Raw genomic sequence first — 72,089 nt, 5'->3', positions numbered from 1 at the left:
TGTGTCAAACTCAATGTGTTGAATCGTTCTCAGATCTACTCAGGGCTATGCAAAGCTGGTAATAGACCCAGGCCAGATGGGAAAGGTAGGCTCCATTTCAATAATCTTTACCAACTGGTTCCCCCTTTGCCTTTCCCTGGGGGACTTGGAATAGGTCCCCCCCAAATCATAGGCCCATGCCAATTCCCCACTGGCTCCCACTCCATCCTGAATCTCCTGTATTCTATCCAAAGACTGTCAGAAAACATTTCTGGGAAAAGATGCTTAGCCAGAAACCTTTTCCTCAGTTGGACAAAAACTATCACTTGGACGCATATGGGTAAAATCAATCTTGAATTGCCTACAGGACAAATATTTGCAGAACTCTACACAAATATACTTCTGTTCAGTTTATTGAAGGTGTTAGTAATTATTTTCATGGGTGACCATGTAATAACAACAAGTTTTAAGGCAGGGGCATTGGAATTGGTCACTTAAAATAGTCATACAAAGTGCATGATTTACATACAAAGAATGCAACAAGGTTTTGGCAAGAACTATTTATTAATTGAAGTTGCTGTATTTATTCCAACCAGCCTACCTCACTACATTTGGTCTGTCACCAAATTAAATTCACAGACAGAAACACAAATGTATATTTAAATATAATTATAATCCCGTTTAGCAAGAGCATGCTTAACGTGGATTTCCACCCTCTGAAAACATTGCTGCGAGTTTTATTCAGTTGGAAAGTAAATTGCATTTCAGTGCCGATCCTATGCTAAATTCTGGTGACATGTTTAGAGCAGAGACCCTATGACTAATAAAGCTTTCATCCACTCACTGAAAGGAGTTAGTCACCTAATGGATTTCTGGTGATATGAAAGAGAGTGTCGGATCCTACTTATTAAGTTCTAGCATGAAATTAGTTAAATTCCCAAGGCATTCTAAAGCAATATATTCTGGTCGGCTTAACAAGGGTGTTAGAGCATGCCAATTAGCTAGCAATCTGAAATAAACAGTGGTTACAGAGAGAGGGAGCTTATATCGGCAAAGTTAATAACATTCTTAATGGGACTTCTTGGTATGGTGGCTCAAGATGCTGTGAGAAAGCAAGATGTGGAACACACTATATTCAAAAGATCATAAGTCAATTCCCAGAGCTGCTAGTCAAGGATTTTGTGAAAATTGCAAATAGGGAAGCAGCAATTTTTCTGGTTGTTGATAGGCAGGGCAAAGGAGATTGAGGCAGGAGAGAATTAAGCCTTCTGTGGGGGAAGGAAAAAAAACAAGGACAGGGTTAGGATGTCAAGTGGTGGTGGTTAAATTCCATACAGTACAAGGAATGCCTCTTGCTGCAATCCACAGACCAATTATAAGCCAACTACACAGCAGGCATTAAAAGACACAGGTACTGTGTGACATACACTGTGGAGCATGATAATTGCAGGCTGGCTAATGACTATTAAGAGTACATTTCTTTCAATTTCACAGTGAAGCCGCAAAAACTGAGCTCCTGAAAATACTGGCCCCATTCAGCTAAAGTTAATTGCGACTAACCTGGCTCAACGGGGCCAAATTTTAAGTTGTCCGGGAAGCCACTTTAGACCAGCTCTGATTTTGTGACATTCCAGCTCAGTGTTGTCTACTTTAACTGATAGTCACTCTCCAGCCGTGGCTTTCCATGCCATAGCCTACAGGAGATGTGTAACCACTCCAAACGAAAGAGAGATGCTGGGAACCATCAACATGCAAAGCTCTTTCACAGAGCTATTACCCATCCCCAACCATGATCCATTGTTTTGTTGGTTTTAAGGACATACACTTTTAAGTTTGCTTGCCTTTTTAAAAGTATCACATTTCCAGAGGAAAAACTTCTGCATGGTCTGCTGAAGCTCAGAAGCCAGACGTGGATCAGGGTACAGCTTCTCTTGCAAACTTCAGCAGTTACCATTCATAGTCTTCTCTCCCTACATTATTAACTGCCCTCAGTTTCCATGACCTCCCCTCCATTTCATTTACTTGAAATACACTGAAGTATTAATTATTAATTTTTGCCAAATGCTGTAAAAATGCAATACTTCAAAATTGAAAAAGTTCTTTAAAAATAAATATAATTAGTATATTATGACTACAAAATTTGAATTCCCCTTGAAGAGTATTTGAATTTGCTTGAGCAGCACATTCCTCGAGACGAAAAGCCCTTTTCTACCATAGGCAACATATATGGCAGAAAGGGAGGCAGGAGAACACAAATGAGGTTCATTTCCCATTAATCATCCCAACATTAATATTGTTTGTTATGTTTCCAGCAGCACCATTCATCTTAAGCTATCATAACACACTTCAGAATTCAACATTTTCTACATGTGAAACATCAGCTCATTAAGCTGTAGTTTTACTTACTTGTAGTGCAACCGTGCCAAGAAGAACTCAAGTGCTTAAAATGATTAGCTGATTAAACATTAACAAAACATAACAAAAATGGCCAATATTATTATAAGCACCACCAGTTAATGACACATTTAAATCAACAGACAAAAAATGCCTAACTTTCTGTCTGTTGTTTTAAGCGGTGACGAACAGAGCAGTAATTCTGCTTTTTCTGCATAAGTTTGCATAATTAATAGTTTTTTCCCCGTGCAATGTATTGTTTGAAATAATTTTTTGTTTCAACAGCTGTTTTCATTAAATTGTAAAGCTCTTTGTGTCTAATCCTTTGAGCAGCACTATTGATAGCAAGAATGCTCTGAAGCTAGCTTTAGAGGAAGCGAGTTCCTGCCAAGCTGGAAAGCAGTCATGAAGTTACTTGAGAAATAAGGCCTTCAGTGGTAGTGGTTGTGTAGCTAATCCATTAGTCTTTTATAAGGACACTGCTCTGCACCCTTATGGCTAAATTGACCCAACAACCAATCAATGCTTTTATTTGCTGAGTGGCTGTCCCTGAAAGGTCTTATTGCGGGTTCCAAGCAGTAATCAAAGCTTCCATCAGTACCAGGGCACTGATGACAAAAATGGCCAAACTTTCAATGAGGTTGGCTCGATTCCAGTCACACCATTTTGAAGATACAAAGAGGCTGTGTTGTGCTGTGGAATTCATTTTCTTGTTTACTTCCTACAGAAACAAGAGCATAATCAGCACTCAGTGCATCGGATCAGACCGCTGAGTTGTTGACAGAAGCTCAGAGAGGCTTGCCAGCTTTCCACATGAAACACAGGCTTTCTTCTAATACCCCCCCTACCGTCTGTCTCTCTGCCAATTGTAGCACATCAGAGCGACCATTGAGATAATGACCGTGAAGTCTCATGATACACTTTGATGAAGTGTAACATTTTTAAGGGATTTTTGTCTGTGCCAAAGCGATAGAGACAGCTGACTAAAAATCACCCCATCAAAATCAAGGCTGATGAACAGCAGGCAAAGACATGTGTTTCCACAGAGAAGAGGGAGATCAAGTTAGAGCCAAAGACTTTCCCAGTGACTCTCTGCACCACGTATTCTTCCCTCTTTAAAAAAGAAAAACACTTTGCTGCTTCATAAACACATGCCAATTCATCAGTAATACAGACACACAAAAATGATTATGTCATTCCTCATCAGAAAACTTTTTTCAGCAAGAATAGATTCTTGGATAGGTGTTGTAAATTAATTGCACTGTTATAAATACCACTTTTATGTCAAACAAATAGGTTTGCCTAAACTTGCCATTTCTTTATGGCAAGAAATAGGTTTGCCTAAGCTCCATTTTATTTTGACATAAGACCTTTCCATGAGACAATACTATGTCGTATGTATGGATGAGGAAACTGGGATAATGAGCACTTTTTCTGCCCTTGACCTCCATGTGTTCAGTCAAAGGTCTGAAGGCAGCCCAACTAAATGCTTGACTGGGGAACATGTCTTTTGCACAGTTTCCAAATGCACAGAAGGCCCTACAAACATACAATTCATACACACATAGGCTTTCTATTCACATCACAGTCACAAGGCTTCTCAGGCTTATCTGTGGCTGCTGAGATAACATAACACTGGTCTTGAAAGACCTACATTGGCTCCCAGGATGTTTCCGAGCACAATTCAAAGTGTTGGTGCTGACCTTTAAAGCCCTAAATGGCCTTGGTCCAGTATACCTGAAGGAGCGTCTCCACCCCCATCGTTCTGCCCGGACACTGAGGTCCAGCGCCGAGGGCCTTCTGGCGGTTCCCTCGCTGTGAGAAGCCAAGTTACAGGGAACCAGGCAGAGGGCCTTCTCGGTAGTGGCACCCGCCCTGTGGAACGCCCTTCCAGCAGATGTCAAAGAGAAAAACAACTACCAGACTTTTAGAAGACATCTGAAGGCAGCCCTGTTTAGGGAAGCTTTTAATGTTTGACTATTGTATTTTAATATTTTCTTGGAAGTCGCCCAGAGTGGCTGGGGAAACCCAGTCAGATGGGTGGGGTATAAATATTATTATTATTATTATTATTATTATTATTATTATTATTAAACCAAATCCCATGCACATTAACTGCATGCATGTAATTAACCTCATGCCTAGTTTGGTTGCCTGGAAATGCTTTTCCCTAAACAAGCCATATACAAGGCACATCTGTTGAAGGTGCAGGAGTTCTGTCATCTTTTTCACCCGACCAACTTAATATGGAAGGACTTGTGCAGTTAATATTTCAAATTGCTTTTCCATAAAAGCAATGCCTTGCAGCATGCTTAAAATATTGTGAACAGGTGGCAGGACAGTGCCAAACTCTCAGTGACTGAGAGCCAATTCTGGCCTTCCATCTTAGCTGAAGTTAAGAGGTCCAGTGGCATGAACCATAGTTGCAGTCAATGCTGCTCATTTTTTATGTATTTGAGTTAGTTAGAGCATTCATACTAATAACAATAAATACAACCATAGTTATATAAATGCAGCATTTAAAGCAGCTGTGGAGATTATAAGAAGCTTAAAGCTCAGGCAGATTAAAAGGCCTGGAGAAAAAAACTATTTACCTGGCACCAAAATGACACCATCGTACAGTAGGTGCCTGCTCAGCCTCCATAGCTGAACCAGCACAAATAAAAAGATTCTGTCTCCATATTTCACCTCACTCAGGGGGCCCCTTAGATAAGGACTCACAAAGAATGTAAGAAAATACCAGAAGCTTATGTGGTGCAGCAACTTGTTTCCCATAGTGATCAACCAGATGCAGATGGGAAGCCCAGAAGCAGAAGCTGTTGCTGCCAGAAGCCCTGCATCCTGAGGCAGACTTCATCAGCCTGTAGCCCCATGTCTTGTAGCCATTGATAGTCATACCATCCATGGATTTTTCTAACCCCACTTTAAAGCCCTCTAAGTTGGTGGCCGTTGCCACACCATCTGGTGACAAATTTCATAGTGCAGTAAGCACATTTAACTCATGAACATTCAGCTTTACATACTTGGCAAAGTAATATTTTAAAATTAAAAGGGGGCAGGCGTTTGGGGAAAAAGACTTTGGCAATCCTACCCGCCATTGCACCCAATGTGTTTTGACTATACGCGATTTTGGCTTTAGGCCTAAATCCCCGGAAAGTAATCCCTGCCTAAACTGCGGGTTTAGTGTATTTCAAAAAGTAACTGTGCATCCATGAAGATTTCATGGCCTGGTTAGTATTTCTGGAGAGAGGCTGTGCTTCAAGTACCTGTTCCCAATATATCAAGGTCCTTAGAGGTCAAAAGATTAAATGGACTGGGAACAGTGATGATGGTGCAACTCTGGTGAGTTACGTTCTTATCACCCATTCAGTCCCATTCAGCAGCTTTGCAGCATATTCTGGACTAACAAAATTTCTGGCCTGTTTTCAAAGGCCGCCTCACATACAGTGCATCGCAGGATGAGAAAACCTGTTTAGCATTGACCACCATTAAGGCCAGTGCTGATATAACTTCTCAAAGTTAAGGCAGGAGGAGGGAATTGACTCACAGCACACTCCAGATCTCTTAACTATGGTTAAGAGGGAGCCAGCATTATGTCGGCACCAGCTCTGCCTCACAAGACGTTTTTGAAACAACCCCAAGTGTTTCTCAAAAACACTTGTCAAACAGCAAGAAACAGCCAAGCCTGCTGAACATATGAAGTAGCTGTGGATCTACAGGCAGAAGGAGACGCTTCCTCATGTTTAGTTTAAACCTCTCTCTCTCTGTTGCTTTTTGGCCATCTTTACTGAATAAGATGATAAGAACAATGATCTGCATGGAATGCTGCAATTGCATTAATTTCCATCAGTCTTCTGCAGCTTGGTGCCCTCCTTATATTGTTGGACTACAACTCCCATCATCACTGACAATTGGCTATCCCAGCAGGGAGAAATGGATACTGTTCAATGTATCTGGAGGGGATCAGGTTGGGGGAGCCTGTTTTCCTTGTCAGCCTACCTCCCACTTGCCAACTAAAGCAATGAGGTCATTTCGAAGAAGAAAAATATGTAATTTCCCCAGAAGAACAGCAGTCACTGTTAATTTGTTTATATTAATTCTTTCCAGTGCAGTCAATTTTTAAATTGCACATTCCCTAGACACAAAACTAGCTGCTATTGAGACCAAAATATGTAAACTCCCCAGATAGCTAAACAAAATCAGAGCTGGCTAAAAATTGTCCTAGTGGTATGTCAAAAGAGAGACGGGGAGGGACACAATTAGCCACAAAGGTTTGCGCACCTGGATTTTCCTATAGCAAAGACTATGTTTCCTAATGCTTGAAACAACTGTCTAGTATTGTATAAGCATTTTGTAATTTCCTTCCTCTTCTATGCAGCATGTACTTGGATTGGTGTGTTGAAGAATGACAAATGAGCAGTGGTTAAGCACAGCCAAGACCAAATGATTCAATATTTTCCTGGCTTAATGGCTAATGAGATAATAATTCTTCAAGCTTTTTGTTAAGTTAGCCATTTAATTTTGTTTATGAACATGAATCTATAAATTAGCAGTAGCAGAAATTCAAATTTTAAAAATGGCTATGAGGTGAGAGACCTTGGAATTCTATGAGCATTGTGCATATTTTAAACTTCTGGATCCCAAGCAGAGTACAATATGAACAAGTACTGTACTATGCCAAACTTGCATGATCAATCATCCATGCTTTAATTAGATGACAGAGTGTGCCACTGATTGGTCCAACATACTTAAGAAGGTTCTGAAAGTTATCAAGTGACAAGAAACAAGCAATTGTCTAAATCTGAGTGCCCTTTAATCTCAAGGCCCTGGACCAAAATGCCCCTCCTGACTCCTGATTTTTCCCATGCAGCCTTGCTTTATATATGGGGTTGACTGGCACATGGATGAACTGGTTTGTACATAGACATATCAAGCATCAGCTAGCAGCCATTACTGAGACCGTGGCAGCATATTCTCTGCTAACTATCTCAAGATGTGTTGTGCAATCAGTTCCGTATTCCCAGAATGTTCCTGTATATTGGAGGAAGGATATTGTGAAAGGTACAAACAACCAATGCATATGTATGCCTCTAGGCCATCACATTGAAAGTACATAGGGTGTTACTCTCCTGGTCGCAATCGTCTCCAACATTGTCCTGAACCTCTATTTATACATAACAGAACCAGGACATAGTCTAACTACTGTGTAAAGGTTTGTGAAAACAAATCAGGATCAATGCAGAGTTAAGTGGAGGAACCCTTGAAGTATTTTCACAATTTGCTCCCATGTTCATTGAGAAAAGAAGAAAGAAGAGGCAGATTTCCCCCCCCCCCTTAACCTGTGGACTAGAGCTCAGCAGTGCATTTAGTTCTTTGCCAGAGATTCAGATTTCTCTGGGTCTGAAAATCATGACTTGGTTCTCGTTTGTTTTACCTCGTTGCTTTGAAATACGTCTTTCCCGCTCAGACCAAACATCCAGATTTAGTTTCTCCTCTAATATTGCCTCAAGAGCCACACACTTCTTTGAGAGGGGATACTGGGCCTTGAAAGAGTTTTGTAAGAGATTTATTGGGAAAGATTAGGTGGCAGCCGGCATCTGCAAATAATGATTTAGAGCACTGCAGCTCCTTAGACCACCAGTCAACTGTTCCTGCTGCCATTTAAAATTTAGTGCATTGGACCAAGACTGCAGCTAGAGTGGTAGTATTTTATAGAAAGAGACTTTGTATCTAAATAATTCTCGTGTGCTCTAAATGAAATTGTTATTCTGAGAATTCAATTAGACCTGACATAACTCTGTAAAACTCAATACCTCTCAGCAAGTTCTCTTAAATCCAACTCCTTGTGGAAAGTAGAAGTCTCATGTAAAACGTGCACATAGCTCTAGGAAAGGGAATAAAAGCCATTCAGAACCCAGAGCAAAATTACTTCTGTCAAGATTAAATTAGTCACAGGAGTATAGATATATATTTTTAATTATTTTGTTATTTTTTCCCTCTGCCATGTGAATTCATTCATCATTAAGTGTACATTATTTAACAAATTTAAATAACTGGTGGTTATTACTGTGTGAGCTTTTTACTGGTGGGTAAGTGACATTTTGGTGTCTAGACGGAGAAAACAGAACAAAAAGCAGAATGAAGTCGATTTTAAAAGAATGAATTAGAACAGTTCATTACCTCTGTCCCAGAAAAACTGATATGCATGAAGATATTAGACTTTCTTTTCCCCAAAATCTGATTGTGTGATATGCAGCTGTTTCTTCAGTAGCCTAGGGGCCAGTTCCTCCTAAAAGCAATAATCAGCCCCAGCTCCCATCAGCCCCAGTCACCATAGCCAATGGGAAGGGATGATGGAGTCCACAACTTTTGAAGGGCACCACACTTGTTACGCTTGATGCAGAACTAAGAATCAGATTGGTTATGATGACATCTCCTCTCACCCCTTGCAGAAAGGGGCAAAAGTTCCCCAATCTCTGCATCACTTTCCATTTTACATGATGCGTACATCTTCTCCCCATTGAAAAGCCAAAATTGGTGGATTTGTCCATCCCTACCAGGGAGTAAGGGACGCAGGTGGCGCTGTGGTCTAAACCACTGAACCACTTGGGCTTGCCAATCAGAAGTTTGGCGATTTGAATCCCCGCGACGGGGTGAGCTCCTGTTGTTTGGTCTCAGCTCCTGCCAACCTAGCAGTTCGAAAGCACACCAAAAAGTGCAAGTAGATAAATAGGCGGGAAGGTAAACGGCGTTTCTGTGCGCTGCTCTGGTTTCGGTGTTCCATTGCTCCAGAAGCGGCTCAGTCATGCTCTGGCATTCTGACATATCTTCGAAGGATAAATGACCCAGATGAATTGGAAGAAGACATTAGGGAAGTCACTATAAATGGTCACCATTTGCTCTTATAAATCTGAAATGTTGCATTTGATTAAAAGAAAAGAAATATGGACTAAAAACAATAACAACACTGGTCTCTATTTCTGTCTTTCCTTGTTTATTGTTTATGCAGTGGTAGGAAACAGTCCCCCCCCCCCAAAAAAAGTGTGCCTTCCATCTCTTTGTTAACAGAATCCTGTTTCCAATTTTCCACTTAATCTCAGAGTGACAATGCTCTGAGCAGGGGCTAAATGGAAATCTTAACATCCTAGCACATGGGTAGGCAAACTAAGGCCCGGGGGCTGGATTCAGCCCAATCGCCTTCTAAATCCAGCCCACGGATGGTCCAGGAATCAGCGTGTTTTTACATGAGTAGAATATGTGCTTTTATTTAAAATGCATCTCTGGGTTATTTGTGGGGCATAGGAATTCGTTCATTTTTATTTTTTTTCCAAAATATAGTCCAGCCCCCCACAAGGTCTGAGGGACAGTGGACCAGCCCCCTGCTGAAAAAGTTTGCTGACCCCTGCCCTAGCAGGTTGATATGGGGGGAAATGATCCGTAAGAACTGAGTGCCAAATCACGAATGGCTTTAAAAGTTAAAACCAGCACATTGACTTTATTTATAAATTTCATTATTTAAATTTATATACCGCCATTCATCCAAGGATCACAGGGTGGTTAACAACTTGAAAAGACAAAAATACATAACATAGTAACAGACCAAAACAACAAATCCCCTACACAGTTTAAAATGCCAAATGTCACTTATCTGTTGATCCAGTCACAAACACTGTTAAATGAGAATTATGACTTGACAATGCCATACTGCAAGCTGTTCCCTGAATACATCTATAACAAGACTATTTTTACAGACTACCTTTGGAAAGTTTGCATGTCTGTAGGTCTCTTCTATTCCTCTCTTTTTATCAGCTTTTTAATCTAACCCATACCTGAGTATTTCAACAGAATGATGTTGTATTTCTGCAAGCCATCTGTCTTACAGGCACTAACTCAGTGAAATCATGTCTTCTGAGCACAAGCATATTTAAATAAAGGGAACTGCTCCATCTAGAGTTACATCTTGCACACAAAAACTACGTAACGTGCTTAATTAATAACTATACTGTATTTAAAATTTTCTGCAAGCCTGCTTTCCTAAGCGTCTGACATACAGGACCTGTAATCAATGAAAAAATAAAGCAAAAGTAGGACATACAACAGCAGACTAGAATCAACACTGAGAAAATAAAGCAGTCTTGCTCTGCTGTAGGAAATTTTGTATTCAGTGAGAAATATTTATTTTCGTCTCAATCGGGTAAAGTTTTATTGTTTACTGCTACTGTTTTTCATGTGGCACCTTCTAGAAGTTGGCTAGTTCTGGGCTAGAGTATTGGGCTTGGCAGCAGACATGAGGAGGTCAGAGTCAGACCCTCCACGTGTCCCTATTTTCCAGGGATGTCCCTGATTTAGAGAAGCCGTCCCGGTTTCTGATTTGATCCCAGAATGTCCCGCTTTTCCTTAGGATGTCCCTATTTTCATTGGAGAAATGTTGGAGGGTATGGAGTCATCCAACCCCCAAGCCACCTGAAGGCAATCCTGTATGGGGAAGGTTTATTTTTTAACGTTCAGTGTTTCATTATTATTTTATATATGTTGGAAGCTGCCCAGAGTAAGATGTGTGCGGTATAAATAGTGAAATTATCATTATGGAATGGTTCCTATTTTCATCAGAGAAATGTTGGAGGGTATGTGAGGTAGCATGACACACAAAAATGAAAATTATTTGGAGGGATAAAGCAAACAAGAAAACATAGGCACTATTTTTTTGAGAGTTTTGCAAAGACCTGCTGGAATTGATAGATTTCAAGGGGAGAAGCCAAACAGTACTGGTTTTTCAAGGGGAGGGAAAGAGAGAGATGGCCTTGCAATCTCAACTTGCTCCATCCCCTATAGCCTGTAGACGATGCTGTGGCCTGGCTTCCATCAGCTTCAGTTATACACCTGCCACTTTCTGGATTCCTTAACTGTTCAGTTAAGGGTAAAGACTCCAATGTGGGTAAATGACTGCAGTTATCAGCTGTTCCAAACTACCATGAAAATAATTGGGAAGGGTGCATGTGATTTGCTCAGGGATGGTCCTCCAGATGTTGTTGGACCATCTCCCATCAGCCCCAGCCAGCATAGCCAATGATCAGGGGAGTTGTAGTCCAATCAACAACAGGAAATCTACGGCTTCCTCACCGCTGCACTAACACTTTCAGTCATACCAGTGAATGAGTACACTTACAAAAGAGTGGTAAAACATAGTGGGAGGAAACAGCATTCCCCAAACATGGGTTCAAGAGGGAGAAGTAGAAGACACATGCTATTCCTGTATCTAAGTTGAAGATCCTTACACTTATGTCGCTGGATATGCCTGGCTCCAACTTAAGTGAGATGCTATCCTATAAATATTTTGCCCAAACAATGGCCTTGTATTTAGGTCCCTTGTGAACTGTGCTTTGACTTCTAATACTGTCTGTACTACTCATTCAAACGCAGCATCTTTCAGTGAGACAATACTCAGAAATACATAATGCAAGCCCTACTAATCTCAAACAGATCTTGTACTGAAGAAGTGTGCTTGCACACGAAAGCTTGCACACGAAAGCTCATACCAAGAACTAACTTAGTTGGTCTTAAAGGTGCTACTGGAAGGATTTTTTTTTATTTAGATCTTGTACTGGTTTCAGCACATTCCCACAACATCTGGAGCTGAGAAATGTAGAAATTCCAGGTCACAAAAACAATACAGAGGTTCCATGTTCAAACTCCCACAATACCACTGATGTGCTCTAAAATCCCAATGGAAAATTCAAACGTTTGAAGTTACAGAAGATTCTCAAAATGCATGTTTGCATTTATTCCATTTATTTCCTGTACTTTATGGTGTAGTAAAGTGGAGTGCTGTACTTAAATAGCAGGTATTCCTTTTAAAAGATTTTGTTTACCAGCAGAATCTATTAAGTATCTTGCAAAAGCAACAAGGCTTATATTCTCATACTGCTCTGAAAAGAGTCTCGCATATAACTGATTGAATATCTTTTAATACTTGCATTTTTCCTACCAATTAACAAACCATTTACAAAACCTTCTTTGGCACCATGAGCTCAATTTTCTGCTAAAATGCTAGCTTTTTCATTTGGAATTTTGGGCACATCTTTCAATGAAGTGAATGCGAGATGAATCAAATGTGCCAGCCATAGGCAAATTGGGGTTCAACTATGGGCACAGAGAAACATCACCAACATCACTGGAGCCAGAGTTTCCTGCTGCCATCACCATTGCTGAACTTGCTGTTCCCTTGGGGCGCATATCACAAGAGCCACTGTTGTTAGAGCAGGCATAGGCAAACTTGGGCCTCCAGATGTTTTGGGACTACAACTCCCATCATCCCTGACCACTGGTCCTGTTAGCTAGGGATGATGGGAGTTGTAGTCCCAAAACATCCGGAGGGCAAAGTTTGCCTATGCCTGGGTTAGAGTGTTGGACTAGGCCCCGAGTGCAGTGACAATCTCTCTACTTGTGATTCCAGCCTTTCAAACAGAGGGAAGTCCACTGTAAAGAAGGCAACAAGGACAACCTAAAAAGGAAGCTTGAATTGCCAGTCCTATTTGCATCTCAGATAGGCCTGTGGCACATGAAAATCTAGCTCCCATCCCTAATAGTCAGTGACCCTTCTAACTCTCCATTAATATATTTGTTGCTCTTTGCAAGTACTGAGATTCAGTCTCATTTTCCTGGCTGACGCCCACTTTCCCTGAAAACCATTCAGTACTTGGGGGTTTGACAGACATATAAAGATAAGAATTCCTGCACAGGAAACGACTCGTTATCAGACCTTCTGCCTTTCAACTGTTTCTTAATTCAATACTCCCACTTTGTCACTGTTTCATTCAATCTCTTTACTCTCCATAAAAATGTCTACCTGTCTATTACATTCATTTATACAATTTGCAATGATAGGTTTAATTTACTCCAGATGTTGGCTGTGCTTTCAGGAAAATAGCTATGCCTTCAGATCCTTGTTTTCTCATAATTATGTGCCATTGTATCACAGTTCCATAACGATGTCTACTCGCAGTTTGTTTATCCAGTCAGCAGCTCTGAGGTTGCTGGGTTTTCTTCTTCTTAAATCACACAAAGGTTTTCGTATTTAAGCATTAACGACTTTGCCTCCAGTTCATTTTATATCAATGTTGTTTAGCAACAATATCTAAAAATGGAAGCAACTAGTTATCAGATGCTGGGAGAAAAGCAACAGAAAACAGCTATTCCTCAATGTCCATATAAGACATCCAATGAGGTTTAATATTTGATGGTGGTATTTTATTTAAAAAGCAAAGGCAGTTGTGAGGAGAAGAAGAAAGTTCACAGTTGGGCAGCCAGAATGTCACAGAAGACTGGGCAAGCTTCTGAGTTCTCCAGAGCACTTTTGACAGACCAGAGAACCAAGAAGTCTGATTTAGGCCAATATATGTGGTGTAGTATCTGCTAAATGCTTCAGGCACCAGGTTATGCAAGATTAGACTGGTTGTTGTAGCCATTAAGGTTGAAGGGCCATAGCTCAGTGGCAGAGCAACTGCTTTGTATGCAGGAGGCCCAAGGCTCAACCCTCAGCATCTCCAGGTAAGCCAGGAGGCCCTATCTGAAACCCTGGAGAACTGCTATCAGTTCGCGTGGGCAATACCAAGCTACATGGGCCAATGGTCTGGTTCAGTATAAAGCAACTTCCTATATTCCTATTTAAACTAAGTTGTAAGATGAACTAACTGCAGGCTGAGTTAGTCGCTGCTAGGGGCTGTAGGCATCAGGTTACAGCAAGGATTCAAGGACAGGGAAGCAATGGTTGATCCCCATTTCTTGAAAACATGACTGTTGCTGTTACCCAGATCTGTCTTATATTAATAGTCATTTGGGATGGAGCCATTATTAAAGAAGCAAGATGTAAGGAATCACAATTTTTCTTAGAAGAGAGTTCCTACAGGTGTTTGTAAGACATATTTGGAGTATTATTTTTTCTCATGGGTTTTAGTCCTTGGCTGTTGTGATTTTGAAGATGAAGCTCTGCAACAGGAATTACTCACTTGGTTGACAAGGGACTTTTCCCCCTAATCAACAACCAGCTTTTTCTTTTTGCTATTAACTTGTTGAACCTCAGTAGCTTATTCTTCAGCCTACTTAGCAGGCACCTGTTACAAACAAGAATGTAAGTGAAGCCTCAGCCCACCGAGTCTCAAATCTTGCCTTTAACAGTGTGAACTTACAGTTGCTCTCTAGAGAAAATGTATAGCTGCATCAGGCATTCTGAAATTACACCATAAATCACACCAGGTCCTGCCACTCACTCGTAGCTTCCAACAGGCTAGGGTTTCATGGAACTCTCAGCAAGAGGCTGTTTCCTTCCCTTCTTAGTCATGTGCCACTATTGATATTCTTGTCTTACTGTTATTAATCCTCTGTGAATTTGGAGAACATCTTGAACTCCAGATGAGGAGCCAATGGCCACTAGCCTTTTGGAGAAACCATTCCTCTCTTCATGAAAGTGAATGACAACTCCCTGAGTAATCAAGCGAGAAGTTGTATTCACACTGTCAGCAATGTGACACCGGCTAGGAGGAAAAGCGAGACTTATGGGTACAGTAACTGCTTCGCCTCACAACCATTGGACCTTAAGAGTACTGTTTCTATAACCTTGGCATAGGCATCAAAAGCCTCTGTGCAAGTCAACTGTGCGTAAAGTTCTAGATTTAAATAAATGTCATAATTTCCATGGGCAGTATATCACGCTCTGGTTATATTTTCTGGCAGGGCAAGAAGCTTTTGAAGTTTTCCCATACTCCTCTTGCATGACAGCAATCCCTGAAATAAATGGGTTATCTGCTGAACCAGTACGTTTAGTCTGATTATTCCAGGGATTCCCAAACTGTATGCTGGAGTTGAAGTGTGCCTTGAATAATTGAGATGCCCTCTTGGCTACACTCACCTTCTATGCCTTTTGGAATGGATAAGACCCTTTTGGCACTGATCTAACTCATACTGATAAATGGTTAGTAACATCCTCCCAAGGGCAGGAGGATGCTTACCCCAGAATTCTCAATCCAGCTAAGAAGTTCTGAAGAATCACCATTTCCCAGAACATATGAGCTCATCCATCCTTGATTCCTCACTGTCTGTGCATAAGGGACAGTGAGACACGGAAGCAAAGAAAACACATTTGCCCATTGTTTTGGAAGCTGACTTTTCGAGCTAAAATTTTGTATTAATTATTATAATTAATTACTATCTTTATTTATATCCCACCTTTGCCCCAGAACTGGGACTCCAGGCAGCTCACAAAAAATTAAAAGAAACATGGATAAAACACAAAAAGCTAAAAAGTATATAAAAGATAATAGTTTAAAAGTAATTAAACTCGAATTAAAATGATACATTAAAAAGTAAGTTTGTAAAATCTAGTAAACAAGTTCAGTATAAACAAAAGCACAACACTATTAAAATCCCTTTTCTTATAAAGTCAGTTCCCCAAAGGCCACTGGAATAAAATGGTCTTCACATGTCAACAGAAGGACAAGGAGATAGCTAGTCTAGGAAGAGAATTACAAGTCTGGGAACAGCCACTGAGAAGGTCCTCTCCTGCATCCTCACCAAACAGGCATGTGAGGTTGGCAGGACTGAGAGAAGGATGTCCCGTAAAGATCTCAAAGCCAGGTAGGTCTGTACTGACTGGACTTTGTCCATCACTTTTTCACTGCACCAGTCATGGACTATTGTGGGTGGGGTACACTTCACACTAGCAGACCTTTTATTGCCCCCTCCCCGCCATGAATACACTATTTTGCAGTTTTCCAGCACTCTGTGTATGCATGAAGGTTAGCTCTCAAGACACAGGATTGCGCCATCAGGCACCACTGGATTCCCTCTATTACTTGGTGCCTGCAAAGAACATTGCACAGTGGAGAAAGGTCTATCATTGATACAAGGAATCCTATCCAAAGCTAACTATGGAAAACCCAGTGTGCCTGCTAATCTGCCCAAAACTTTTAAAAACAATAACTGGCAATGGATGGAACTGAATGGCCAGGAAAGTGTAAGCATTGATTTGAAAAAGTCTCCCAGTGGTTTTGTCCTTGTAATCATTGGGAATGTATTTTAGGAGCCAAACAGCTACAAACTCCAGCAGGCAAAATACGATTGGAAACAAATTGTCAGCTATTGTTTCAGTCACCCGTTGACCATTATCACTTTTGATATTCATTAAAGTTATGTGTGAAGAAAATGATGGCTCAGTTCTGTTTGGTGGCTTCAGAGGAGCAAGCAGGCAGCAGCTGAGTTAACAGCAGGCTGCAGAACTGTGCTTAGCTGTCAAACAGACTTAGCTTCATTTCATATTTATTGGCTAGCCAGTGAGCTAGCCAAAGCAATGAGATGGATTTTTTAAAAATAATGAAATCAATTGTAAAGGAGGAGGAGGAAAGCTCCCCCCCCCCATCTGAGCACTGCACATCTCTGGGAACTGTAATATCCAGCCTAATGATGCCATGGTGGACTCAAAAGCTTGGTCACTATTTTGTGGCATTTTGTATGGTCATAATGAAGGGACTTGGGGGGTTTCAAAATAGAAGTTTAGCCATTTGAGTGCTAATGTAACTGCTCCTTCCCATAGGAGCCAATCCAGGCACTTCAGTCATCATCCGAGACCCTTCTCTGTGTCCCATTTCCCAAAGAAGTGTAGATGGTGGAGACTAAATGCACTTTCTCTGTAATGGCGCCCTGTCTTTGGAACACTTTCCCTAGGGAGGCATACTTGACACCAATGTTACTATCATTTCAGCACCAGATGAAAACATTTCTATTGCCTAATGCTTATGGAAAAGTTTGGTCATCTTTTTGCTACAGTTACTCAATCCAAACTTTTGTTGTTGCAGTTTTACTGCTATTAACCATTTTAAAATATGGTTTTATTATGTTTTACTGCATTACTTATACGTTTGGAGGGCTGAATTTGGCCTCTAGGCCTGAGATGCCCCATCCCTGATCACAAGCTCTCCGTTAATTTCAAAAGGAGAGTTTAGCTAACACCTCCTCTTTTATAGGTCAAACATAATGCCATTATACTTCATTTAAAATATTTATAGACCACCTTTCTGAGTAAAATTCTCACAAGGTGGCTTACATAATAGCAGCAGTTTAGGGTGACGGCTTCAAAAACAGAATAATCAGAATAGAATCAAAAATATAATACAGTGCTACCAAGCCACCCATGATACTAATACTGTGTGTGTGTGTTTGTGTGTACTGACCTCAGAGTCCTTTGCAGATTCCAGCAGATCCCTGATCGTCTTCAGCAATGCTTAAGGATGGGGAAGACATTTATTTGGTTCACATTTTTTTTGTTAGAGCGTTTATTAATTTTCCAATAAAAACATCCAATTAACATATCAAATCATAATCCAATAAAAATAAAAAACTAAAATAAAAAAACCCAATTGGCTTCCGAATTTAGTTCTAATTTTTGCGGCTTCCCACAGCCTGAACTTCAAAGCAACACCAAATCTCAGTTCTGCCTCTCACGATAGTTTCGTTCACATTTTAATGCAAATGCCCCAACTCTCCCTTCCCAGACCAATATTCAAACCAAAGCACAGCAACTCTTCAAAATAGGCACGTGCACTTCTATGAGATTCTACCGCTAAAAGTTATTAAAATACCTAGATTAAGAAGTACACATATATTAGTGAAATTAATGTATAAAGATGCTTTATAGTAGGAGAAATTGCTGATGGATCTGTGCCTAGAAAAATGTATATATTAGCCAAACGTTTTGCAAAAATCAGTATGAATTTTCCTGCAGGTTTTTTTTTTTTTAATTGTAAACTGATGAGCCACACTGAAAAATGAAAGAATGAAAAGAACCAAAACAGAAAGATTCATCCATACCTAGCCATGCACCCAGTGCACCACTGCATTGGCAGTGTTCTGCTGTTATAATGGTTCTGCTGCCATTTCACACCTCTGAATCAGTGGTAACAGAATGTCTGTGAACATCCTCAGTAGGTCAGTGCTGTGCAGGAGCACCAGATTGGCTCCACCAGTGCATCTTCCTTGCAGCAATCTCCCTGCCATTTTGATCTTCTAGGTACGCAGCAGTGACCCACCTTCCAGGACGCTAGCATAGTGACTCCACTCTACCAGTGAGTTGCTTCTGAGGCTACCATTATGTTAGAGTCATAGAATCATAGAGTTGGAAGAGACCACAAGGGCCATCGAGTCCAACCCCCTGCCAAGCAGGAAACACCATCAGAGCACTCCTGACATATGGTTGTCAAGCCTGTGCTTAAAGACCTCCAAAGAAGGAGACTCCACCACACTCCTTGGCAGCAAATTCCACTGTCGAACAGCTCTTACTGTCAGGAAGTTCTTCCTAATGTTTAGGTGGAATCTTCTTTCTTGTAGTTTGGATCCATTGCTCCGTGTCCGCTTCTCTGGAGCAGTTTCTCCACTGCAGTCAAGCTTAGTAGCAATCTTATACCCAACCAGCAAACAACGCTCCTGGATACAACTGCTCTATCAATAAAAAATGATATTACAGAATCATAGATGCAAAACCTGTGATCTTCTTCTATGAGACCCAAGGAAAGTCCTGTTGGCCATGAATTCTCAACTGTAGATAAGCTCCCACCATGTGCCATGTAGCAAAAAGGAAACAGAGCCGCTTTGGTTTGCAAACACCAGACATTTAAGGCCATCTACTGCCATTGCAGGCCAAACACTTGTCACATATGTTTCCTTTAAAGGACAAGAGTCAAGGGTTAGAGGAACTTTCAGGGGCTGGCATACACAGTGAGAAAGAGCAGAGGTGGCAAGACTCAGGTATACGGAAATGGAAAAGCAACCAAGTACTTAGTTACTCACTCAGTAATTGCCATCAACCAGGCGCTCTCCAGATGTTCTGGACTATGACTCCCATCAGTCGCAACTGGCACAGTTGTGATGGCCGGGGCTGATGGGAGTTGTGGTCCAACATCTTTAGGGTACCAGGTTGGTGAATGCTGGCTTAAATTGAAAGGGGGCAGGGTTAGAAGGGTCTTAACCTTCTAAAAAATAGTAGCTAAGGGAGCAGCGAAATGCAAGAAGGCCGGGCCCTCTCTCGTTGCCATTCAAGCCTGAAATGCATCGTATAACACGCACTAACTGCTGCAACCTTTTTGCTCAGTACAATCCCCACAATTCTCTTCTCTCTCTTGACATGCAAACAATATGAAGGCAAGGACTTATCTGACAGCTGTTCAGTGGTGCCTCCCAGACACAAAATATTTCAAGATGAGGACTAGATGCGCTGATTGTTCTATACATAGTTATTTGAAATCTTAAGGCTAAACACAAGCACTTGCTTTTTATTTTGCCTGCTCATTCCAGTTGTTCTCATCTTATTTGTTCTCATCTTAATCAGTTAGCCTCCTGATAGTAGGAGCAAATAGTGATTGAGCATTTGCAGGTGTTTGCATGCCTTCATCCAACACTTAGCTATTAGCCATCTGACCCACTTGGTAAGGTAAGTTATACCCTGGCAAAACAGAATACATTGGTACGTCTGGATGCGAACGGGATCCATTCCAGAGCCCCATTCGCATCCTGAAGCGAACGTAAGATGCGACTGCGCATCTGCGCATGCGCAGGTTGCATTTCACCACCTTCACGCATGCGCGTGATGTCATTTTGAGCGTCTGTGCATGCGCAAGCGGAGAAACCCAGAAGTAATGCACTCCGTTGCGGAGCGCAACCCGAAAACATTTAAGCTGAAGCATATTCATCCCAAGGTATGACTATAATCTATACTTTTTTAGTCTGTTTAACTGCAGACACAAGAACTCAGAACTTTGCACTCACAGAAAACTGGGCCTGGGAAGGAACAGCTTTGAGACACACTATGGAAGAGTTGTTTGGTTCAGTAGCAACAAACAGCAATAGTGCTTTACTGTAGTTGTTGCATGAAGACTTCGATCAGTAAAGCTGTACAATGTCATTATGTAAAGAAAGAAAGAGAAAGAAGGAAGGATCATGAACAGGTCATACAGTAGCTGATGCTCTTATATATCCAAATACACAAACCTAGAATACATTTTCCTATTTATTTAAGGAGCTGACCCTTATTCCAGAACAGGGAGCTCTGAAATCAATCTTGTGATTTCTCTCCTTTTTTCCTGGAGTCCTGTGGTCCATGAATTCATTTAGATGAACAAAACAAGAGTGCCTGCTCAGGATTTCTTAACAGATAAGACATTATCTGTGTTAAATGATTCCCAAGAATGGCTTGCTGGATCATATCAATGTCACCTGAGTCAAGAATTTGTAGAAAAATCCAAGCAACCGGCAGATGCTAAGTTACTAGTCACTGATTTACCATGAGTCTAACATTTCCACACCACTGTTCCTTAACATCATAATGTTGTGAAATATAATGAAAGCATTTTGTTTCCAAACACTACAGCTTCATGAGGTTGTAGACATGTAGACATGTTGGCTGTGACCCAGGCTTTGCAAGGACGCACTTTCTCGTGCTTTCTGGCTGCAGGTTCTTGACCATGGTGGCTGTGCCCACTGAGACTGGCCGGGCAGAAGGCAGAGAGACCAACAGTGGGTGGAGCCAGAGCCAATGATAGGCAGAGCCACCTCCCAATTGGTTGTAAGTAAGAAGGCAGACGGGAACGCGGGTGGCGCTGCGGGTTAAACCACAGAGCCTAGGGCTTGCCGACCAGAAGGTCAGCGGTTCGAATCCCCGCGATGGGATTCTGCTCGGTCCCTGCTCCTGCCCACCTAGCAGTTCGAAAGCATGTCAAAGTGCAAGTAGATAAATAGGTACCACTCCAGCGGGAAGGTAAATGGCGTTTCCATGTGCTGCTCTGGTTCGCCAGAAGTGGCTTAGTCATGCTGGCCACATGACCTGGAAGCTGTACGCCTGCTTCCTCAGCGAGATGCTCGCCGCAACCCCAGAGTCAGTCACGACTGGACCTAATGGTCAGGGGTCCCTTTACCTTTACCTAAGAAGGCAGACATGTGGGGACTGGCTGAGGGCAGGCTGAGGTTGGTGCGTAGTGTCCCATTTACCCTTATGAACCAGCCCCCACTGGTTCTTGTCCATTGGAGGCTGCTTTCTCAAGCTCCTGAGATACCCTGTCAGTTAGGCTTATTTGGGTCAGCAATGACTCAAAAACTCAATTGCATATGCTCAACAAATTGTGTGGCCCTCTTGATCAGAGGCTTTGCCCTCAGCATATCCTGTATATTTGAAACTGTGGTCTGGCAACTATACATTTGGCATTGGTGGCATCTTAGATGAATGAGGAGTGTAGCCTGTTAAAATGCACTTTCCTTGCATATGCATAAAAAAAGAAATTGGAATTAGGTCCACATTTCCAATGACTGCCAACACATTCTGTGGATTAATTCCCACTAAACCTAATTGTTGGGCTGTTTCAAACTCATCTAGCACCATTCACACAAAGTACAATACGAGAACCTTTGCCAAGACCCTTTGAAATTTGGGCCATTCCCCAAAAAATATCTATTGTGGTGCCTTGGACAGCAACGTATATCCAACATCCATCCCCCTGAGCTATTTTGGCTTATTTTGTTTGGCTTGGCAAGGCTAAAGTATAAATCATGCATCAGGAGAAAACTTGCCAATCTGTATTTGGAGGAAACCATAATGGTAGGCAGTAAAACTTGTTGTTTGTCACTGCTCGTTCACTGAAAATGAATTTGTTCCTATGGTAACTGGTATTCCCATGTCCAATAGGATTAAGGTGCTGATGCAACATGACAATTAAGGACGTGAACAATGTTAAGGACATAAAACCAAGTCTGTATGTTACTGGATGGGACATAAAAAAGAAGATGTTATTACAATAATGGAAGACAAAGTAGACACCTTAATATTTTCTCTGTAAAAGTAGCAGTGACTGGTATACTCAAAATTTGTTTCCTAGAAAGATCAAGAATACATTTTACCTGGCCTGTTCACATACAGAACATTGTTTCAAAATGATGACAACTGACTGCCCCTTTGCATAATAACAGCCAAGTTCTTTTAGGACAGCTTTCCCCAGTCTGGTGTCCTTTCCAACCGCCTGGTGTTTCTGGACTATGACTGACATCAATCCTGACCAGTGGCAATGCTGGGTGGGAATAATGGGGACCTGGGAGTCCAAAATATATGGAGCATTCCAGGTGTAGAAAGCCTGTTCAAAGCAGAGTTCCTGCAACTCATTTCACGTCACTTAAGAAACAATTGTTGACAAGATGCAGTTGTATTCAGTTGTTTTCAGGTGGTGTCGTGCACATTAGTAATGAGATCCCTATTAAAAGACTTTAAACATTTCTCACTTTCAGTTGCGCCAATGGTAAAAAGCAGGCCTAGGTAAGCACAGCCACCCCAGGCATGAATTGGCAACGTGTTTAGTCACACTTTTTCAAGAGAGTGCCATTTTGGCACTACAAATATGTTGCTGCCTTGTCAAGGACTACCTTGAGTGTGGGGTGGTGGTAACACCATCTACGGTGGTACCTCGGGTTACAGACACTTCAGGTTACAGATGCTTCAGGTTACAGACTCCCCTAACCCAGAAATAGTACCTTGGGTTAAGAACTTTGCTTCAGGATGAGAACAGGAATTGTGCAGTGGCAGTGGGAGGCCCCATTAGCTAAAGTGGTACCTCAGGTTAAGAACAGTTTCAGGGTAAGAACGGACCTCCAGAACGAATTAAGTTCTTAACCTGAGTTACCACTGTATAAGATCTCTTTAAGATTCTATATATGTGGCAATTAGGAAAGGAACGGGCTCACATTTCCATGCTTTTAAAAAGGTGATTTACACATGCACATGCCCTTCACACCCAACGCAAAACACATAGACATTGTACTCGGGTATCTTTGTGGCGTGAGAAACTGCCCACAATCTCTGGAAAACTCATTAAAATGGTTGCTTATGTTCCTCTCCAACTAAAAAGGAAAACTCTGTTTACTGCCAAGATTAGGTTGTTAGAAATTTCAGTGGATTTCTTCTTCCTCCTCCTGCTTTTGATTACTCGTAAGTTTTTGTAGTGTAAAAGTAAATTGCAGTAACTGCATAAATTCAAGGAGCTTTTTGTTTGGAGCACTGAAATTTTATCACAGGCCATTTACCTTCCTATCATCATTCCCGTATATGGAAATGGTTGAAAAAGATACAGTATGTTAATGAATCCTGCCAACTTTCAGCTCTTCTCTTTGTTTGTCCCAGCCTTCTCTATGCCAGCTTTACAATCACCTCCTGCCAGATTTGAGCTTTGAAAATTAACATATTTTGTATATGACATATGTTTGAAATTAGCAGGAAATGCAGCCAAGAGCTAGAAATTAACCACAAAAAAGTTTTTATCAAACATTTGGGAGACAGAAAAGAATTTTGTTGGCTTCAAACATTAGGACACACTATTGTCTATTAAATTAATTCAATATGTATCACTTAGAAACTGACAGCATAATGTTGCCTGCCTGCCCGCCTGCATCTGTTCCTCTATTTAAGATAAAATTATACATTTGTGTGCATGAGAGCTCTCTGTGGGTGTACACACACACACACACACACACACACACACCATGCCTGGTGCATCTTTTCCATTTCTCTAATTACATGTGCCACATCTTAGGAACTGTCTCTGCTTGGTATAAAGCCATTTTGCAATGGTGATTCAGGTCTTGCTGCCCATCACGGTTGGTTCATTCATGAGGCAAGCTGAGACAATTGTCTTCAGTGGGTGTGGGAGAGAGTGGTGAGTTGAGCCTCACACCTCCTTGCCTGGGATTTGTCCACTGATCTTCATGGTATTCAATTCATAGTTCATAATCAAATTTTTCAAATGAATGTTAATGCATCATCTGAAGCCTGCACTATTGACAATGGGGAGAAAATAAGTGCCAAGTGGAAAGGATTTTTGTTTTTTCTACAAATATTAAAATGCAACATTCTTTTTAATAATATTGGGGGTGGGGGGTGCAAATCCCTTACGCACCCAGACTTGGAAGACGGGAACCGTCCTTAGTGGAAAGATCAGAGCACAATTTAGTGTGTGATACTGGCACAAATAAGTGCTGACAAGGGAATTCTCTGAATCCTCCTAGCACCTGAAATTTAAGCAGCATGTTTAGCAACAAATATATTTCTTTCCCTCCCAGAAGTAGATAGCCACTCACATTTCATTTTTGCTAATGTATCGCAGTGCTTGCTAATACATTATGCAAACTGTAGTTTACTTCCTGAACTTAAATGGCAAACTGATTTTTTGGCTTCCATTCATTCAGCTCCCTTTGCTGCTTAGGGAAAGTCATCTTTTCACACGGAGCCTCAGTCTAGGCAAATGCGACCACAACAGTTGCCGCACACTTGCTGCATGATTCATTTGCCCAGAGCCTACTTCAAATCGTTCTAATTTCAGCATTACATCACGCCTGTCATTTCTGAAGCCTGTTTTCCTTTCTGGTTTTTCCTGCTCTTACCCCCAGCCAGCCTGTTAAAATATGCTGGAATGCCTATGTTTCGATGCTCTGATTCCTGTCTTGCTATTACTGTAGATTCAAGATGGGTCTTGGGCAAGGTATGAAAAGCAGAATAAAATTACAGCAGATGATGGCCCAGATTCATAAACAAGAATATTATTTACTCATGCCCCAATATAGTTCATACTGAAATTATTTAAATTTGTGATTCAGATGCTGCACTAAAATAGTGACAACCGGCCGAGGTTTTGCTAGAAATGAATAGTTATGTGCTCATTCTATGCTATGTCAGCCATGGAACTTCTCCAGCAGCTTACAGTAAGTATGTGCAGATCTACATCAAATATCATTGAGTCTCACCGTCTAAAATTCAGTAAAAACGGACTTTCTTTTCCAGCATAGCTGTGAGGAGGCAATTGGAAGCTTTCAATTTAACCACAAGTTATTATTTTGACCCAAGCCGGAACTGTTGTTAATCTTCGCTATGGTTTAAGAAAATAAGCCAAGACAAACCATAGTTTGAAGTTGGCTTGCATCCCTAAACCATAATTAAGACTGACCACAGTTTGTCTGGTTTGGGGTATAATGAGGCCAGTTGACATGCCTGAGGCTCATTCACATATTGCAAAGCCATAGTTTAGTGTTATACCTAAATGAAGCCAATCTGGTGATTTCCTTCACCTAAAGGGGATTCAGAGAGTCTCACACATAGGAGTCAAGCCATTAGAGTAATTTAATTGTTGCTATTATAAAGGACACATGAAGAGGTGAAAAATTATGGGACCATATGGCTTAACACAGCCCACATCACTGATGTGTCTGGCAGCCACACCCTCCCACAGTTCATCCATTTGGTGTGCATGAGAAGGGTCTCCACATGTATAGTAATGCACATGTGCAAAGCTCCTCCACACAGACGGTGATCCTGAGCCAATCAGGTATGTGGATAGAGCTCCTTCTCATGTGCACTGACTGCATGGGTGGTGGGGAACATGAGTGCCTGGTGTGTTGGTGGGAGATGGGGCCCTCTCACATATTATTTGATTGCATGAGAGGATCATCTGCACTGGCTTTCACTGAACAAAATTCAAAATGTCCTAAACATGGACACCACTGAGAATGAGCTATAGACTATGGTGCAAGCCACACCAAAGCCTCCTTCATTTGTGAGACATTGCTGTGCTGGTATTTTCCTCAAATGCAATTGCCGCTCCGGGGAACTACAAGACTGTATCTCAGGCATAGGCAAACTCAGCCCTTCAGATGTTTTGGGACTACAACTCCCATTCATCCTTAGCCAACAGGGCCAGTGGTCAGGGATGATGGGAGTTGAAGTCTCAAAACATCTGGGTGGCCGAGTTTGCCAATGCCTGCTATATCTCCTTGTTTATAATGCAGTTTCATACTGCAAGCCATTGGGAAATGCAGTAAAGAGTGGGAGGTTCTTAAATCATATGTGTTGTCTTATCTTTCTTGATCTTGCAATGCTGTGCTACACATCCCTGTAATTAGTTGCAAATTGGGCTGCTGGTGGGGGGATATTTGAAAGGTCAATTCCTTTTTTTGATTTAGGTAAACATATGACCACCTGCGCAGTCATTTGCACATAAAATTAGTATGCCTTCGCCCCCTTTTTCCTTAAAGCTGAACACATAACCATTATATAGTAAATACACATTAAATAAAGCTAATTGAAATCTCTGCCTTGTGCTTAATAGTAGGGTATTGATTGGAGTTGGACAGAGAGTGGTGTGTTACAGTGTTCTTATACTCACTTTTTGCAACTGCACCAGCTAGATGATGCATGGTCAAAGACTGTTGCACATTAATCGCGACTCACCACAATTTGCAGAGCAGGCACTATTTTCAATGTGTGATATATGACCATACAGAACTGTGCAGAATAGGATGCATTTTAAAGGGGACACACATGCCCAAACAAGGAAGGAAGAAATCACCGATATCCCTCCAGCTCCATTTTGAAAAATGAAGGTTTCAGGGAAAGAACCCTCCTGCTAGGTGGCTATCCAGTTGTTGACAATAAAATGGAGGATCCAACTTCATTCCCACAGACTCACTCCCACTCATAACAATATGCCATAGTTATTATAGCACATGGCTGGTTCACGTGAAAATCACAACAGCACAAGGACAATAAAATAAATAAAATGAGACCAAAAAAATCAAGCGCTAAAGGGCTAGAACTAGTAGCATTACTACATGTTGGGACCTGCACCATGTGACTCATGTTTGCCTTTAAAGAACAGTCTACCTAATTCACATTTCTCCAAACAATACGAGAACTAAAACAGTAATCCTTTAAAATTTGCACTTCTCTGAATTTTTCAATGCACTTTTCCAGCATTTCGTCTACAAAAATGCATTATATTAGGGGAAATTCCTTTGCAAAAATGTATAATTAGACCAAATAACATACAAAGCATAAGAAACTCACATTAATATGCTGATGAATTTTCATGAGGACTTTTAAAAAAATTGCAAACTTATGTGGAAATGTGGAGAACTGACCTTAAGATTGGAAAGATGAGAAACAGAGAGAAACCAAAATGGGCAGATTATTTCATCCTTACTGACAAGCAAGAAAGAGGCTGCAGTACCATAAAATAATGCTAATGTTGATCAGACTAGTATCATCAGCTTGTCCCAGAATGTCTTGGCTAAGGAGCAAATCTTGGCCAAGAAACAGAAGCCAAGGAAACATTTTCTGCTGTACAGGTTACCGTAGCTCACAGAATCAAACCATAGGTGAATTGTCTATAGTTAAATGCATTGTGGTCTAGGATAAATGGCAATAATAGGGAGGTGCAATGGAGAAAGTGCAGCTGAGGAAGTCAAAGTGATTAGTAATCTAAGCAGTTTGGGAAGAGGAGTGGCATCTTCCAGGAAAAGCATTTTCAGCAGAATCATTCACTCACTGGCAGAGGTAGCTCCTTCTTAGAAATACCTTTCTTCCTAAAAAAAAAGGTGACATTTCTTGGAACAGTTTCAAAATGTGATGGATCAACACCAGTGCAACGGTAGAGCTTGCTGATATTTAATGGCTACAGAGATTCTTTTTAGTGCCACCACTTCCCTAGCCAGAGAATCCTTTAGCCTGAGTGGAAGAATTTCTAATAAAATTAAGTTACAGATAGCTTACATGAATGTAGAGGCCTCTTTCTTTTATAAACCATTGACATTAGTGCCCTCTAATCTGGCATTTTTCCCAGCTCGAAAGCTGCTAATAGCACTTTATTTCTTTTGCTATTCCATTTTTTTTTGTTCATAATATCTAGCACACTGATGTGTGGGGAAAACATCGTCCTATAAAAATGTCCTGATCTTATCTTAACTAATGAATTAAATCTAGGGGTCACTGTGAGAATGCCATATTTAATAGAGGTCTTAAAGCACTGCACTAAATAAATACCTTTCATCTTGGTAACCCTATGACCTAAATTTTTAATTGCTGGAATAAGCGGCTTCTGCTTTAAATGGATTCGGCAGAGATGTGAAGCTGTTGTTAGGTTACTTAGTACAAACGCTTACTGATGTGCAGACTGGAAGATCCTGGGTGCATGCATAATCAATAATGCATCTTGCAAGTCTGGCAGAGTTCAATTGTCATATCTATTAGACCTTGACTTCTAGTATCGTCCTTTAAAATAATTAGCCAGCCTTTCTGGGGCAAAATGTATGGTATATTATCAACAGTGGTGGAATAGCATGTAAAAGCTGTTTACCACCGCGCCTCCAGAACCGTGACCCAATGGTCCATTGTTACTCATTGCTACATGTAATTCCATGTTTGGGGTGGGGGCAGGATGAAGAAATTGCAAAGTTTTCACTGCTAGTATCTTCTTCATATTATATTATTATTCATCTCATTTTATGAATCTCTTCCCATGGAGCATCCCAAAGCAATTTCACAATACAATAAAAAGGAAAGCAATTGCATATATAAAAACAATTGAAAATTGCTGCATATATAGAAACAATTAAAAGAATTACTTATATACAAACAACATCAGTTACTCAAGAGTTGTGGTGTGATATTTTATTTCCTAAAAATGTTTATCTCCCATCAACGGTTACTAGCAACTGATCAGCAAACTTGAGCAGGCCCATGATTCATCAGGTGTCTTCCCAATATGGTGGGGTTATTGTCTTTCGATAGTAATCATTTCAAGATTTGCAGCACAAATCTAAAATCACCATATGCAAATGTTATATAAATCAATGCCCACCTTTGTCCTCCCTTCTGGTGTTGCAAATTCTCTATTTGTGACACTGGCCACCCAGTATCTAAATCCCAAACAGTACTATCCTGCTAATTAGCCTGGGATTGTGACGATCTAGAACAGCTCACTAACAGGGAAGGGGACTGCGCATGCCTGATATACACATGACCACTAGCTATGTTCCAGCTTGCACACATTTAGTATTAGTGTAAAAGGGCCCTGAACCTGTACAGTTGGATGTGCTTAGGAGCACTTTGCACAACTGGGAACCTCGGCGCAAACAGGTTTTCACTGGAACACAGAGACCTGATGTTGACGTGATGAAGCATGGCCTACAAATTAGAGGAATAAATCAATACAACTAAAAAATAAATATAAAAAGCAATGTAAAACAATTAAGCAAAAAGGAACCAATATAAAACCAGAGTGAAACATTGATGCAGAAACCCATTTAAACCAGCAGCAAGTTGAGTAACTCAGCACAGCTAAACACAGATAAAAATAATTAATTTTCAAGCCATTAATGATGGAGCCAAATATTTACATACCTTAGGAGAGTTTCCACAAATATGAGGCCACCAACAAGAAGACCCTGCCTCTAGTGCCTGACAATATCATTGCTCTTCATTGTGGGCTGTGTGCAGGGCCTCTGAGTGAGGCTGACCTTAAGGCGCAGGCAGGTTCATATTGCTGCAAGCAGTCCTTCAAATAACTTGCCCCCAAACCATTTTGCTTTTTAGCCCATGGAAGGTCTGTGGTTTGTATCAAACTTAGTTTGATACCCAGAGTAGATGCCCTGAAATTAGTTCATTTCCATTCATTTCAGTTCTGGAAATTAATGGAAATGATGTAATTTGGATACAACTATGTGCGCACCAAAGAGCATGTACATACCTCAAATTATTTTGAACCTTTTCAGCACCAAAGATGTCTTGCTGTAACCTCTGAGTCTTGCACAAACAGAAATCAAGGCAGAAGTTTCTTTGTGGAACAGAAAGGTAATTTTCCAACTGGACTTATATGGTATACCACCAACAGCATTATCAAACCAGCTGTAGTGTGTGCAGAGCTTCTCATTTTTATTCATGTACGCCAACCTCCTGCAAATATAGCAGAAACAGAATGTAAAAATAAGTTAATGCTCAAAGCCAAACCTGCTAAAATTAGTTAACCAAATTACATTAAACTCTCCATCTGCTTGTTACAGTATCCTGACAACGACAGCAGCAAAGCAAATTTGCTGACTGGTTTATTGAGTGTGCCACTTGTTCAAAATAGAAAATTAAAACAAAGTTCTCCCCTGCAGTACATATTATTTGTACCCTAATGCTACATTATACAAATACTGTTTTCTTGGAATGGCTGTATATTTATTCATCATGTTTTTCCCCCAAGCTGACTTCTAAAGCTTCCCCTACTCCCCACAGTAATGCAGCAATTATCATTTTAATCATAATAATTTATGTTATTTATAGTGAACAACTATAAAACACAGCTTTCCTTCTATTTTACCTTTGGGCCCCATCAACTGATGCTGAGAAATTTCATTTCCCAAGCTGAATAGACCATCGCACCTTTATTTGTACTAAAAGCTCTGGCAAAAAAGCAGGGGGAGCATTTCCTTATATACCTACAGAAAAATCTTACAAGAGTGAAACCATCAGTGAGAGTAGCACTCTTAGAGATTCTGCTAGCTTTATATTTAAGCATTAAGGCTGTAAAGCTAGTCAAACTGACCTGGCGGTTTGAAGTTAATGGGACTTACTTTTGAGTAGGCCTGCACATGCAACACTGTAATGTTGAATACATTAATCCTCATATTGTTTAAATAACCCTGGAAGACAATAGCCTGGATCCAGAAATGATCAAACAAAATACATGGTTGCATGCAACTAGTGTCATGCTCTACACCAGGCATGGCCAAACATGGCCCTCCATCACCCCTGATCCTGTTAGCTAGGAATTATGGGAGGTGTAGTCCCAAAACAGCTGGAGGGCCAAGTTTGGCCATGCCTGCTCTACACAATCACTCATTGTCACTTATATAAATTGATATTCCTGTTTGTACAGAGGTGCTTCCACATTTATCCAGTGTAGGGTTGCTGTAGGTTACATTGCATTCGTCTTTGCTTGCCTGGACTGTAGATGGTTTGCTGAACTTATCCACAGGCAACGGCAGCCAATGCTGGAATGCATGCAGTAAAGGTAGAACTTAAGATTTGTTCCTTTCCTCCTAGTATATATGGGCAGGTGGAAATAAGCATGCACACAAAGCCCTTAGCACTTGGGCAAAGCAGGTACTGGATTGAGAATTCTCTCCTGGTTTCATGATGTGTGTGCTGGTCCCGTGGGTTACTCAAGAGGCAAGGTCCAAGTCCGGTCCATGGTCAAAGGTGCAAAATGGAGGCAGTCTGTAGTAGCTGAAGCTGGGTACAGGGCAGGGAGTCGGGTGAAGTCAGGGACAGGCATGCAAGCAGGGAGCCAGGGCAGGTCAGGAGCTCAGGTAAGCAGGACAGGGTTCAGGCAGGAACTAGCAACCAACAAACTTGGGACTGGGGCTGGCCGGCTTTTATCTGCCCCGAGGCATAGGGTGTCCCTGATCCTCTGGTGACTCACCTCTCCTGGCCTGGAGGCAAGCACTCCTCCTGTGGGAACTTAGTTCCCTCCGCCTCTCTGCCCTGAGCCTCTGCAGCTCAGGAGAGGCTGGAGGGTTAGCGGACCCAGAGGCAATCCCAGCTTCCTCTGACGGGGCTGAGAGTGGAGTACCTGCAGGCAATGGTTCCTCCATCGCTTCAGGAGCCAGAGCAGACTCAGCTGGTGCCTGCACCTGAGGATCCAGCACAGGTGAGGACCCTTCAGGCTCATGCCCCAGCCCCGGCTCAGCGGGTTCTGGAGGCGGGGACTCCTGTGCAGGCTGGGATTCCTCAGGTTCAGCATCCGAGTCCGAATCCCAGGCCATCACAGTGTGCTAGTAATAATAATAATTTATCTACGTCCATTCATCCAAAGATCTCAGGGCGGTTCACAAGATAAAAATACAGGATTAAAGCACAAAATAAATAGTTAAACCTGGGAAAAACAAAACTCCCCTCTTCCATAAACACTTTTAAAAGGCCGTAGAATATTAATTAGCCAAAGGCCTGGTTGAGGAAGAACATTTTTGCCTGGCTCCTAAAGATGTATAATGAAGGCGCCAGGGAACCCTCAAAACAGGGAGCCACTGCAGAAAAGGCTCGTTCTCATTTTTGACACCCTCCAGACCTCACGTGGAGGAGGCCCATGAAGAAGGGCCTCAGATTATGATCACAGCCTATGGTTCGGTTTATTTGGGGAGATGCAGTCCTTGAGGTATTGTGGCACACTAATAAATACATATTGTCAATGATTTCTGCTGGATTTGGGTTCATTGGGGATGTGAAGTGGCTTTATATGCAAGTAGATACATGCATATGGGGCCCTTCTGTTGGGAGTGGGGGGATCCTGGCCGCATCATACACATAAGAGCACTTCACAGAACTGGCACAATTACAGTGGGGTGGTGGTAGTTAGGGATATACACAATAGGGTTTGTGTGGACCTCTCAGTTAATTGCCTGTTTGTCAGTCAATGGCTAAGCCAATTCTTTCAGCAACATATATTTCCATGGGAGTATATTATAGAGCAGCGTTTTGTAATCTGGTGCTCTCCAGATGTTTTGGACTACAACTCCCATAAGACCAAACCAGAATGGCTGTGCTGACTGGAGCTGAAGACTTAAAAATAGAAATTGTAAGAGTTCCATTTCAATTGTGTAACCCTGAAGACAACAACGAAGTATTGAGCATAGCTGTCAACTTACAGATTTGAAAATAAGGGACCAGCAGCCTTGAAAATAAGGGACCAGCAGCCAAAATAAGGGACCTGCAGCCTCAGCTGTTCCAGGCACTCCAGTCTTCCTATCCTCCTGCAGGCTGGTCAAACTCATGCTGGTAGCTTCGAGAACACTGTCCAACCAACTTTGTAACCAGAGGTTCAGCTGAATAGAATCTGAATCACATGCACCACAAGGCCAACTTAAGATGGCTCCCCGGCCTGGATTTGCACTGCAAAGTTTGCAGCAGCATGTGCAACAAAATGGTGTCCAGCATTCAAAAGCCCCCTCAGCTTGCATTAACTAGCCACACACAAGGCATGCAAGCTCCACCCCCCAGTCGTTCTTAGACTTCTTATTGGGTGAGCAACACAGCCAAGCAACACAGTTGGAGCCTTCCTCCTCCCTGGCCGGCAGGGAGGGAGGGAGAGGAGCTGCTTCCTTTGAAATTTAAGGGACATCATTTAAGGGACATTCAAGGGACATCCATCAATAAGGGACAGCAGTGGGACATGGCGCTGGAATAAGGGACTGTCCCTTCAAATAAGGGACACTTGACAGCTATGGTATTGAGTAGATGAGTTTAATATAATATATAATAAGTGCACCCTGAGAATCTTGTTGAAGAGGATTAGTCTTCAGGAGGGAAGAGGACCCTGATCTCTTCCCCTCTCTTACCTCAGCACATAATGATCAGCTACAGACCACTAATGAAGTTTATGAGGATTATTGCCTATAATCCCTAGTGTAAAATTAGTTTGGTAAGCAGTTATCAATTTCCTTTGGAAAAGACCCATAGCTTTGTGGTAAAGTCTCACACACTAAAGGTTGGTTTCTCCAGACAGGGATGGTGGGGGAAAACCTCTCTCCTGAAACCACAGAGATTTACTGCCCATCAGTGCAGGCATGAACAAGCTAGGTGGATCTTTGGTCTGACTTGCTATAAGGCCAGGGTTCCAAAACTGTGGGTTTCATGGTTTGCCTGTTAAGAACAGTGGCTGTCAACAGTGGGCTCAGCATATTAAATGTTCATGTTGATTTTTTCAGTGCTTCTTTTAATTTTTATTGCTTCTTTTATTTCTTGTGTGATATTTATTCATGATTGTGTTCAATATTGTATTTTATGGAATTCAAATTGTAAAGCAAAAAAATACAATATTAAAAAATAAAAGAAGCTCTAAATATATAATTAAAAACCATACAGCATTTACCCATTACAATTGCTACAACAGGCAGAAAAATCATTAAGTCTTGGCCCTCCAAGACTCTTGACAATTTTCAAGTGGTCCATGGTGGATGGGAGTTTGGGAACCACTGGCGTAAGTTATCTTCCTATAATGTTCCTGTCAGGGAACTGACATCGGAGCCAGAGGCGGAGGCAAGGCTCCCGAGCGATGCTGGAGAAGGGCCCAGCAGGGAGAGAGGCAGCTCATCAGCTGGGGAAGGAAATCAGCGTAACACCAGGGATAAAGGGGGGCAGATGGGGGAATCAGCGAGGGGGCTCCAGGACTCCTCGCCGGAGACCAGCGGGGAGAGCACGGGTCCTCCGCTACCCACACCCTCCCTGCGCAGAAGACTTCCGCGCAGGGAGAGTAGGAGGAGACTTGGCGTCAAACAGCTTTTATGCTGGAAAAGGTTTAAGAAACGCCCACTGACGGATTCTGCTAGCGACTGAACAGCCACGAAGTGAAGGGCTGTCCAGACAGAAAAGCTTTAACCAGGCAACCTAGCCAGGAGTGGCGGGAACTTACGCACGAGCAACCCCTATAAGTATTACAGTTCCTAATTGTCTAGCTAGCTTTTCATAGCAGGATGTTGCATTGACATGAAGCTACAAATTGGTGCTGATATGGTATTCCTTGTATATAATTTGGTAGGGGAAAAAATCCAGTATGCATCTGCACAAGGGGTTTATTTTGCTTATATGGGATCTGTTTTGACTCAAGACTGCAATTATCCCTTGCTTATTTGGATGACAGCATTGGGAATGGAAGCAGAAGATAAAGACATTTTCCAGAGGAAGGTAGTCTCTTGCTGCAAAGGCAAAGAGTTTTGTGGTACTGCACCAAATTGATTATGGCATTAAGCTTTTGTGGGCTGCAGTCCACTTTATCAGATGCATGAAGTGGCCTCCTCAGTTGCAGGTGTGTGTGAATCTTCTGCTGAAAATAGCCTCATCCCACCAAAGCTGGCATTTACCCTCCCTGGTAAAACTTATGGACATATAGAGCTATTCTGGGAACTGTTGGGAGGATCAAGAGAAAAAACCATGAAGTTCCAAGAATCATATGTGGTTTTCCCTTGTCTGTTGGAGAAGTATGCTGAAAGAGCCACAAATTATTATTCCAAAACCAAAGTGGGATTGCAAGTTACATTACGGGCTTCCACAAAATAATATACAATTCCATCTTAGTGCTTGTCAGAAAGCATACACACATACAAAATAGTTTCTAAATACCTTGCTCAGATTTTGGTTAGGTAACAGGCAATTTCATACACAATTGCGTATTATAAGGTATTGGCCAAAATCCAAAGATTCACAAAACAAGTTCTGCATGCCCTTATGGTTTCTTGAACAAGCTCTATGACATAAAGCAAACTGCTTTTGAAACTTTCAAAAGTTGCCGTTCAAAGGGGATTGGGGTATCCATAATTCTACTGGGCATGACCTAGCTGACCTCAAGCAACTCTTTGGATCTCTGCCATTGATTATAATCTAGATGGAGTTACTGTAGGTATACCTAAAACCACTGAGGCCAATGCACTTAGTGAGCTGAATTCTGTGCAGTGATTGTGATGACTGAATATATATCAACAGTCATAAAACCCTCATTTCTTGCAAACCATGGGAAATGTGCTTTTGTAAGAAAATGTCTTCATACAACCTGTATATTTTATGTACAAACAAGGTTTTAAGGGTATGTTTGTGGCTATATTCTGTTTCAATTTTAAACTGAGTGCAGCTGCAGTAAATTTAGTTGTGTTAGAATATGCAGTGGGCCTCTTTCCTTCTAAAGAAATGTACTGCCTGATCCTAGCCATATTTAGTTGGAAGCAACTTGTATTAATTTCAGCAACATTTAAATCCCAATTAAGTACAGTCAGAACTGTAGCCTTAATTTTACATTTGGACAGAGTTCTTTTTGGAGTAGCTTTGTGGCAAAACAGATCGTGACCAACGTCATGCCACCTGCATAAACAACTTTCTCCGTACAGCTTGCCCTGAAAGATCTTTCCCAGGCTCCACAGAGGAGAACAATGTTGCTGTTTCCTTTCCAGTACAATAGAAGCCAATGCAGAACCAAGGAGTAAAACTCAAGGTGATAGTTTAAGCTGGACACTTATTACAAAGTCTTGGAAAGAACATTTTTTTGCAGAAAACAAGTTTGTGGATATGCATGTAATATTGGCAAGATAATAATATAGAAATCCCAGCACTGCTGTTTCTTCTTCAAATTGTATCAACAATTACACAGAACGCAGAAACGAACAATTGCCATACAGTAATACTTAAACAACAGCCAGAACTTCCTGTCTTACATTGTCTTGCAGTTACTTCCTACCAAAATAGAACTAAGCAATGCCATTGTTCCAAAAATGACAAACCCTCAACTGTTTGAGAAGACCTAAATCTTTTTTTGTTTAGTGTAAATTTCTTCCTCTACAGTAGTCACCAAATTTCCCTCATCCATTATCCCACCACTGAAGCTGCCAATTATTCCAATAGTTTAGAACAAGTATATAAGTAGCAGTTAATATGTTTCATACTAAGTTCTAGTGCTTTAAAAATAAGAAAAGAAGTAGTTTTTGGTTTAATATAATGTACTAATGGCTTGTATCAAATGTAGGACTAAATCACTCATTTTGTCACTCATTTCTACTAGCACAATGGAACTTTCCCCATCTTTCCTCTTCTCCCTCCCCCCTCTAAATCTGTTCTGGGGTTTCTCCCAACCCTTTGGAGCATATTTGGGGAGGGGAAAAGTTCCTTTGTGCAAGCATAAATCATCATAGAACAAGGGCAGTGGATGGCACCTGTATACAGGTAACTCTCAGCTTACACGGGTTATTTTCTGGGTATAATGCCTAAAGCCATGATTGTGTATAGTTAAAACACACTGGGTTCAATGGTGGGTGAGATTACCAGAGTATTTTTTCCTGGATGCCTACCTCCTTTCTGCTCCCTATTTAATGTTTTAAAAAACTTTTTTGCCAAGCACGTAAAGCTGAATGTACACAAGTTACATGTACATAAGACGCGAGCTACCTGTATTTTAGAAATTGGACCTACAACAAAATGTTGTGCTGTGCCTCCTATGTACTGCGACACTCATGTTCTCCATACCCTGGTCTTCTTTCTACATTGCTCCTCCTTACCCCACCTTCTCCTGCCTCTTTGCTTCCTCTTCCCACATAAACAACTGTTTTCTCATTAATTGTTTGCAAAGTGTTTCATAGAATCATAGACTTGGAAGGGACCACGAGCGTCATCTAGTCCAACCCCTGCCATGCAGGAACCTTTTATCCAATGTGGGGCTTGAACCCACCACCCTGAAAGTCTCATGCTTTACCGACTGAGCTATGTTGAGCAGGATATGCATGCTACACAACATGAGTAACTAACTCACTTCCACATTTGCACTGAGCTACTTTCCTCTCAAATGTTGCTCTACTTCTGTATTCTTGTATTAAGACAGCTCCTTGTAGGTCTTGCACATCTATTTTGAGTTCTGAGTAGGTAACTCCTTGGCCCCATTGGGCAAGGCAGGTTCTTCTTATACTGTAAGCTATTTGTTCATGCCTAAATCAGTTTCAGATCTCTTTGAGCCCTGGGAGCAATTTGATCCAAGTGTGTTTTGTGGTCACTGACCAGAGCTAAAAAAGTGATGCCATCCTCTTCAGTGTTGGTGCTTGGATTGGGGTCAAAACACCTGATATAAGTGCTTATTTATGATTCTTAAAAAATCCCAATAGGGTGTTTTTTTACATATATTAAAGGACTGTATTGGGCAAAATAAGCTGGGCTCCTGAGAACGTTGGTAAGATCATTTACCCCAAACCTCTGCAGCTATTGTTGTTGCACTTGGAACCATTAATAATAAGTGGGGAAAGTTGTGTTTCTGATTACGTTTCATCGTATGCCAAGGCAGCTGCTGGTGCGGTAGCAATCTGCAGCAAATTAGATGGCAGTTAAAGTGAGATTTTCCACAATCAAGAACAAAGCAGGGCCAGTTAGTATAAGGACAGCTTGTTCTTGTTGCTAATGTGCTTAAAAACTTGCTGTGCATAATTTGAAACAGCTCCTGTGCAAGGATGCTGACTTTGGTTTCTGTGGTCTAGAGCTAAATCAAAACCAAATGGAGGAGGTTGAAGAAGAAGATGACAAATTAGATACTGACATCTTCTGCTCTGGCTACAGGGATTATTCTTCTTTTTCATTCTGACTATTGATTTAAAAGTTAATTTCCCACAATATTAAAATACTTAATGGAAGACAGATGACTGAAACCTGGAATCCCCAGCCAGCTAGTTGCTGAAGGAAAGCTCAGACAAACTACCCTGTACATCCAATACAAATTATTTAAAGATGTAATAAACTGTTATGGAAAAAGTTGTTGAGCGCCTCCTTAATGCTTGGTTGAATGAAACACTGAGAGCTTCAAGCGAAACATTTCTCCATCCACCAACTGGACAAAATGAAAGCAATATGTAGCCCAAAGACTGGCACTCTTTGACCTGATACTTTTCTCACTCAGCAAGGCAGTAGAGTCAATGTCAATGGTGCGGAAGCATGGCTCTTTTCTGCAGGACCTACAGCTCTGTGCTGTCCTTATCTTCAAAGGTATAAGAGGAGAGATGGAGAACCTATGGTCCTCCAGATGTTGTTGGACTTCACCTCTCATCAGCCCTGGCCGCCATAGTCAATAGTCAGGAAAAATGGAAGTTGCAGTTCAACATATTCTGCATCTTGTGTGTACAGAAAGACCACACAAACAAATGCACACAAACAGTCCTTCAGATGCAAACTGCAGCTGTTGTGAGCCAATTTTCTATTATACACTCCCATACCACCATGTTACTAGACTGCTGATTGTATAAGAGTCTTATTACTGTCGCTGCATATATTGGTAATAACTTCTTGGGTCGATGGTTGTGTTTGAGTCTACGAAGGACTGCCTTTTAAGCTGGTCTAGAAAATCTCATCTGGAGACTTCCGGGACAGCGCCATCGGCAATGGCAGAGTTCCTCTGACAGAGAGGAACCCTCTCCGTGAAAATCGGGTCTTGCCGCCGCGGCGAAGGCGGAGACCCTTTAAAAATCCCAGGCGGAGGAAGCCTGGGAACGTGGGATTCGGCTGACACCAGGAGCGCCTCCCCTACTCGCAGGGAAACTCCTTTTCGGGGGTCCGAAGTGACGTGGGGTGAGTGGCGCGGTGTTTTGAATCAACCGCTACTTTTACGGAGTGAAGCCGCACAGCCGTTGCCGGAGAGCGCTGACCTTTTCCTGTGGATATTTGGACTCTAAACAAGTACCCGTGAGTAGGACGGAAAATTGGATTAAGTATTAAGAAATATCTTAATTTGGCACCGAAACGGGAAGATTCTAAACAGAACCCGTTTTTTGTAAATAGATTGAAGCAAAAACTTTGTAAGCTAAAGTCTGGAAAGTCGTATATAAAGTTCTAAATTTCCTTCATTCATCACCACCAAAACCCCTCTTGGAAGCAGGAGAAAAGAGGGGGATTTTTTACTGTTTAAGCCTGCAGGAGAGAGAGTAAAGAAAGATAAAATTTCCACCGTCTCAAACCTGGGAACGGGGTGTCAGAGACAGAAATTTATGGGGAAAGTTCATCGACCGCGAACGGAGCGTCTTTTGACAGATAGTTAAAAAAAAAAAGAGAAATATATTGATTCCAATGTTGCTTCTTGCAATCAAAAGAAACAAAGTATTTGAAAAGTGAAAGTAATTTTTCCTTGTTGGTCCTGTTTTTAAAAGATGGATACAAATAGAAATTGTCTCCTCTAGAGGGAGCTTGTTAATTTGTTGCCGGAGCTGATCTGGGGACCTCACAGCTGTATGATTAGGATTGTGAGACCAGACTCTAACCTTGGGGGAAAAAATGTGTTTACAAGAAGTCTTGGTGCTTGCTTTTTGCAAGACAAGTGCTTTGCTGGAGCAGATGCATGAGAAGATGGATTTGATGACTGTTGCGATCGGAAATTTTGGACAGGCAGTGGGTACCTATATAGAACCCACTTAGGAATTAACCCAGGAATGTGCTTTGACAGATCAGATAAAGGAGGAGGTTGTTGCTGAACCTCAAGTAACAGATTTGGAGAGAGCTGCGGCCCAGCAGGAACATGAGTTGTTGGATTTGACGAATGAACCTGGAAAAAGTCAGATTTGGAGAGATGGAGTTCTGTTTGGCCTGGAGATGGGGGGCTGGATGGATCCCCCTATGCAGGGATGTTTTGACATTCTGAGTCTGGCTTTGGGCCGGGGGGAGTTCGGAGTTGTGGGGGCCCTTAACTTTGGAGGGACTTTGAAACATGCCTTTAAATATCACATGGATTTCAGTGTTGACTATGGAAAAGGGGCTGACTTGTCGAGAAGGGACAAAGATATTGTCAAGTTGGAGTCTCCCCGAGTGAAAGGAAGGAAATTAAGAATAAGATCAGCAGAAGACAAAGTAAAGTACAGGTATAAATATGAAGAAGACCTGCGGAAGGGGCATGGAAAAGACTTAAGAGCCTCGGATATAAGGTCACCAGGTTGATGGAACAGATGGATGGGATAGAAAGGACTGACAAAACCCGAGACCAGGAAGAAGAGACGATGGATGAAGATTGGAAGAAAGTTTCAAAATTTATTTAGAAAAGTATTGTAAAATTAATGAGTATTAGAAAAATGTTGGAATGAAATTATTTGGCTTCAGCAGAAATGTCAAAAAGAATTATGAAAGAATATGTTATGGTTAAAAAAGTTTGGTATATATAAGTTTTAAGTTTTAGGGGTTTTTTAGGTAAGATAAGGTTAAAATAGATTAAGGTAATTTAAATGACAGAATATTGTGAAAGATGGAAAGGATTTGCTGAGATAATTAACAACTAGAATACAAAAAAAGGAGGTGTGAGGAGGTCATTGAAATAAGTTAATGAAAGTTAAGGATTTGGGAATTTTAGATTTGTTTTTTAATTGTTTGTTTATTTTTGTTTTTTGATTTAGATGTATTGTGTGTTTTGTTACTTTTTTTTACTTTGGTTTTTATTGATCTGTATTGTTTAATTGTTATGTTTATCTACTTCTTTCTTTCTTTTTCTTCTTCTCTTGTATTTTCTTTCTTTTTTCTTTGTAATTTTAAAATTCTCAATAAACATCATTTTTTTTAAAAAAAATAGAAAATCTCATCTGAATGCACCAGGTTAGCAGTTTGACCCTCAAAATATAAGAGTTGATTTTCAGCTTATCAGTCTTGTACACACAGGTTTAAAACTGTAGTTTGCATGCAAAAACAATATTGCCCAACTCATGATACTCCGATAAAGCTTCATTGCTCAAAGGCAGCCTTTGCTTTTCTCATCCTGATGCCTACCAGATATTTTGGCCTACGATTCCCATTGGCTCCAGCCAGCATGACCAGGAACCTCAATGGTCATCTGCCAAGGCAGGATATCCACTGCTGCAGCCTGTTAGGTGTCTAGCCACCCCCTATGTAAAACCACTAATGAATGGAAGTCCACTGTCTTCTAAAGCACTCTGCTGCTCCACTCTCAAGCAGTTTGATACATTTTTCATATTTCTTGTAATTTGAACCACTGGCTCTGGTCCTACCTCTGGAGAAACAGGAAACACCCCCTCCCCACCCACGTCTATGTGACAACTTTTCAAATATTTGAAGATGGCTAGTGTATCACCTTTTACTCATTTGCTCTTCAGGCTTAAACATGCCAAACTCCCTCCTCTCACAAGAAAGTTCACAAGAACTTCCTTGTCACTCTCTTATGGACACACCCCAATTTGCCAATATCTTTCTTAAGGTGAACGCAGCACTCAAGCCAAGTTCTGAATAACGTAATCGAGCTTGAAGGCAGCACAGAAGACCATAATCCTTTTACTGATGCTTTTGCATTTTTGGTCACATGTTTCACTTCCCTTTTCAGAAATACACAAACCACCAACCACAAAATCTACACTTGCCTGATACAAATAACAATTTTGATGGGATCCGCTTCTTTTTTATGAAGAGGACCCAAGATCACAGATGTTTTCTCTCCTCAGTGAAATGCTGCCCCTTTTTGATATATTGGACAAACCTGACAGCATCAGCTATGGAATCTGTGGCACCTGTCATCTAGAATGAAGAAATTTCAATGCAAGTATTATTGGAAGTCTGATGTTTGAATTCTCGTTTTCCCTAAGACAAAGAACTTTCTCAAGTTTGGATAAGCTGAATGAAGTCAGAGACTTAACCACAGTATACACTTTCTTCTTCCCGTTGTGGATTATCTGTCCACAGCTGTGCCACAATAATGCATGTTTTTCACTCACAAGACCTTCAGAGCAACATAACATTTGCTGGTATCGTGTCTCAAGGGCCAAATTAGCAAAAATGAATTCTCTGAACCACCATTAATAATTCATAAATAAAATTTACGAGAGACTCGTTACAACAGGAGTGAGGAAACATTTTCAGCCCAGTGACCACATTCCCTTCTAGGCAGCCCCCTCAAGGCCCACATGCTAATGGGGGGCAGAGCCAGAGGCCAAAATGGGTGGGGCAACAAACATAAATGTTACCTTTGTACAGTGGAATAGTTTCAACATTTGTTCACGCACCCCTTTCTACACCCCACAGAGAGGCAAGCGGGAAGTCTCACCGTGGTCCAAGGACACATTCTAGTCAAGCGAAAACACTTCTGCTGCAAAGCCTAGTCATGGAGGGTTTTGGCCAGACGCCTTGGGGGCCACATTCACCCCCAAGTCTGATGTTCCTCACCCCCGATTTAGGAACAAAAACGGGACCTGAAGGAAAATGTTTCTGTGTTCAGTTCTCCTGTCCAGAATTCTGCAATCCCCATCCCACCCTTTTTTCCTTCTTAACAGTCAATTAGCAACCTGTAGGCACTAAACATTCTCAGTGTTTTTAAGGTTTTAGGGTTCTCCCTGAGCACAGTCAAGCTTCAAATTAGCTCCTAATTGATTCATTTACTGTAAGCTTTTCTCCCCTTCTCATAACACTAGAGCTCATGCTCTTTAAAGAAGAGCAATTTGCCATTTCTCTAAAGTGATGGTCACTTTGGTGTCAGATATAAAAAGTGTCATGGCTATGGTGGGAGCTGAGATTACACATGCAGAATCAATTTCCAAAAAGCTCTTGTTCGTGGTTTTTCCTGTTTTAGCCATGTGCTTATGAAAGATAACAGCTTCTAAAGAAGTGTGACACTTTAGTACAGTTCTTAATACTTCATAAATATTATGGTGCAATTAGCTGGCATTTAAAAGACTGTATGGTGTCAAGTTGGATCTCAATGAAGTCTAGTGTTAAGCATATGTGATACAACTTAACTTTTCACTCTTTGAATTCTTTCTCAGTCCAGGATGAGCGGTTGGCTGAAAGTGCTTTCATCATATTATTACTGCAGTGCTGTGGCATAAAACATTAATTGTGTAATAGCACTATAAATTATTGAAAACTGACCCCCTTTTCCCCAAACCTGAAAAACTATGAATGAATACTGAATGACGGCAGTGTCTCCAAAACCAAGGGAGAGGAGAGACTTAGGGATTGAATGTCTCGCCGAGTGAAATTGACTTTGCCAGCATGAGTCTTAAGAGCCACACCAGCCAAACTAAGCAAAATCAACCCATTAACATTGAGAGAGACCTTGGAGTGGATACAAAAGAGCACCACATTTATTCCACCTCTCAAAAGATTAGCACAGCAGTCGCTGTAGCTACAGTGTGGTTTTGTGGTTACGCTTGCCCTGCACTCCAGTACACAGCAGGGTGTTCAAAGAACTCCTGCCCACCCTGGTTTTTAACATACCAACTTCTACCCTATTTCTGACATCTTGGCAACCTTATGTCAAGTTCAGTGTGGAATGGCCTATGACTGAGAGTGTAGAGCCACGGAGCAGTTAGAGAGCTGAGGAGAGAAAGGTTCGGTGTCCTGGCAGTCAAAGCTACTTGTCATTTACCTGTTCCAGAAACTTTCTAAAATCTCAGTACAGTGGTACCTCGGGTTAAGAACTTAATTTGTTCTGGAAATCTGTTCTTAACCTGAAACTGTTCTTAACCTGAGGTACCACTTTAGCTAATGGGGCCTCCCACTGCTGCTGCACCACCACTACACGATTTCTGTTCTCATCCTGAAGCAAAGTTCTTAACCTGAGGTACTATTTCTGGGTTAGCGGAATCTGTAACCTGAAGCGTCTGTAACCTGAAGCGTATGTAATCCAAGGCAACACTGTAATTGTGTGTGTGTGTGAGTGAGAGAGAGAGAGAGAGAGAGAAGGCAAGTTGAAATGAAATTCAAATTCAGAATTTAAATGGGAATGAGCTTTCCAATATTTGTTGTGGAGCTAAAGGTACAAAAATGACAATTACATTGCATAGGGTGAAATGTATAAGAGCCCCAAGTTATTGGGAATGGGAAGGCAGATTCCTGGGTGTTCAGCTTAGCAGCAATGTAGCTAGCTCGCAGTGAGCATGGGCAGATGGGAGGGCTTCAGGGAGGAGAAAGATCTTGCCCACTAACTTCTGCAAAGGTCATGGGGCATCTCAAGACATTCTTGACCTTCTCAACAAATTATTATATGCGAATCCAACCTCATGCACTAGCGGAATGGGTCTTTCCTGTCCTCTCCTTCCTCCCAAATACCAGAATATATTGGGGGGGTATGTGGAGTGGCCAAGGGAAGATGTGGTCCCATTCCATGGGCACATACTATGTTTCCCTCCCCCCCTCCAAAAAAAAATCCTTTCACTGTCACTAATGATAGGACCAATGTTGGAAAGTCCTGTGAGAAGCTGTTTATATGATCACTTTTGTCCATGAGATTTTCTCATGTCTGAGATAGGAAGGGGTGCTATGAAGCAGAAAGTAGCAAGCAGACTTCTCTAGCATTATGGCCTCTTCCAGGAATCAGAAACTGCCCCCCTCTCCTGGACCCCCCTTCCCTTCTATGGAAACTTCTATGGGTACATACACTCCAACATTCCTCAGATGAAAAATAGGGACTTTTCTCACCCCCAGTAGGGCTGCCATACGTCCATATTTTCCCGGACATTACTGAGATCTCAAAGGCGGAATTGACATCTGGGGAGACAAAGGTGGCATCTTTGTAAAGTCAATTGGAAAATCACGGGGGGGTTTTGGCATTTTTGAAGAAGAAGAAAAAAGGCTCAACAACTTTCGGTTTTCCTAAAATAGAAAAAGAAAAAGCTCAACCACCTTTAGGCTGTCCTGGCAACAAATAAGTGAAAATCCCCAGCCATTGGATGAGGCTGAGGTTTAATATGCCAATTATTGCGGCGGAAGCAGGAGGGAGCTAGAAGAAACTCTGATGCTTGGGCTAAATGGAGAATAAGGCACTAAGTGGGATATCAAAAGCCATCTAATTACAAGTTATTAAATTGCAGTTAAATCAGAAAGTAATTATTCTTTTTTTAAAATAATAATTCTGAGCTTCATTATATTTGTGACATAGCTGTATCATGTTCCTAGTCTTTGCAAGTCCTTCATCTTCCTACTTTGCATTGGCCCTTTAATGAAACCCACATCAGTTGCATTTGAAACATGAAATGTAAAAGAAGCATCCAAATTAATTATGCAGCTCTCGGCTCTGTACCAGACAGTGAGCTGCAATCATTCTTTGACTTCTAGAAAGGACAGGGACATATAATACCTTTTAAAATGCTTTCCAAAGAAAAAAAGAGAGAGAAGTCCTGTTACAAAACATTACTGTACCTCAGCAGATGGTTTGAAGAGATGCCTTTTTTATTTAAAAATGGGGGGGGGGAGGGAGACTGTTTCCTTTCATATGCTGACTTGAGTGATTTTAGTTCTTATTACTGTCATCTGTTAGCGGCAGGGGGAAAAATTGAAAGCATGTGATTTTCCATACGGCAGGAACATCAGCACGAAGCCAATCTCAGAGGCTCACAAGTTTAATTTACTGTGTAAAAATATGCAGTAGAATGAAGCCCGCTGACTCTTAGGCTCCTCATTTCAAATAACTTCATTTCTGTGCTGAAATCCTCTATGGCTCTTAGTCATATTGTGCCTCAAATAAATAAAGCCACGAATTGAAGGGTTGATCAAAGGTGGGCTGATTGAAAGGCCTGCCTGGAAAGTCAGATGTAGCGCCGGTGCTCCGCTAGATCCACTTGAAGGTTCAAAAGGCTCTTCCTTCCTCGCAGGGTGGCAGTAATATTTTGCTTCTGTCCTGGGGCAGGGACATTTATCTCAGTGGGTGGGAACTAGCAAATTGTCTTCATCCGCCGCTTGAAAGGTGTGCTGAAGCTTGATGAAGAACCAATGCCCTTTTGCCCCAAAGATTTTGTTCCAGCTGTCTCGGGCTTATTTAGGACCCTAGTACGCCCTCACCCACTTGGCAGAGCCAGCTAACCACATTCTTTTGATCTGCACAATTGGCACCTACAGATCTAAAGCAGTGTGGATTCCAATTCCGAAACGACGAAACAAAACCAGATACTTGCAAATCTATGGGTAGAGCTGTCGAAGGTGCAAGTGCTGAATTTGATTTGGTTTAATATTAACAATAACAACAAACATCACCAGTCCAGCCATGAGGCTGGTGAGACTGCTGTTTTAGGTGGCAGAAGCTCCTCAGGCAGCACCCCCATTGTCCCACCTGCCACGACACCTCCACCAACTAATGCTATTGGTGCTGATTTTGGGCACCCCAAATTGGTGTGATCTTGCCCCAAACAGGCACTGATGGGAGTGCTGCTTCTCCACCAGTGGCAGATGGGACAGGGCATGTGGTGGCGGCAGAGCAGGTGGCAGCAGGAGCCAGAGAGGGGGTAGAAGGAGTGGCAGCCACAGTAGGGCAAGGCTGACAGGAAAACATTAAAAACAACATTCCCACCAATGTAATAATATTTTTTTAAAAACCCACAATAACGTTTAAGTACCTAAAAAGTACCTTAAAAAATGGCTACAGAACCTACTTATCCAACAGATCACTGAGTTCTGCAGGAGAGGGCATCCGGCAGATACCATCATCATCAGATCACATTTGTCTCCACTGACCGAACTCCAAAACTTATGTAAGCCATGCTTTCCAGACTGCCTGAGGTTCATAGTTTTGTCTCATGGAAGTCTTGGAATGCACAGGATACATTATTTTTGCAGTTCAGTCAGCAGATCCCTTCAAAAACCATGATCAAATTTGTGTACACAGATGTACTCTCTGATTTTTTAATTGTTGTCATTCCATTTTAAAATCATCAAGACCCACAAGGATTTATGAATGGGATCAATGTTTCCATGTTGCTGGTAAGTCCCAATTATTTGATTTTGTGCAGCCTATCAACATAAACTTTACCTTGATGCTTATTCTGCAGGAGCCCATGCAAAATCAGGCAACTTGAGAATGAAACATTTTAATTTGACTGAATTTGACTTTTGCACAGGCACCATGGAAAAACAAAGTGTGATTGTGTGCATCTGAACCACAGGCTCTTACATCCAGCAAAGCTGAATGTTGGAAGATTCAGGGCAGAGAAAAGAAACTACTTCTTTACGCAGTGCATAGTTAAACTATGGAACTCACTCACACGAGAAAGCAGTGGTGGCCACAATCCTGGATGGCTTTAAAAAAGGATTAGACAAATGCTGTGCAGGGAGGAGAAGGCTAACAGTGGCTATCAGCCATGAAAGCTAAGGTCTGCCTCCCACCACAATAAGCAGAAATGTTTCTGAATACCAGTTTCTGGAAGCTGCAGGAGAGGAAAGCGCTTTTGCCCTCCAGTCCTTCTTACAGGCTTCCCACAGGCCCCTGTGAGAACAAGATGCTGGACTAAATTAAGGTTACCAGATTTTTTTCAAAGAATCATGGGACACTTTTTTTTTGTTTTTGAAAAGAGAGAAGAAAAGTTCTTTTTTTAAAAAAAAGTTGTTTTTTTAAAAAATTAAGAAGTAATATCTTCTCTTTTGTGGTCTCCTCTGTTGCATGGCCTTCCTCTGGGCCCCAACCTGCTCTCCTGGAGATCTAGCTGCCATGGAGTAGGCTCGGATCAGGCCTGGGCTCAGCCATGTGTCCTTGCCCTCCCAGTGCTCTTCTGCCTCTCATCTTCAGTGGCACAGCAAGGTCGGGGAGCCCCTCTTTTTTCTCCTTCCTCTTTCTCTCTCTTCCTCCTCATCTCCTCCTTCTCCCTGCGTCAGCCCCAGAGTGCCACTGGGCAGTCAGCTGGGTGGCCGGATGTTCTTGCTCCCGGCTCGATTTGGGTCACAGGGTGGGGGACAGCAGTTCCCCCAGTTGACGTGGCAGGTGTCCCCAGCTCCCCCTCAGCAGAGGCGGTGGCAGCAGCAGTCTCAGTAGCCCGGAGCCAGCCTGGTAGTGCAGTTGGCTCTGGCTGGCTTCAGAAGCCGCTCGCTGCTGTGGCATCCACCATTTTGCCTCACCAGTCCCCATATGATGTGTCTTGTGCCATTGAACCAATCACACAACATTCATTCCCTACTAATAAAGCTACAGCACTTAAAATATACATCCAGGGACATTAAATGAAATCCGGGGACATTCCGGGGATGGATTTTGTCCGGGGACAGATTTGTAAATCTGGGGACTGTCCCCGGGAAATGGGGACATCTGGTAATCATAGACAAAATGGGTCATGGACCTGATCCAGCACAGTCATCTTATGTTCTATTTTGTCATACCCTGATTGTGGACTTCCTGTATGTATCTTGTTTGCTACTGTGGGAAAGATGCTGGTCTGATCCAGCACAGCAATTACAAAGCAGAGCTAAAGGGAAGAGCGTATTTTCATTTACACTGCAATAGGCTAGCTGTGTGTTGGAACTAACATGAGCCAGCAAAGGTAGAAGAACTCTAGAGCTGCCAACTGGACACTGGCAAAATAAGGAACACGCTGTTAGAGAATGCAAAAGGGTCTTGCAATTAAATCAGATCTTTTGAAGGCACTTGCCTTTTATTACTCAAGCACTTAAGCTTTCCTTTCAGGGATTAATTTTTTCCCCTGGTTTTAGTAGAGCCAAATTAATTATTTTACTGCTTATCTTCAATCTACACCTCAAGGTCAGTGAATGTCTGTCAGCATTCAGCTGGGTAAATGATCCTTTATTCATAAGACTGCAACCCTGCTGAAGCCTTTTCTTAGGATGTCTAGTCTATTAATCCGGTTGCTAATTGACTCTTTAATGATGCAGTGAGAAAGCAAAGAAAATCTGAAGTTCTGAAAGGACACTGAGAAAAGCACGGCGGCTAAGCCAGCATCACTACACAGTGATGAAATAGATTTCTATAAAAAGAAAATCAAGAGGCTCAAAGCGGATGGAAAGCTCCTGAGCAAGTGTGCATTCTTCTCAGCTCTCAGAGCCAGTTTCCACATCTGATTTTTGAAGACTCAGGGAAATTTTCTGTGTTTACAGGGTTAAAAGCGATGTGATCAAATGGTAACACCTTTTGTCACCTCTTATGGAACTAGACAAGAGAATTAGAGCTGCAATTACTCAGTTACTCAATGCATGGACCAGGGTATGCAAAGTCAGAACAGCATCGGTCTGCAAAATGTACCATGTAGCCCAACCTCAACCCAGCTCTTAAAACTATAATAGCAAAATGACCTTTTCCCCCTTCAATTAGGTATTTGAAACATACAACATGCAGACATGAACATAGCTTATAGGGGGTGTAATACAGTTGATACTGATGAACCCTCAAGAATACAAGCAACAATGTGAGCCATAGTTTTAATTGCAGAGATGTATAACCAATATAGCTTTCTGGATCAGGCTAATGGTCCAATCTACTCCTCCATCCTCTTCTCACAGTTGCCAACCAGATGCCAATGGAAGACCCTCAGACAGGATTCAAGGTCAAGAATAGTTCCCCCTGCAGTGGGCTCGAGCAACTGGTTTTCAGAAGCATTACTGGTTCCAGCTGGGGAGGCAGAGCATAGTCATCATGGCTGGTGGACGTTGATCGCCTTTTATTCCCTAACCTTGCCCAAGCATCTTTGAAAGCCTTTTAAGTTGGTGACCATCCCTGGATCCTGTGGGAGCTAGTTCATAGTTTAACTATGTGCTGTGTGAAGAAGTTCTTTCTTTAATTTCTTCCAACATTAGATGCCCATGAGTTCTCTATTCACTTTTTTCATGCCACACATAATTTTATAAGCTTCTCTCGTGCTGCCTCTTACTTGCCTTTTCACTAAACTAAAAAGTCTCAAAAGCTGTGACCTTTCTTCATATGCAAGTCACTTCATCTCCTCTATCATTTTGGTGGCCCTTTTCTGAACCTTTCCCAGCTCTTCAAAATCCTTTTTGAGGTGAGGCAGTATCACTAGGTTATGCCTAAGTTATTCCGTACGTTAAGAGTAGTGCCTTTGGCTTCTTGAACTACACGATTTGTTCAGTTAAAGGGTTGCGCTGACATGCTTCTGTTTGAAAACACAATTAATTCAGAGCAACAAGTTGGATATTCCAGTTGCTTTTGACTACTTTTATAGAAGTGCAATCTAAATTATTCCTCCACTTCTGGAAATTTACATTGATTAGAATGCCCATTTGATTTAAAAAGATTCCCCTCTTCTACTTTCTCACTTGCATGAATGACATTCACAAGTGACACATTCCAGCCTAAAAGGAAGTTTTGACAGTCAGTTGGGAGGGGAGGGGCCCTTTTAATGTGACTTAAAACCTGGGAGTGCTAACATGCCATGTTATGTGACAAAGGCATTCTTTGTACAGTTGGCCATTCATTTGCTAGAGCTATGACACACTATGAGGATTGTGTTATAAATGATGCTGAAGAATCTATGGAAGGATTAAACAGCGTTCCTTCCATACCACCCACAGTTTCCACCACTCATTGTTGCACAGAAGAAAGGGAAAGGAAACCAACAGAAACCAATTATATGTCTGGGACAGATCAAACTGGTCCTTCCTTTGAATCCAGCTTGCTAGCTTCTACTGCCTGCTATTTGTTCCTGCGTCCGCTTCTGTAGTGCCATTCTATTAAAACCCAGACCGCTGCCACCACCCCACCCCATAAGTGACTACTATTACTTCCATTTTAAAAGCCAGAACCCACACAGTTCCTTCCCCCCTCTTACAGGATGCTAGTAATGGTAAGGCACTGACACAGTTAAACCACCCACAAACACTCCACAAATATTTGTTTATTGGAAAGTAAAATGTGGAGAGGGCTCCAGGACTGAAATGTGTCTCATTAACAAGAGGCTTGAAAGTGCTGTGGTTGAACTCTGGCAAAGGCTCCTAGTAGTACAATACTGAAGTGTTTGGGAAGTCATCAACCAGTCCTTTTAAGATCAAAAACACATGATATAACCACAAGCTGCACTTTATGAAATCTGAAACTGTAGCATGAAGAGTGGCCTAATTTAATCCATGTGGTCCTCTGCGTTTGAAGTTAATAGACCTATTCTTGCTGTGTGGGAATGCAATATGGCCTTTAATGAAATGATAGCCATGCCTTGCCAAATCATTTATCCTTGGGGACTAATTCTATTTGTACTTACGCTAGAGATAATTCATGGATTCCATAAGGTCTTCTTGTCTCTCTCACACACATTATGAAGAGATAATGAATTTCAGTCTTCAAAAATGTTCCTACCTTCAGGGGTAATGGTAAGAGCAGAATCTGATTGGGCCCACATGTGTACCACAGTTCTTAGCAGTGAGGGGCAAAACAAAGTCACAGGCCAGGAGAGAACTTTGAATTTCAGCCACACCACCAGCTTTTTGTTCCTCTACTACTATTCAAGTAAGCAGCCTCATAAAAGTGTTTATAAATTCTGTTTAATTGGCTGGCTTTATGTTGTTTTCTCATCCCCCCACCACCCCCACCCCCGCAATCCCAGTATCTTTCCCCCTTGAGAATCTCATGGCTCAGGAACACAGCAGATAATTAGATTACCAGCTCAGGTATTTGAGCTTTACAGCAGACCTCACAAACCATATACTGTGGCTTTTTAAGAGACCTAATTCAAACAGTAAAAAGCCTCTGCACAGTCTGTTTCTTTTACCCATCCATAACCAGACTTTTCTTTAGATAAGCCAGACCTGCATAACATGCGACCCTTTGTGCTGAAACACAGTCCTGTATGGCGGCTTCTGCCTCCATTGCGTCAGAAGTGGTTTAGTCATGCTGGCCCCATGACCCGGAAAGCTGTCTGTGGACAAATGCTGGCTCCCTCGGCCTTGAAGTGTGATGAGCGCCGCAACCCCATAGTCGCCTTTGACTGGACTTAACCGTCTAGGGGTCCTTTACCTTAACTTATGACAGCTCCTTTTTGCTTATTTTCCAAACTATCACCCACGATAATTTGGAATTTCTCAAGAGAAATAGCAGAGAACGATTAATTGTATAAAATAGAGCAGAAAGGGGCATCCTGTTAATACTAATCAGCAAAACCAAAATTCCCTCCCCCCCAAAATTGCTTCTGGTCTGGCAGTGTCTTCCTGGTCACATTGCTTCAGCACTTTCAAGATATTTACGTCTCTTTTCAAGCCTTTATTCATGCCCTCTAGACATCATATGGGTACATGTGATTAAAGATGGAATAAAATTTCATACTCCAACAGATGTTCAAAGAAACATAATCAGTGTGATCACTCAAGAAAGATGCAGCTAAGAGACTGACACCTTTCTCCAGCAAATGCACATCAGGTGCAGAGTTACAGGTGGTGTAAATCCATATGGAAAGCATCTGGGGCCTGATTCAAATAAGTTGTGCTAGCAGAAACCAGTGCAACAAGTCCTGCTAGTGTAATAGGACTTCCCCTCCTCTTCTCCCACTGTGTAAATCTGGTTGGGAGAGCCACTGGAACAGGGTAAGAAGAATTGCTTACACTAATGGAATGAAGGCTTTTGTACAACGTTGATTTCCACCTACAGTGTGATCATCCACATTCACTCTTTTGAATTCCTAATCATGCCTAGAGTGTTCTTTAGATGCCTATATCTGGATCATATGCAAGGCAATCACTCTAAGATATATGGAAGTGAGTTCCTCAAGAAGCAATGGAACTCACTTCTGATTGAATATACGTAGGAACTGATTGTTAATCTCTTATAAAAGGCTTCTCAGACCAGTGACTTTTACTCAGAGTATATCCATTGCAATTAATGGACTTGAGTTAATGATGCCCATTAATTTCAATTGGTCTACTCTGAGTAAAAGTTCACTGACTACAACTCCAGGTGTGTTTTGGTTTTGTGGCCCACGTTGCCTTAAAAAGACAAATTTTACTTGCAGCCAAGAGAATTGTTTGCAGAGTTGTTTTGTTGTATCATGCAGATAGTATCCTAAGATGGCACTGCATTAAAAAAATGAAAGCAAACCCTGATAATATACTGTACAATGCGGTCAGTGTGGTGACATACATACCCAGATGCCCAACACTCACAACTTCAATTTCACACTGATTCAGATTGCAGTGTAACATAAGAAAATAAGAGGAACCAGCATTCATCAGACCAAAGCCCCACCTAGTCCATTTCCAACAGGCGCCAATCAGATGCACATGAGAAGCTCAGAAGCAGGAGATGAGGGCAATATAGATCCCCCCCAAGTTGTTGCCCAGTGACTCCACTACAATTCTATTCAATATTTTCATATGGCTCAAGTGGAAAATTCATACAAAGGAAATCAAAATGCAATAATAATTAGGAAATGTCCAGCAAATAGCAATCTTGAGTCCTTGCTATGTAAGTATTCTTGTATGTTTTCTTCACTTTTTCAGAGAGAACAAGTTAAGACTGAGGTTAATTAACACTTCCTCACGTACACCTTCTAGCCTTCTCTACTGAAAACTTCCTGTCATGTTTCCACTAGTTCCTAGGCCATTAATTGGCTGGGGATTCCCTCCCCCCATTTTTTCCCTTTAGTTAAGTAAAAATCAACATCCTTTCATACTGACTGTCAACATATAACAGCCTTTGGCCTGCAGTGAATTCAGCCTGAGGAACACAAATGCAAATATTTCTGGTAGGGTTGTTACCTAAAGTCCACTCTCAGCTAATATAATAAATAAAACCAGGATTTTCTACATCCTTGTTCCCTTCCTAAAGCCACATTTCTTTGCAATCTTGTAAATATTAGAACATATGAAATCACTAGATTCAACCTTCGCTGCAGGAAATCTACCCTTCATTAGATATTATGGCCTTTGCATAATGACTTGCCCCCATCACAGCCAAGAGAGCATTGTGGGACCCAGAACACAGTGTTTTCATGCCAGTGCATGAACTCTTCCAGGAACAAACTGATGCTAGCATGAAAGCTGTCTATACTGGCACCCGAGTGTGATGTCTGGCACAAGATAAAATTGTTCTAATTTTGACATAGTTGTGCACAAGCCAGTCTTGTTGGCTTCAAGTAAAACCTCTCTGAAAGTAATTGTGCATAAGATTGCTGTAGTTACCCTGTACCCTGAAAAAAAAATTGGGGACAAACTATGTACTTCCACATACACACTCCTTCTGTGTGTGTGTGTGTGTGTGTATGTGAACACATATGGTTCGTTTTTAAACATAATTCAAACCTTTTATTTGATACACTGCATGCATACAACTGAATTTGTGTTTTGGATCATTATTCATTATACAGGACGTCCTCAACTTTTGTGGTTGTTACGTTCTCGGGATCATGCTTAAAGCCAAAATTGCATATAGACAAAACACATTAGGTGCAATGGTGAGTAGGATTGCAAAAATATTTTTTCCCAGATGCCCATCCCCTTTCTGCCCCCTTTCATTTTATTTTTTGCTGAGTGCGCACAAGTTAAATGCACATGAATTGTGGGCTTATTGCACAGCTTTATGGCGTGACCACATTTTGGGACAATTTGTACTGTTCTGGTCACCACACTTCAAAAAAGAGGCTATTATAGAGCTGAAATGGTGTAGAAAAGGGCAAACAAATTTGCCAAAGAGCTAGACCAACTCTGAGGAAAAGTTACATTGTTTTGGGCTTTATAGTTTAGAAAAATGGTAAAGGGGGACATGACAGGAGTGAATACAATTAAGTTTAGTAATGGGGATGGGGAAGTTTTTCCTCCCTTTCTCTCATAATCCTAGAATCTGGGGTCATCCAATGAAATGGAATGGTGGGAGATTTAGGACAGGTGAGAAGAACCTCTCTGTGCAGTGCATAGCTAAATTATGGAATTCTCCACCACAAGGAGAAGTGATGGTCCCCACTTCGGATGGTTTAAGAATGAGAATTCATGGAAGATAAACTACTAGTCATAAAGGATCTAGCTGTGAACGTGAGCAGAATAGTTGTTGTTGCTTGCATGTCCCACTTGTGGCAGGCTTCCCATAGGGATCCTCGTTTGGCCACTGTGAAATCGCAATGTTGGACTAGATAGGCCCTTGATCTCAACCAGCAGGGCTTTTCTTTTGTCCTTATGCCCACACTTTCCCATTAGGAGCTGTGCAAGTACTGTAAAGCCAATCTAGCAGCGTCTGCTAGTTCAGGCATGTCCAAAGTCCATTTGGGGGGCCTAATTCAGCCTGCCAGTTGGTTTAATCCGGCCCCTACAGGGTAAAATCCTTAAAAAAGGTCAACAACTTTGGTCGGCCGTTACGTATGTTCACTTCATCAAATCTGGTCCTCTTTGAAAAAAGTTTGGGCACCCCTGTGCTACTTAGTTAATTAGCAGTGTCATTTTTTACCCCGCATTTCCTCCAAGAACTGCAAGGTTCTCAATCTCTTCATTTTAACATCACAGCCATCTTCAGAAGTAGGCTAGGATGAGAGACAATGATTTGCCCAAAGTTACTCAGTGAGCTGGGTACACACACTGGCTTCCACAATTTTATTTCTGAGCCAATTTTATACTGGGTGGGGATGCCCTGAATAACGAATACAATAAAGCTAGATAAAATTCCCTAGGCGGCAAATCTATACAGTCCTACACCCCATGGAAGTCAGTGGGACTTTCTTCTGAGTGGACAACTATAGATCACACTATTATTCCCTCAAGCAATGTGTCTTCAAACAGCCTAGCTGTATGTATAAATTGCTTTGAAGAGGGGCTTGTAACTGAGGTGGCAAAAGGTGCTTAAGAGTAGCACTGAGTGCCCAGCATCCTAGTACTTGAGAACAATTCAACATTGAAAATAGCTCTTGTGTCCCTCTAAGTCCCTTAATATGTCTGCAATACATAATCAGCCGTACAAGTTAAAACTGAAGGATATTTGGAGTTGTTAAATGGAAACAAGGTAATGACAACATGACTTTAAAAAAAGAAGAAGTATTGGTCATTTTATAGAGCAACTGTAGACCTCTTCAGTTAAGAGGAGGTTTTTTTATAGTAATATGGGAAAGAGAATACAGATGTTTAAGAGAAAAAAATTTAGAATCAAAGGAAGTAAACTGTAATGAGGCATTCTGCATTTCACTTAAACATCTGTAAAATTACCTAAAGGAATGGATTGAGCTGAAAAAGAAACTTTAACTGATGTTAAATCTAGGAAACCAGTGGCCCTCCAGATATTGTTGAATTACAACTCCCTTAACCCCTCACTCTTTGGCCTGCTGGCTGGGACTGATGGATCCCTCAACATCTCAAGGGCGTCAAATTGGTGATTCTTCCTCTACACCATGAGACAATTGTTATCAACCCATAAAGCACTATTTAGCTGGTGGCCATGTTGTTCTTAGCAGGAATGAGAGCCATTATTGCCTCTGGGCAACATCCAGGGACGCATGAGCCCACGAGCCCCCTTACCCTTCTCTCCTCTGCAGCCCCTGTACGACCCACCCAAATTTGCTCCAGAAGGGCTGTAGAGTGGTGGGGGAATCCCTTCCACCAAAGTGCCTATTCCAGTGCTGGATTTTACCCTCTGTTATGAGAATGTGGAAGTGGAACCTAAATGCCAAATCATAAACATACAGGAGATGTCAAAGCAGGCCCTGATCCAACACATGTGAGGCGCCCTTTATTTCCTGCTGGCTTCTTATAATAAGAGAGCCGTGTTGGCAGTGGCAGCTTCAAAAGTTCAAGCCAATTTTAAACCTTTTCAGTTGTATGATGAATCATTTTGATTTTATTGTTATTGTATATATATTACTTCGCTGCTGCTGCTGTTGTTGTTTATACCCCACTTTCCCCCCTGACAGTAACTCAAGGCAGCTTACAGATAAAAATATAGAAAAATTCCAATAATTAAGAAAACAATTTAATATTGATTAAATTAAAAGTACACATGCATCTATTAAAAGCATATAGATAATTACAATAAAAGCAGCACAGTACCCCAAAGCAAAAAAAAAACCTATTACCACTCCTTTAATTATTTGTTCTCCATTGTGACCCATGGTTGAAACAGTAAAGATTAATTGACAGACTGACTTTGCTCACTTACACAAGAGTAAGCTTGATCGAGCTCAGCTGGAGCTATTTCAAGGTAAACATTAGATAACCAATGACAAAGCATGATTACACTTTAGGCTTCCACAGTCCTATGAACCTGATGCTACTGTGCTATTATCACACATGCATATCACAAATCAATCCTGCAAATGATTTCCCATCATACATAGAAACGGCATTCTAATTGAAAAAGAAGGTATGATTTTGTGCTCTTTTCAGATGAAATTTCGCTGATATTCCTGCATTGCAGGGGCTTGGACTAGATGACCCTCGGGGTGCCTTGCAACTCCACAAATCTATGATTCTACAAGAATGAATTTCAAAGCTTTACTGTAAAACAGTCTAAAAATAGTTACAAATAAACATTACAGAATGTTTGTTTGGCTCCCTTCTTGACACTTAACACTGAATCACAAAATACAAAGTAAGACTGCTCTCAGACAGCAAGAGGGTTCCCATATTTCAAAAAGTAAAAACCAGGACACCCCAAAGTTGTTGAGCTTTTCTTTTTCTTACAAAAAATGCCCAGATTTCCTATGGAAACATATGGAGCTTCAAGGACTGTCAACGATTCTGAGTTCCTGCTTGGGTTTCTGGGATGAGTCATCAATTAGTCTAAACCCTCAAATGGAAGCATCCAACATTTCTTTGCCATGATTGCTAAAGACAAACCTCTCTTGCCTAATGCAAACATATCTGCATAGCATGTTAAATACAATGCAATCTAACCAAATCATTTTATGGATATTAAACATATATCTTTATCACATTATAGAACATTATTTCAAACTGACTCCTTGTGGGTTAAGACACTTCAGTCTTAAGTGTCAAGAGGTGAACCAAACAAACATATGACTAGAATTATGTATCAGAGGCAATCTAGAGCTTTATTTGATGGTGGAGACGTGTGTGTGTGTGTGTGTGTGTGTGTGTGTGTGTGCGTGCATATTAAAATAAAATGTAAATAAAACTGGAAGCTAATTTTCTAAGTATTCCAATCATTTTCTGTTCACCCACACAAATAAAAGCTTAACTACGGAGACCCCAAGATTATAATAACCGCATGCCACAGGAGCTGCTTTTAAAATAAGTACGTAGAGCAGAACTGCAGGCCCCACCTCCAGATTTCACTCTGGAATCAGAAAAAAGCACAATAAGGCAAACTCAGCCTGCAGCAAAAGATACCATTCTAGTAGCAACAACAAAACCCAATAAGCACTATAACTGTGCCAACACTTGTTTATGGAATAGTGCTTTCTCTTAGCATGCATTGGAATAGGGTACAGACATTTTAAATGTAGTTATCAAAGGCGGCTTTGGCTGCTAACAGACATGGGCCTCATGTTGATTAATGGAACACACTCAATTAACACTGTGCCCATAAAAGCAGTTTCACATGGCCGTTCACAAAGTGTTCAAAGTGTTCGTTTTTGTTTTGTTTTTTTACTTCAGCTAGAGCGCTCCAGTGTGACCGATTTGAGGATTACCATTTAAAGTAGGACCGGCCCTATCATGGGCCATGCTGAACCACACCACTTAGGTGGGGACTGGGGAGGTGCACCAGATTGTGTAGGGACACAGGTGGCGCTGTGGTCTAAAGCACTGAGCCTCTTGGGCTTGCCAATCAGAAGGTCAGCTGTTCAAATCCCCGTGATGGGGTGAGCTCCTGTCGCTCTGTCCCAGCTCCTGCCAACCTAACAGTTCGAAACCACGCTAGTGCAAGTAGATAAATAGGTACCACAGTGATGGGAAGGTACCACATTTTTCGCTCCATAAGACACACCTTTTTCCTCCTAAAAAGTAAGGGGAAATGTCTGTGCGTCTTATGGAGTGAATGCATGGTCCCTGGAGCCGAATTGCCCATGGGCAAAAGGCAGATTGTGCTCTGTTTTTTTGAAAGAGGGAAGGCGGTGTTGAAACAAAGCCACTGAGCAGCTTATCAGCAAGCGATCAGGAGGGGAGATAAGGGACTCTAGCGATAAAGGAGGCTGCCTGGGAACGGGGAGGTAAAAGCACATGGATCCTCAGGATTTTTGCATTGGGTCAACCCAGATTCTCCATCAGATCACATAGCATGTCCATGGCTACAGCCTGCACCAAAAAAAGCACACATCCACTGTTTTGTGGGGCACAAAAAAATGGCACAAAAACATGATTACAAAGCACGGATCCACATGGATCCTCAGGATTTTTGCACTGGGTTACCCCAAATACACCATCAGATCGCATAGCATATCCATGGCTACAGCCTGCACCAAAAAATCATGCATCCACTGTTTCGTGGGGCTGCAGTGGCATAAAAACGTGGTTACAAGCACGGATCCACATGGATCCACAGGATTTTTGCATTGGGCTACCCCAAACTTGCCACCAAAGGTCCATATAGTAAAAGCTATGGTTTTCCCAGTAGTGATGTATGGAAGTGAGAGCTGGACCATAAAGAAGGCTGATCGCCAAAGAATTGATGCTATTGAATTATGGTGCTGGAGGAGACTCTTGAGAATCCCATGGACTGCAAGAAGATCAAACCTATCCATTCTTAAGGAAATCAGCCCTGAGTGCTCACTGGAAGGACAGATCGTGAAGCTGAGGCTCCAATACTTTGGCCACCTCATGGAGGGCACAAGAAGAAGGGGACGACAGAGGATGAGATGGTTGGATGGTGTTCTCGAAGCTACCAGCATGAGTTTGACCAAACTGCGGGAGGCAGTGGAGGACAGAAGTGCCTGGCGTGCTCTGGTCCATGGGGTCACGAAGAGTCGGACACGACTAAACGACTAAACAACAACAACCCCAAACTCACCGTCAAATCACATATCATGTCTGTGGCCACAGCATGAACCACAAAAATCATACATCCACTGTTTCGTTCAGAATATTTTTTTTTCTTGTTTTCCTCCTCTATAAACTAGGTGTGTCTTATGGTCAGGTGCGTCTTATGGAGCGAAAAATACGGTAAACGGCGTTTCCATGCGCTCCGGCTTCTGTCATGGTGTCCCGTTGTGCCAGATGTGGTTTAGTCCTGCTGGCCCCATGACCCGGAAAGCTGTCTGTGGACAAACGCCGGCTTCCTCGGCCTGAAAGCGAGATGAGTGCTGCAACCCCACAGTCGCCTTTGACTGGACTTAACCGTCTAGGGGTCCTTTACCTTTACCTTTTACCAGATTGTGTGCCACCTTTACATATGCTGCCCGCAGGGCTGGCAGACCACTGTTGCCCACCGAACGCTTCTCATGGCTCCCATTTGCCTGAGTGTGGCAGCAGTGTGGGCACGCCCAGCTTCCCTCTGAAGAGGGGCCCTTTCTCATTGCGAGCGATGTTGTCCAGAAAGTGCATGTGATGTGGTCAATTGACTTTAAAATAAAATACAGTTCAAAATTCCCTTGAAGTCTGAGGGAAAGTTGCGCTGTGCAGAGTGGCACAGGCAATCTCTAGGCGACCTCACTCACCACGGTGCCAGTGTGAAGCTGAGAGTGCCCACAACATTGTTGCTTGGCCAATGACCAGCTAGCCTGCAGAATAGAGGAATGTGGAGCAGGTGAGAGAGCCTGAGGGTGGAGAAAGCAGCAGCAGCAGGAGGAAGAGGCAGGGTCAGAGGAGAAGAAGAGGAGGAGTTTGGACTGGATATCCCGTCTTTCACTCCCCTTAAGGAGTCTCAAAGCAGCTAACATTCTCCTTTCCCTTCCTCCCCCACGACAAACACTCTGTGAGGTGAGTGGGGCTGAGAGACTTCAAAGAAGTGTGACTGGCCCAAGGTCACCCAGCAGCTGCATGTGGAGGAGTGGAGACGCGAACCCAGTTCACCAGATTACGAGTCCACCGCTCTTAACCACTACACCACGCTGACAAAGGAAGGAGGGAGAAGAGGAAGGAGGGGTTTCTGGACCAATCCAGGCGGCACAATGCTTTGGTCAAGCCATGGTCAAAGTGATTAGAATTACAGCTTAAGACAATGAAATGAGCCACCAGTAACGAACACTTATAAAAGGCCCAACATAATGTAATTTTGGCTGTTTTGCAATGCTATGACAGCAGGGTTTATAGGCCCTGCTTGGCCCAAGTGCCGTGAAGCTTCTGCCCTCTCAGAATTCATCAGTGGCCAGCAATACTAAAATATGTTTTGTTTGTTTTATTTGTAATTTTTTAAAAAATTAAAAAATCAATAAAGGAAGCATTTTATTAAAAAACCCCTATAACCCCAAAATATTATTTCCTTCCTTTTTACACAACAGTTCTACCCCAACCTCAGCTTACTTAAAGAGCATGGTAGCAGGAATCTGCCTTTGATTCTACTTATGGGTGTTCCTGCCGCTTGCTTTTGTGAGAGCTGGAACTTGCAATCTATTTCAATTTGTACAGATTTGCTAAAATGCCTTTAAAGGTTTCCATGAACAAGTAGATTGTCTGGACTTTGTTCTATACGCCTGCTTTAACATTCACTTCTATATATGAGTATTTTCTTTCTTACTTTTCAGTCCAATTTCCGCGACTCAAAACCTTGAAAATGGTAATAGTGGCAATTATGTCATTGAGAATGTGGCTCAGCTCTCAGGTTAAGGTTTCACACCTGGGTGTCATTATTCTCTTCCATATCAATTCATTATTTAAGGACTTATTATTTGAAAGGACTCACCATGCTCTGGCAATTAGAGTCACAGAGATTCAGTCTGCATTAAGTGTATTTATTTTGCTTTCCTAGCTTATCATGCCAGAATCATTAATGCCATTTAGTGTAATGGTCACCGGCCACTTCTGAACTGCCAATACTGTCCACTTTCCATATAAACCACAATTTTAAAAAGCACACAATTAAGTGCATATGTGTTTCTCACAGGTACCAAACACAAAAGGTGCAATACAGCTCAATTGAAACGCATGGGACTTATGCCATTGTCCTCAATGGGATGCAGATTGCATCAGGAAAAGGTTGTGTAGGAACAATGTAATAAAAGAGTTCTAAAGAATATTGCCTTATTAATATGTGGCACATATTTTCGTTTCTTTCTTTCCTTTCTTCCTTATTGAAGTAAACATGGTGCAATCTGAAAATGGATGGGCTTTCATTGTTGTATGAAGCATTGGAAAGAGATCCATGCTGTTTTTAAAAAAGGAATCATGTTCTTTCAGCCTTCATAAAACAGAATAAAGTAATTTAATTAGGATAGCGGTATATCCTCTCAAACCATAGATATCCTAGTAAGGACTGGACAAAATTGACAAGGGTCGTTTCTCTTTTAAAAAAAAAAAAATGATATTTATTGAGAATTTTAAAATTACAAAGAGAAAAGAAGGAAAAAACAAGAGAAAGAGAAAAAGAAAGAAAAAGGTAGATAAAAATAACAATTAAACAATACAAATCAATAAAAGCCAAAGTCAAAAAGAAAAAACAAAACACACAATACATCAAAATCAAAGAGCAAAAATAAACAAAAAAATTAAGAACAAATCCAATATTCCCAAATCCTTAACTTTCATTATCTTATTTCATCGACCTCCTCACACCTCCCTTTTTTGTATTCTAGTTGTTAATTATCTCAGCAAATCCTTTCCATCTTTCACAATATTCTGTCATTTAATTACCTTAATGTATTTTAACCTTATCTTACCATAAAAAACCCTAAAACTTAAAGCTTAAATCTTATTTATACCAAATTCTTTTAACCATAACATATTCTTACATAATTCTTTTTAACGTTTCTGCTAAAGCCAAATAATTTCATTCCTACATTTTTCTAATACTCATTAATTTTACGATACTTTTTCAAATAAATTTTTATAACTTTCTTCCAATCTTCATCCATCGTCTCTTCTTCCTGGTCTCGGGTTTTGTCAGTCCTTTCTATCCCATCCATCTGGTCCATCAACCTGGTGACCTTATATCCGAGGCTCTTAAGTCTTTTCCATGTCCCTTCCGCAGGTCTTCTTCATATTTATACCTGTACTTTACTTTGTCTTCTGCTGATCTTATTCTTAATTTCCTTCCTTTCACTCGGGGAGACTCCAACTCGACAATATCTTTGTCCCTTCTCGACAAGTCAGCCCCTTTTCCATAGTCAATACTGAAATCCATGTGATATTTAAAGGCATGTTTCAAAGTCCCTCCAAAGTTAAGGGCCCCCACAACTCCGAACTCCCCCCGGCCCAAAGCCAGACTCGAAATGTCAAAACATCCCTGCATAAGGGGATCCATCCAGCCCCCCATCTCCAGGCCAAACAGAACTCCATCTCTCCAAATCTGACTTTTTCCAGGTTCATTCGTCAAATCCAACAACTCATGTTCCTGCTGGGCCGCAGCTCTCTCCAAATCTGTTACTTGAGGTTCAGCAACAACCTCCTCCTTTATCTGATCTGTCAAAGCACATTCCTGGGTTAATTCCTGAGTGGGTTCTATATAGGTACCCACTGCCTGTCCAAAATTTCCGATCGCAACAGTCATCAAATCCATCTTCTCATGTAACTGTTCCAATAAAGCACTTGTCTTGCAAAAAGCAAGCACCAAAGCCTCCTCTAAGCACATTCTTGTTCAAGGTCGAAGTCTGGTCCCACAATCTTTAATCTCTACAGCTGCAAAGCTCCCCAGTTCGACTCTAATAACAGTTTCACAAGCTCCCTCTAGGGGAAACAATTTCTATTTGTATCCATCTTTTTTTTTTTTTTTAAGGCAGATCTAGCAACAAAGTTTTCCTTTTTCGGATATTTTGTTCCTTTTAAATGCGAAAGGGAACAATGGAATCAATATGCTTCTCTTCTTTTGACTATCTGTCAAAAACGTTTGTCCATGGTCAATGAACTTCCCCAAAACGTCTGTCCTGACACCCCGCTCCCAGGTTCAAGACGGTGGAAATTTACCTTTCTTTACTCTCTCTTCTGCAGGTTTAGACAGTCTAAAAAAGGTTCCCCCCTCTTCTCCTGCTTCCAAGGGGGGTTCAGTAATTTTAAATGATGAAAATTTAATCCTTTACAAGCGGCTTTCCAGACTCTAGCTTGCCGTGTCTTTGCTTCAATCTATTTACAAAAGCGGAAGGCGGACTTCCTGTTTAGACCTTCCTGCTTCGGTGCCAAATTAAGAAATTCCATAGTCCAATTTTCCGTTCTACTCACGGGCAGTTGTTTAAAATCCAATTGTCCACAGGAAAAAGTCAGCGCTCTCCGGCAACAGCAATGCGGCTTCACTCCGTGAAAAGAGCAGTCGATTTGAAGCACTGCACCTTTCACCCCATGTCGCTCCGGATCCCAGAAACCGGGTTTCCCCGCGAGTAGGGGAGGCACAAAAGGTGCCAGCCGAATCCCACGTCCACAGGCTTCTCCCGCCTGTGGTTTTTAGTGGGTCTCCGCCTCGCCGCGGCGGTCCAGACCCTAATTCTCATGGAGCGGATTCCTCCCGATCAGAGGAAATCCGCCATTGCCAGAGGCGCTAACCCGGAAGTCCCCGACAAGGGTCGTTTCTCAGGCGTTCCAGCCAACTTGAAATTAGCTGTTTCATTTCAGAAATATTTATCTTTGGTGAGGTAAAATGATTTTAGGACCCAAAGAACTGGGGTGGCCACCATTTTGCTTCTCAAAGAAAGTCCTGTTGTACAGTGCCTTTTGAATTTTGAGGAATTGGCTGCTTCCTTTGCCATTGACTGGAGAGACTGCTGCTATTCTGGACAGCAGTTGAATGTCTACAGGAAAAACAAAACACTTTTACAGAGTGGGTGGATCATTCCTGCGCCAGCTCGTTTTATTTGAGAAGCACAGCGCTTAATCACCCTTACAAAAGAAAAGTAGTGACTGATGGAGGCTTGTACAAAATGTAAAGAACCAAAGTTCCATTTTATGCAACCCCATTTTTGATTATTTTAAACAAATATTTAACAATGTTTTGAAAAAAATCCTTCAAATTATATATTCAAAAGTTTAAAAAACATCCCACACAGGTGTGTTTTCTTTGGGGGTGGGGACATTGAGTGCAGTCCTTGCATATCTAATCAAACATAAGCCCCATGAGTACAGTGGCACTTACATCCAAGTAAACCCATTGCAAAATTGGTGGAAAGGTGTCAAGAAATGAAGTCAGGATAAGGGGATTTCACAGAATGATTTATTCTTGAATTACCGAGTCAATTTCTTGATTTATTTATTGGTCATGTCACTAATGCTAATCCTAATTAGAGAAGTTAGTTCACAAATTATTTAGTACTTATGCCAGCAGCACGGAGCAATGACACAGCTTCTGGGAGCCAGAACTACGCCTAGGCTGAGTACACAAAGTTTTGCAGGAATCCTGCCATTGTGTACCTGGTCTGCTGGCTGATGTAACCATTTCATCTCACTTGCTGGGATAATGTTGATGGGAGTGGCAGGCAGATCGTACATGCTGTGACTCTGACCTGCATATGTCAGAGCATTCCAGCTCCTGAGCTGAGCTGGGGCCAAGCAGTGACCATTTCACTTTCTTCATTCTGTTTTCCCAGAAATGATTTCTTGTTCACACAGACATTCACTCCACAAATTACTGGTTTGTACAACAGGTGGGAGAGGGAGAAGTTAGCTGTCAGATGTCATTCAATAGCAGGGAGGAAAATAGAAAAGCAAATTAGTGGTAGAGTACCAGCTTTGCATGCAGGAAAAAATGTCCTTTTTAAAAATTAGCCCGGCACTCTGACAAGAAGAACCACTCCAAGCTTCTGCAGGAGCCTCTGCCATCCTTACTATTCCAGAATACCTCAGGCCATGGCGTATGCTGCTTTTGGGCCTAGAAACATAAAGATGGAGGCTACAGCTGCTTTGCTCAGTACTTCTCTGCTTTGTTGAGTGTCACCCACCCCTTGGCTCTGCTATTGCTGCTCCCTGGCCTATTAAAACTCGGGGGGTTGGGGTTGGGGTTACAGACAGTGAAGATGGGGTGCAGCACTTAGAGATGGGAGGAAAAATTGATTCAGGTAGCATTTAAAGGCAAAACACAGTGCAAACTGAAACACAGCCATCCATAGAAATTTGCACTTCTCTAGGTTTTGCAATGCAGTTCTACAGTCAAATAATGTATACTGTGATGTGTGCATAAAAAAAATGTACTGTATATATAAGTGATAAACTACCAAAATGCCTTATACTGAGGAAACTTGATTTACAAAAATGTGTGTGTTGGTCCAAATTGCATAAATCAATGTGTATATCAGGAGAAATTTGCACTAGAATGCGGGTGGGTTTTCCTAAGGTCTTAAAAAAAATCACAAACTGATGTGGAAATGTGGAAAACTGGCCTTAAGATTAAAAAAATGAGAAACTGAGTAAAACCAAAACAGATAGATACACTCTTCCCTAACAACACTCTCCCTAGTGTTTAGCAAAAAGTATTTTTTAGAGAGGTGTCTTATCATGTGTTGTTGTTGTTGCTGCTGCTGCTGCTAATTGAATTTACACACCACCCTATACTTGGAGGTCTCAGGGCAGTTCACAGAACAAAATCAAAATATAAAACCACAAAATATATAATCAAAATAAAAACAACCCCTCAATAGCTTCCCTCCCAGAAAAAGCCACCAACATTTTAAAAGGGCATAGTATGTTGTTGTTTGAATAATTGTGTACAACTTATAAAAGAAATGGCTAGAAAAATGTCTAAATCTTCACATTTCAAGTGGGAAGCTACGTTTATTCACTAAAGATATTCAAGAATCCCCCCCATGTGTGTTTTTTTGTAATTTGTTTGTTTTGCCCATAATTATTTGAAGTATTTAGATTAAGTTAATTGCACTTGAACATCTAGCTGAATTTTGTGGGATTTCTTTCTGTAAATAAACATGGTTACATTAATTAAATATAAGCAGCTGTCTTTAGTTTTCAAACCAAAAACTGAGTACTACTTTAAAAATTAGGAATACATGATAGCTACAGTTACAGTGCTTCAATTCTGTTTATTATTATAATTCAATCACCCCAATACATTTTTTTTCTGAAGAAAAGATGCGTTCTTGAATTTCTAAGGTGACGATTCCACAGGCTGAATAAGTAAGTTGGAGAAGAATGTATCAAATCATCTCTGCCAGGCAAGGTACTATGCCCTTCTTTCAGTATGGTAGGCAGAGAACCCAAAAATCTTGCAGGTAACACCCGCGTATCTTGACTTCAGGAAGGCATTTGACAAAGTCCCCCCATGATATTCTTGCGAGGAAGCCGGTAAAATGTGCATTGAACAAGGTAACTGTTAGGTGGATTTGTGGTTGGTTGACTGACTGAACCCAAAGAGTACTCATTAATGGTTCCTCGTCATCCTGGGGGAAAAGTGACAAATGGGGTGCTGCAGGGTTCTGTTCTGGCCCCATTGTTGTTCAACGTCTTTATAAATTACTTGGACAAAGGAACTGAGGGGATGCACATCAAATTTGCAGATGACACTAAACTGGGAGGGGTAGCTAATGCTGCAGATGATAGAATTGGGATTCAGGATGACCTTAACAGATTGGAGAACTGGGCACAAACTCACAAAATGAATTTCAATAGGGACAAATGTAAGGCTCTGCACTTAGGCAGGAAGAACCAGATGCACCAATATAAGATGGAGGACATCTGGCTTACTAGTAGTACGTGTGAAAAGGATCTAGGGGTCTTAGCGGACCACAAGCTTAACATGAGTAACGCAGCAGCAAAAATAGCTAATGCAACAGAAGTATAGTGTCAAGATCAAGGGAAGCTATTTCACAGTGGAACGGACTCCCTCGGGAGGTGGGGGACTCTCCTTCATTGGAGGGTTTTAAGCAGAGGTTGATTCACCATCTGTCATGGATACTTTAGTTGAGATTCCTGCATTGCAGGAGGTTGAAGACCTTTCGGGGTCCATTCCAACTCTCCGATTCTATGACAAAAGAGGATTTGGGTCCTGACAACAATGCAGCATGATTGGCTGTGACCCACCCACCTCGTCTAATAAGCAGAACCTAGGACACGGGTGGCGCTGTGGGTTAAACCACTGAGCCTCTTGGGCTTGCTGATCAGAAGGTCGGCGGTTCGAATCCCTGTGACGGGGTGAGCTCCCGTTGCTCGGTCCCTGCTCCTGCCAACCTAGCAGTTCGAAAGCACGTCAAAGTGCAAGTAGATAAATAGGTACCACTCTGGCAGGAAGGTAAATGGTGTTTCCGTGCGCTGCTCTAGTTCTCCAGAAGTGGCTTAGTTATGCTGGCCACATGACCCGGAAGCTGTACGCTGGCTCCCTTGGCCTGTAAAGCGAGGTGAGCGCTGCAACCCCAGAGTCATTCGTGACTGGACCTAACGGTCAGGGGTCCCTTTACCTTTACCTAGGACCTGGTGCAGGGTTCCACTTATTAGATGAGGTGGGTAGCCATAGAAAGACTCACCTCCTTCCATGCCCTAGGAAGAGCAAGGCAAGAAGCTGATGCTGTCTGTATTCTTATGATGGCAGAATGTAAATGCAGTTATTTGTCAAAGGATTTGTGCTATTTTGCAAGCCATTCCACCTGCCGAACTATTGCTAATTGTGACACAGATCACTGAAAGCACCAAATCCTTATTATTTATTGTTGTTTGTCATTTGTTGTCTAGTCTTGATAAGGAAAAGAAATGAAAAAGATGGTATAAATGAAGTTATCTAAAAGTAGCAAATCTTACCTAGCTGAATGGGTTTTGCCGTTCTGAAAGGGATTAAATGTTAGCTGATTTGGGCGCACTCTTCTGAATGATTGTTCAGTGGCAACTGAGATCAAAGTATCTTGAAAACAACGCTGCTTCTTTTAAATCAAGCAGTAAACATGGGAGAGATGGAGAGAAGGCCCACGTGTTTTGACGCAAGGAAAGCACAGACTCCAAGCTATTAATAAAACATTGGACAGCACCTATAAATAATTGACAGTTGTCATCTAGCTGTTTCTTGGTTATTCGTTGGTTAAGAGTTGGTCTTTTATATTGGTGCTATCTAATCTTGTTACATCACTTGCACTTCTCAACTCAAACATTAATATGTTTGCTTCTGACATGTGATACAGCCTGACTTCTCAGAGATATCACACACCGCTGAACTGCTCCAGTCAAGAGCAATGTAATTGTCATTGGCAGACAGAAATATTACAGCCAGACAGAAGAGTGTAAATAATGAAAAGGCGAATCTTCAATACAGCACAAAGAAATCACCATAATTAGAGAGAGATCTTTTCAACCACAGCCACTGTACATCATTCCTGAATTAGAACAGCAATACACTAAATGGAAAGGCCCTGTTCATTACGCCAGCACCTGCACTCTTTTGATTATATATCGCAAAGCTCCAGAGCAGGTGTGTGGGTCACCGAGAAGAAATTTGGTAGATTACATATATGCATTTTAGTATTCTCCTTTTAATGCTAGTTTTAAACACCTGTAGAGGTGGGTGGCACTGCAATTTAGCTGAGAGTATAATACAGTCATATATAGCAAGACTAAGCACACCTAATTGCCATATTTTAATGATGTACAGACAATCTAAGGGCACAATTAACCAGCAGGATGCAGTCATAAAAAGGAAAGCTGAAAAGAGGTGATGAAATATAAATGCTTGGAGATTAAACCTACAATAAATTTGTGATAAAAAATGATTGTGCATCAACTGACAACACAAGCATATATAACACTAACAAGCCTTAATAGCAGGGAAATTAAAATCTCAAATGCTACATTCGCTGGTCTCTCAAAGCATACAACAGCAAAAGGCATACAATCTATCACTGGTAATGGTTTGGAACCATTTATAACTAGCATTTGGGAGAATATACCCAACTTCTAACATCTAACCACTCAGCTGATTGCAAGTTTTCAGCATGACTTGTAAATTGGCAAGGGGCAGAAAGTGACAAACGAAAATACTTGTTAAAAAAGGCAATGGTAAAATATATTTTAAAAAAAAAAAAAAAAAGAGGAGGCGAGGGAGGAGTAAGGAAAAGGTTACTACTAGCAGGGGGTGGTTCATATTCTTGCTCTTTGGTTGCTCAATCCACTAATTATGACTGAGGAAGTCCTGCCATTTTAAATTATTATTTCTAGAGATTTATAGCTTTCCTTTCAAACTTGCCTCTTGGAAAAAAAAAAAACAAAAAAACCCTCTTTCACATTCTCAGTGAAAGGCAAGTGAGCTCTCTCTTTATGAGGACTAGTTTGAAGAGGCATTTGAGGAGATGCCATAGGAATGAAAAGGGGGGCATTATTAATTTCACCTGTCTTAAATGTTGCTAATCTCTGTCTTGGCTGGAGGGCAGGGTATGGTTGTCTGATAAAAGAATCTTGCCTGAGAAAAATTTGACTCAATGATTATATTCCAGTCAATTCTGCCATGAAGGGTTTGGAGGAGATGGAAAACCCAGACAAGCTTTGAGGAGAGGGTCTGGGAATCAGCAGCCTGGGATGCATTGATCAGTTTGGTAAGTACATATTGCTTGCACTGGTCTCAAGTCTTCCCACTCATCTCTCAAAAGACAATTCTCAGACATCATTGTACTGTAATCTATCTTGTTGTTGAGAATAATCTGTGAGTGGATCAATGGTCAAATCAAGTGGGACTTGAAATGGTGCTTCCAGTACTTTCCTGGTGTTAAAATGCTATGGATGGAGATTGTTGAAAGGGATGTATAGGAAGAACCAATAGGTCACACAGAAAGAGCCAGCAAGACATTGTAGTTTTCCATGGATACAGGTGGGAATGCATGTGTCTAATACATCACCGTCACCAGCAACTAATCAGAGCTGTATTCAGATAATGGATTTCACTTCTCCAAGCTGGAAGTGACGAGGGGACCCTTTTGGCTACAGGTCATTAAAGCCACTTTGAAGGTGCACTTGAACATCCTTCCAGGTTGTCAATAGTGCTGGACGATCCTCGTGCTGTCACTTTTGCATTTGGTAAGGAATCGGGTTTAGAAGAGATAAGTAGTCAGAAGGGGTTCCAGTGCTCCTGAAAAATGGAAGAGCTTCAGAAGAGCTTATTTTCTGGCTTTGCACATCCAAAACAAGTCCTGCAATGGGCAAAGAGAGCTTGCAATGCTGTGGCTGGGCAGATTTTGCTGACATTTGTGCTGTTATCACCTGGAAGATCAAGATCATCTGAGTAATTGATCAAATTGACAGTCGGTGCTTATGCTATAGAGCATGGGTCGGCAAACTAAGGTCCGCGGGCTGGATCAGGCCCAATTGCCTTCGGGATCCAGCCCATGGACAGTCCAGGAATCACCGCGTGGATTGCCAGCATGCACGTTCATTCCCTCTCCCTCACACGGCGGCGGCGCCTTCTCCCTCCCTCCTCCTGGCTTCTCCCCGCCCTGCCTAGAGGAGGAAGGGGCCTGGGCTTTGTTGGTGCCAGCAGCAGCAGCAGCGCTCAAGTGGCCGCCATTTTAAGCAGCCCCTCTCTGGAGCCCTTTCACATGCCGCTCATCGTTCCTCCGCTGCCACCAGCCCCTGCTGCTCGCAAGACACAGGTAAGCAGCCACTGGGGCTTGTGGTGCTCTTGCATCACCCCCCCCCCAAAAAATATAGTCCAGCCCCCCACAAGGTCTGAGTCACAGTGGACCGGCCCCCTGTTGAAAATGTTTGC

General features: G+C 41.7%; 2 long non-coding RNA genes across 3 annotated transcripts; one reads left to right on the top strand and one right to left on the bottom strand.

Moving 5' to 3' along the window:
• Positions 1-27,453: 27,453 nt before the first annotated feature.
• Positions 27,454-38,684, bottom strand: LOC308458876. Its single transcript, XR_013977746.1, has 3 exons — positions 38,656-38,684; positions 29,964-30,169; positions 27,454-27,801 (listed from the first exon to the last, which is right to left on the bottom strand). It is a non-coding gene; the product is annotated as an uncharacterized lncRNA (long non-coding RNA).
• An 8,589-nt stretch (positions 38,685-47,273) lies between these two features.
• On the top strand, positions 47,274-71,031 carry LOC308458534. Of its 2 annotated transcripts, none has more exons than XR_013977529.1 (3): positions 47,274-47,443; positions 54,766-54,852; positions 70,825-71,031. It is a non-coding gene; the product is annotated as an uncharacterized lncRNA (long non-coding RNA). The 2 variants fall into 2 exon arrangements; XR_013977530.1 differs by lacking the exon at positions 70,825-71,031 and adding an exon at positions 60,451-60,480.
• Positions 71,032-72,089: the final 1,058 nt, after the last annotated feature.

This window comes from Podarcis pityusensis (assembly GCF_964106645.2).
Source record: "Podarcis pityusensis genome assembly, chromosome: 11".
Taxonomy (NCBI): Eukaryota; Metazoa; Chordata; class Lepidosauria; order Squamata; family Lacertidae; genus Podarcis; species Podarcis pityusensis.
Note: the sequence above shows the minus strand (reverse complement) of the source record. Positions and strands in the feature narration are given on the sequence as shown.